The sequence below is a fragment of the Pteronotus mesoamericanus genome, unplaced genomic scaffold, assembly GCF_021234165.1.
Source record: "Pteronotus mesoamericanus isolate MK-2021 breed Mesoamerican mustached bat unplaced genomic scaffold, CSHL_Meso_final contig_78, whole genome shotgun sequence".
Lineage (NCBI taxonomy): Eukaryota > Metazoa > Chordata > Mammalia > Chiroptera > Mormoopidae > Pteronotus > Pteronotus mesoamericanus.
This window is the reverse complement of record NW_026555258.1, coordinates 16,222,456-16,294,544: the sequence shown is the minus strand read 5'-3', so window position 1 is coordinate 16,294,544 and position 72,089 is coordinate 16,222,456. Positions and strand designations below refer to the sequence as shown.

At 41.7% G+C, this 72,089-nt stretch overlaps 1 protein-coding gene across 1 annotated transcript; it reads right to left on the bottom strand.

Annotated features, from left to right (window-relative positions):
- Positions 1 to 28,761: 28,761 nt before the first annotated feature.
- On the bottom strand, positions 28,762 to 56,157 carry TNFSF8 (TNF superfamily member 8). Its single transcript, XM_054584483.1, has 4 exons — positions 55,701 to 56,157; positions 44,833 to 44,875; positions 31,698 to 31,769; positions 28,762 to 29,971 (listed from the first exon to the last, which is right to left on the bottom strand). The coding sequence occupies exons 1-4, from the start codon at positions 55,893 to 55,895 to the stop codon at positions 29,577 to 29,579; spliced, it is 705 nt and encodes a 234-aa protein (XP_054440458.1). The 5' UTR covers positions 55,896 to 56,157; the 3' UTR covers positions 28,762 to 29,576.
- Between the last annotated feature and the right edge of the window lie 15,932 nt (positions 56,158 to 72,089).

The window sequence follows — 72,089 nt, the reverse complement described above, 5'->3', positions numbered from 1 at the left end:
TACCCAGCAAGGCTCTCAATTAAAATGGAAGGCAAAATAAGGAGTTTCTCAGACAGAAGAAGGCTAAAAGAATACACCTCCCCCAAACCAGCATTGCAAGATATGCTAAAGGGACTGTTTTAAGAAGATAAAGAAAAAAAGTAAGAAAGAGAGGAATGGAGGTACAAAGGGAAAAGAAATGAGTAAGTATCTATCAGTAATAACTTTAAATGTAAATGGGTTAAATGCTCCAATCAAAAGACATAGGCTGGCTGAATGGATAAGAAAACATGACCCATACATATGCTGCCTACAAGAGACCCACCTCAGAACAAAAGACCTACACAGACAGAAAGTAAAAGGATGGAAAAAAATATTCCAAGCAAATGGAGAGGAAAAAAAAGCCAGGGTAGCAATACTTATATCAGACAAAATAGATTTCAAAACAAAGACCATAAAAAGAGACTCAGAAGGACACTTCATAATACTCAAAGGAATCCATCAAGAAGACATAAACATTGTAAACCTATATGCAGCCAACATAGAAGCACCCAAATATAAAAGGAAAATCTTGGAAGACTTCAAGAAAGATATAGACAGCAACACACTGATAGTAGGGTATTTTAACATCCCACTGTCAACAATGAATAGATCTCCCAAACAAAATATCAATAAATATATTGTGGAACTGAACGATGCATTAGATCAAATGGACTTAACAGATATATATAGAACCTTTCATCCCAAAGATGCAAAATACACATTCTTTTCAAGTGCACATGGAACATTTTCAAGCATAGGTCACATGATAGGACACAAAACAAGCCTCAAATTCAAGAAAATTGAAATCATAACAAACATTTTCTCAGACCACAAGGGCTTAAAACTAGAAACCAAACTCAAAGAAAAAACTCAAAAAACAATCACACTCATGGAGACAGAATAGCATGCTATTAAACAATGAATGGGTCAATAATGAGAACAAAGAAGAAATCAAAAAGTTTCTGGAAACAAATGAAAGTGAACACACAACAGTCCAAACCCTAAGGGACACAGCGAAGGCAGTCCTGAGAGGGAAGTTCATAGCAATTCAGGCCTACCTAAAAAAGATAGAAACATTTCAAATAAATGACCTAACCCTACAGCTTTAAGAACTGGAGAAACAACAACAAACAAAGCCCAGAGCAAGTAGAAGGAAGGACATATTCAATATCAGAGCAGAATTGAATGACATAGAGACTAAAAGAACAATTCAAAGGATCAACAAATCCAGGAGCTGGTTCTTTGAAAAGATAAACAAAATTGACAAGTCTTTCAGCAGACTCATCAAGAAAAAAAAGGAGAGGACCCAAAGAAATAACATTAAAAATGAAAGAGGAGAAATAACAACTGATACACAGAAATACAAAGGATTGTAAGAAATTACTATGAACAGTTATATGCCAAGAAATTTGAAAACCTTAATGAAATGGACAAATTTCTAGAACATATTTATAACCTTCTAACCCTGAATGAAGAAGCAGCAGAAAGCCTGAGCAGACCAGTAACAGCTGGTGAAATTGAAGCAGTAATCAAAAAACTCCTGACACACAAAAGCCCTGGACTGGACGGTTTCACAGGACAATTTTACAAAACACGTAAGGAAGAGCTAACCCCTGTCCTTCTCAGACTATTCAAAAAAAATCCAAGAAGAGGGAAGACTCCTAAACTCTTCTTATGAGGCCAGCATCATCCTAATCCCAAAACCAGATAAAGACACAACAAAGAAAGAAAATTACAGGCCAATATTGCTGATGAACATAGATGCTAAAATCCTCAACAAAATACTGGCAAACTGCATCCAGCAATACATTAAAGAGATCATCCAGCATGATCAAGTGGGATTTATCCCAGGGATGCAAGGGTGGTTCAATATTTGCAAATCAATAAATGTAATACATCATGAAACAAAAGGAAGGACAAAAATCACATGATCATATCAATAGATGCAGAAAAAGCATTTGCTAAAATACAGCATCCATTTATGATAAAAACACTCAGCAAAGTGGGAGTCAAGGGGGCATACCTCCACATAATAAAGGCCATATATGAAAAACCTGCAGCCAACATCATACTCAATGGGCAAAAACTAAAAGCTTTCCCACTAAGATTGGGAACAAGACAAGGTTTTCTGCTTTCACCACTTCTATTCAACATAGAGTATTGGAAGTCCTAGCCACAGCAATCAGACAAGAAAAAGAAATAAAAGGCATCCAAATTGGAAAAGGGGAAGTAAAACTGTCATTGTTTGCAGATGACATGATAGTGTACATAGAAAACCCCATAGACTCCACCAAAAAACTCCTTGACCTAATAAGTGAATTTGGTAAAACAGCAGCATACAAAGTCAATAATCAGAAATCGAAGGCATTTTTGTACTAAAACAATTACATATCAGAATCAGGAATCAGGAATCAGGAGAAAAATCCCATTTGCTATAGCAACAAGAAAAATAAAGTACCTAGGAATAAACTTAACCAAGGATGTGAAAGACCTGTACTCAGGAAACTACAGAACATTGAAGAAAGAAATTAAGGCAGATAAATAAATGGAAGCATATACCATGTTCATGGATTGGAAGAATTAACTATCATAATGTCCATACTACCCAAAGCAATTTATAGATTCAACACAGTCTCTATTAAAATACCAATGCAATATATCACAGGTACAGAACAAACAATTCAAAAATTAAAAATAAATATAGGCAAGTTTGGGTAACATAACTTAACCCATTACCAGTGATTCCAACCTGGAAGCCTCATTGGGAGACTTAAAAATTTACCATTGCTCAGGCCCTGCTTGCAGAGACCTAACCTAATAACAACAAAATGATAAAACTAAAGATAAACTAACAATAATTAGAATTACATTAGGAGAGATTTTGGTCCATAATTATCCTTCAGTTGTACCATATTCTCCATAGCCCCAGAATGGGCTGGGAAAGTCACATCTGACTCCATTAACAGTGTTTTTCTAGTTTCAAGGTGCTGAGAATACAGTCTTTCAAGATAGGGAGATGTGATTATTGGTGGTGCTGGAGACAGGGAAGTGACATAACTTGCCTTTGAGGAAGAAAAAAGAATATTTGGGCTGTCGATATCTGTTTAGGTCACAGCAAATTTTAAGAACAGCCCACTGAGGCCAAGTGGGAAATAATTCTCCTGGCCCTGCTTCACTAAAAACCTTGGGAGGAGGCTGAGAAACACAATCCCACCAGAGCTCTCCTTGTTCCCGAGAACTTTCTGAGCAAATACAAAGCATGTGCTGTTAGCCTCACAGGAAAATCAGTTATATGTTTACTGGGGAGAGTGTATTTTTCCATTTATGAAATCATGGATGCCAAGTTTGCGGAGGTCACAGAAATAAGGAAACATTTGAGAGGCCACATGGCTTTACCGCTTTTTTTTTTCTCTCTCTCTGCTCTTCCTCATGTAACCTCGACTGGGTACCAGAGACTCAAACCTTGAGCTGCTTCTGCCACTGGCTTGCTGTGTGCCCTCCGGTAAGCCCCTTGCTCAGTCTGGGCTTCAGTTTCCTGTCCCTTCAAAGAAGGGTGTACTTTAATCTGTTTAGCCCTTCCAGCTTGAGCTTTTACAAGAATATGAAGCTTTATTATGACATTGTTCTGGCATTTTCTTAAACAAAGGACACCTAGTATATATAAGTGAAAGGTTCAGTTGCAGCTAGAAAGAACTATACTTGTTATGCAGTCAAGTTGAGCAGGATCTGTGCAGGAACTTGGAGAACAGTCTTAGCATTCAGGAAAGCATATCTGAACTCTGAAGAAAAGAAGGGTCTGAAGTTGACCTTACTAGCTCAGCTCATGCTGGGTTGTATGATCTTGAGCTTATAAATTATTCTCTATGGGATTATTTTTTATTTATAAAATAGGAATAATACTAATACTAATAATACCTGTCTTGTGAAGTTATTCTGAGAAGTAGATTAAATAATATATTTATGGTCTCAATAAAAATTAGCTATATGATTTTTCCCTTATAACTTGGTCCCAATGGATATTTTCTCCTTTCTTTGGTGCATCCCATTGTATTGCTCTAACTTAGTTTTGTTAATGCATTTTTATTCTTTTTCCATTTTATAGTTATTCTGGTCTGGTTCACCTAAACAAAAGAAGAAGCAATTTTTTTTTCTTTTATGGAACCAAGTGTTAATGAATGAAAGAACAAATAATGTATCTGGATGGTAAGATTCAAAGCTGAAAAATTACCAGTAGTTTATGTTGCCCAATGAAGGCAGAAGCAGAGTCCAAAATTTGGGAAGGAGAGCAGTCCTTTGGGTGAGAAACTGCCCCCCACCCCACCCCCAGAGCCGTGTTTTATGACCTCCATTTATTGAGCAAGAACTTTCTGGGCAAACCATTGGCATGAATCAAAGCACATTTGGGGTCTGTCTCAGGCAGCTTCCCAGAGCAGAACAGCAGTTAAGGTTTTCCTTTCCTCTCCTCCATCTCTGTCTTCCCAGCCCCAGTCACTTGGAATGCAGCTGTGATAACAAGGAGTTTACAGCTGCAAGACAGCTGCTGTGGCTTCTTCAGCCTCTATTCTCCATGGGCCCTTGGGTGGGTCTCTTGTCCCATCTGCCTCACTAACAATCTACCTGTGAGTGGGCAGGCTGGAACAAATGTGCAGTTCCATATATCAGGAATACCTAAGGGAGTTTTACTAAAAACACGCATGTTCAGACCTCCCTCTCAGAGATCCTGATACAGAAAAGTCAAAGATGAGTCACTGCTCCTGACCCAAGGCATCTGCACATAAGGTCCTAGAGGCTACAATTTGTGATATGTGGCATGACTCATCCACTTACTGAAATGTGAGAGAACTCCAGCAAGTTTCCTCTTGCTCAGTGTTGTCATCCAGGCTGAGGTTCTGGAAGTGTGGTCTACAGGTCTCCCGTGAGGCAGGAGGATCTGTCTGTGAGTCTTTTCTTTACATTTAGGAGGTTAATAAAATAAATTTCCACAGGTGGATATTTTTTCTATAATTAAAGGATAATTGCTAATAGTCTAATATCTGAGTTTGGGTTCCTTTGAAAGCAAAGCCCAAGGCAAGGATTTAGGTGAGAAGCTTGTTTAGGTGGTGATGCCAGGAAATAGAAGGAAGAAAAAGGAGAAAAGCCAATAAATATTGACCATTGAACTGGTCACTCTTGTGGGAAGTTGAAGCTCAATCCATTTGGTGACCCTCTGTCAGTCCATGTAGTTCAGTGGTTTTCAACCAAGATTGATATTTTTTTTCTCTCTGTGGCATTTGGTATTGCTTGGAGACATTTTTGGTTGTCACAACTGGGAGGTGCTACTGGCATCCAGGATGCTGCTAAACATTCTGCGATACACAGGACAATCCCCAGCAGCAAAGAATTATCTGGCCCCAAATATAAGTGGCCGTAATGATGAGAAACGTGCCTCACAATTGTCTCTCATATCGGTACTGATCATTGAGCATCTATTCATCAACTCCAATCCTCATCTGGGTTGCCTCTGCGAGCACCAATGACCTTAAAGCACCTGGCTGCACATAAAGTAGGGATAAGCAGGCTTCCATGGTTTTGGAGAAAACCCTGAGATAGAAAAGCAGAGATTCCATGCCATGCATACATAGAACCCTGGCCATGCACATTAAATAGACTGATGTGTGCCGAAATCAGTCCAAGGCGAAGGGGATGTGGTGAATGTGATTTTCCTGGCTAAGCAATGATTCTGGGACTGTGGAGAATGTAGTACAACTGAAAAATAAAATTATGGACCCCCAACTGTCATTATTTAATTCTTACTATGAAAATGGCCAAAGTCTAGAAATCCAAGATTATACAGACCTGCTATATGGTTGAAATGGTTAAAAACATGATCCCTGGGCTAGGACTAGCTGCCTTCTAATCCTGCCTCCAACACTTGTTAGTTTTGTGACCTTGGGTAAAGTAACTTCTCTGTTGCCATTTTCTCACCTAGAAAATAGAATTAATAATGGTTTGAACCTCATAAAGTTGTGAGGATTAAATTTTGTGTGTATGTGTGTGTATAAAATTTAAAACAGATACACACATATAATATTTAATGTAACATATTAATGTGGCCTGTTTGGCATTGGTGAACACTGATTGATTGGTTGGGCATTATCATTATCCCAGGTCTTGGATTCTGGGCTTGGGGAGTTACAGCATTAACCTTGTTTGGCCTTTTCCCATTGGTAGTGGGCACAGGAGCTTTGGTTCAATTTAATTCAGTTGAAAACATTTATTAAGCTCCTATTATAATCTAGACACTGTGTTAGGCTCTTGGCCAAACTCCTTCTGATAAGAATAGGAATCTCCCTCTCTCCTCATGCTCTTTATTTATCTACTGTCACTCCTCCTTTTGATTTCATCCAGTGTGGGTGGAGTAAAGAGGACAGGACTTAGAGAAATGAATTTCAGTCCAGGCTCAACTTTGTTATTCACTGGTTGTGAATTTGTAACAACACTTTACTTCTCTATTTTCACATTTATAAAGTGAAACTCCTGGCTTATTGTTTCCCTGTGAGACTTAAGTAAGATGGTATGAACAAAAACATTGCAAGAATTGCTAAGTGTGCCAATAGTTTATAATTTTCCTTGAATGCCCAGTGTTCTCAACTCAATCTTGGACTATGGACCTTTAAAACATACAGATTTCTGGGTTCTAGCCCTTTGATTTTTTAATGTGCATGGAGAGCGTGTCTGCAATGTAAAATTTTTTCTAGTTAATTTTGAGGATCAGCCAAATTTGAGAATTTCTAAACCATGTTGTAAGTGTCACAGAGCAGAGATTGTCTTACTCAACTTCGTATTCCAAATGTGTAATGTAGTGTCTGGTATACCTGTACAGAGTAGTCAATAAATGCTTTCTAAATGAATAATAGGTACACCTTTATACTTAACATGAAAGACAAAAGGTACAACTCCTCAAGAATTACTCTATTCCCTGATCTGTATGTTTGCCTGAGCCCCTTTCCTTCCATTGGGTTAGTTTGTTTGTCCTAGAAGTATGTGAGTTAATTTATACTCAGGACTATAATACTTCAGCAGCGTGCACTACCTTGGATTCAGAATCACTATGAGTGACAATATCTGCTTTTTATACTTCAAAGGTGGTTGTGAAGGTTAAGGGGAAAATAGATAAGAAAGTAATTTTTCAGGCTGCAGTGTGCTATAAGTATGTAGGGAATTAATGTTATTAAGAAGACTATGCTAAGGAACTTTATGGTTCCTTAAGGCTCAATAGACACTGTGGCTCTAAAAGAGTGAAGAATCTTTAATCAGAATCTCTAGGCCCACATATTCACTACTGAGCTCACCAAAGTGATTCAGAGAACAGATTTAAAGTAAAGAGACATGGAGAATTGAAATTGTAAGACTGGCAAACGTACACAGACCAAAGCAACCCAAAAGAATCCTGAGGGATCTTAGTATTAATATTAGGAAAGCAGAATTCAAGGCAAAATATCTTAAACAGGTCAGAAAAGAAACTTTTATAGTGATGGTAAGTGTAATCCATAATAGAATATACTGTCATGAGTAGTTATGTACCAGTGAACATAACACTAAAATACAGAAAGCAAACTATTCATAAAAAAACACCCTGACATCAAACTTATTTTTTGGAACTTTGGCAGACCCAGTGGATACAAAGTTAAAGAGGGTATGAGCATAATTTATAATATATTTCTAGTAGAAGTATATTGAAACCATATATATATATATTTTTTTTTTTGAAGCAACTATGGAATAAAATTTACCGTATTTTAAACCTAAAATACCCCAATGATTTATTCAAAGAAAAATAACGTTGACCTGGGCTATCCAATATGGTAGCTATGATTCACATCTAGCTATTGAGCTCTTACAATGTAGAAAATAAAGAAAAGAGGAAGATAAAAACTACATTGTACTGGAGATCTTATAGTCAAGTTAGAGAAAGAAATCTACCAGTGTACAATGATATCTAATTGCTGTGAGTACTGAATGTCTACTGTGAGCCAAGTAGCAGGGGATTGCCTATATCTCTAATCCTTTCAAACACAGTGCAAGGTTGGCATAATTGTACCCATTTAGCAGATGATTAAACAAACTCACCAAGATTAAATGACTTGTTCAAATCCAAACAGTAGATAAATGATCAGAATTCTGGCTCTAATGCCTGTGTTGCTTCCAGTTCATCACACTGGTTCCATACAATGTTTGGCTACATGGTTGAGAGTCCATGGGGTATAGGATAGAAATTTGGAGGATAGAGAACTGAAAAGTCTAACTCATTACATTTGCCTTGTTTTGGTTGGCATCCCTTGGTTTAGTTTTAGGAACTCCAGCCTCCTCCTTTATAAAACAATAGCAATAGGTGATTAAGGCCCCATTTAGAAGGTAGCAATGAAAGATTCTGTGGGCAGGTCAACTTTCCTGGTATGTGATGGGTGATACTAGTTCCTTCTAGAAAAAGCCTCCCATTATGGTACAGCATGCAGTCACATGTATGGAGCACCCTGACATATGTACCATTAAGTTATCTGGAGTTTAGGTCAAGGAATGCTCTAAAACTGACTTTACATTTGAATAACATTGCTAAAGCTCTATTAGCTGTAAAATAGACTTCACCAGAATTTATTTCCTCTTTTATTTTCAGAAAAAGGAGGAAATTATTTTTTTAAAAAATAATTAATTAATTCCTTGGAGGATTCTGGTCAGTTGAATCCATCTCAATATATATTTTCAGTCTCCTTCTCTGTACCGGCACCAGGGACAGAGCTGCAAACAAGACAGAACACTAACCTTGGGAGGGACCATACAGACTCTGTTACTATGTTACTTTTCCAGTTACAAGAACAGGCACTCTCCCAGGTCAACTCAGGAGATAATAGTAGAGTAGTACTTGAATGGACAACCAAACTCCAGGGAACTCAAAAGATCTCTTAGCCGGTGGTGGGGATACACATAGGAATAAGGAAGAATAGAATTACAGATACACAGCTAGACCCCTAAAAGACAGGCTTATCATTTGGGCACCAGAAGTTTCAGAACCTTCCTAGAACATGAATTAACTACTGCCACTGTTTCAACCACCACCACCAATTTCTGTTTAATAATAAGCATGCCTATTAAGGGTCAGGCACTATACCAAATACTTTCTAATTCAGATGACTTTCTCATTTTCTTATTGTCTACTACTTCATTGTTGTTATTTTACCTTCCTTTACCTGTGTGCTTTGATTTCTGGCTCTATTATAACCTTCTCAGCTCACTGTGCCTGTATTTAAGAAGATTAGAATTTCCTGATTGTTCCATTTCATGGATTCATGTAACCAGTATTTATGGTTCTCTGGCTATGTATCAATGTTGAGTTCACTTCTGGGGTTTCCAAATTTAATAACAGAGTAAGGGGGTGGGGGGAAGAGAGAGAGAGAAAAAAAAAAGAAGAGGAGGAGGAGGAGGAGGGAGGGGGAAGAGAAAGCAGATGAGAGAGACCAATAAACTAATACAATTTCATTTTTAAGAATATTCTTTTTCATGGATGGAGAATAATGCATCAGGAATCAGGGGTGGGAAGAGCTAACAAGGAAGAGGTGAAGACGGGCTGGAATCTGTTTAAGAATCCATGTGAGAATGATGGTTTAGGTTGCAGCGCTGATAGCAGAAACAGAGAAAAGAGGAAAAATATGAGACCTTTTTAGCTGTTCACCAGATGTTGGTTAGTACTGAAAGAGTGGTTTCTGGTTCAAGCAGTCGAATTGATGCGCTAACACTTACTGAGGAAGTCTCAGGGGAGGCAGGCAGGGAATAGAAGATGTGATAATAAGAAATTCTGGACGTTTTACCTTTGAAATATCAGGGAGAAAGATGTCTCACTGAGTTGGGAGAAGGCACTGGGTGATTGTGGTGTTATGGAAGCTGAAGAAAGCATATGCCAGGGAGGGAGTAGTAAACTCTGACAAATGCTGAGAGTTTGAGTAAGATGAGGACAAAGAGATGTCCATTGGATTGAAAAACATGGAGGTTATTGATTGTTGATCTTAACATGAGCAGTTTTTGTTGGGTGGTGGGGGTGGAAGCCAGAACAGGGACTATTGAGAGTTAAAGGTTGAAGGTAAAGTCCTCTTTGTCCCACATTTCCAGTTTTATTCTAATAGCCCCATTATAGGAACAGCCTCTGTCATGGATTTCATGTGTGCTTTTAATTCATTTAAAAATACATATTCAGATAAATATCCAACTCTTCCTCTGTATTTTCAAATTTTCTAGAACAATACATTAAGTGAAAAAGAGCAATAATGGAAAGGACTTGGAAATACTATGTGTAGATAACTCTTGTCAATTTTGGCTATGAATAGGGATAGAGGAATGCTGTCGGCATGGCAGGGGTCAAGACGTCTTTTCGGTAAGAGCAGACACTAGAGATTGTTTGCTTATTGATGGGAATTATTTAGTTGAGACAGGGGGAGACTAATCATATTCCAGGAAATGGCATAACTAAGGAAGTGAGGTCCTTCAGAAGGCAAGGATGACTCCGTGGGTTAGGATTCAGAGCCAAGAGGAGGGCTGGCTTTTATGAGGCCTGAGGACATTTTCTACATCATGGTAGGTTAAGAAAAGAAAGAAAGAAAATGACTATAGATACTGTGGGCTTGAGCATGGGTGGTGAGAAGTTGAGGGAGTTTGCTTCTGGTCACATGTATTTTTGTCCACTGAGTATGAGGCAAGGTCATCAACTGACACGGTGGATGGAGGAGGTGTGAGAGGCGTGGAGAGAGAAGAGTTACCTTGGTGAGTGGTGAAGTGAGCCTGAGAGAGAAAGACGGTCAGCTCTCTGGGCAGATGTGAGAGCCCACTGATAATTGCAACTTTGTGTTAACGTGAACACTGTCAGCTCAGTTGTGTGATCATTTTCTCCAGCAGCATACAGCAGCTTGAGGCAGCCACAGAGCTGGTGTATTTCAGGCAAGAATGATAAAGTGGGCTGTGGGAAAGGGGATTTTCCAGACAGTACTTAAAATGAGTGCTCATGAAATCTAGGATGGTCAAGAAGGGAAGTGAAGTCAGGGATGGTGGAAAAAATGATAGAGATTGAAGAATAAGGTCAAAGAATTATGGTGGTGGGAGTGGTGAAGGGCTGTTCTGGAGCACATGATGGGAATGATGGGAGGTGATGGGCAGAGAACAGTTTGCATGACATTGATGGGCATAGTGTGTGATGTTTAAGTTGGTATTTCATAGGTGACATAGTTTCTGTTGGTGGGGAGATCCAGGATGTGACTGCAGGAGTGGGTAGCTGAGGGAGAGTGGAGCCAAAGATGAAGGAGCTGAGACACCAGGGTGCTGGATGGCCCCTTGTGTGGATGTTGGGACTAGTGAGAATAATACAGATGTTGGGATAAAGGGGAAAACTGAGCCAGGAGCTCAGGTCTCTAGGGATAAGGGAGTGGTCAGGCGATCAGTAGATAACAGCAACAAGGAAAAGCTGTGAGTGCATGAGAGCCTGAATGTTTTATAAGAGTAGGGGGGAGTAAGGGTGTGGAAGAAGCAATGGGGAGCAAGGAGGGCACCCACTTTATCTCAAGACTGTGCTGTGGGATAGAGAGAACAAAGCACCTCCGCCTTGAGAGGGCCATGGGAAAAATGGTGCCTCGGAGAACAGCTAGATCCCAACTATGGCAAAAAGGTGAAAAGAACTTACCAAGAAAAGTGATGATTTATGGATGTTCCAGACTAGGATTTCCAGATTTCCAGGTTGCAGTGGAAGGGTTTGCTGGGAGGAATTGGGTTAGATTAGGAGATATACAAAGCAGCATGGAGATGTGCATCCACTTACTCTCTGATGTCCCTGCAGACGCCAAACTAGTTCACAGACATCTGAGCATTCTGTACACTCCATCAGGGGTGTCCTATCCTTGGTCAAATCTCCTAAGGCCAGAGGGTGATGATTTGGGTACAGAATGCGGCTTCTTATGCTTAAGAAGCCAGAACTGTTTCTGTGAGCAAAGGCTGAGAGCAGGGCAGACTCTCTTAGGGCAGTGAATTCTTGTACACCAGTCACCTCTTATCTGTGGTTTACTTTCCACAGTTTTAGTTACCTGTGGTTGATCATGGTACAGAAATATTAAATGGAAGATTCCAGAAAGAAGCAATTCAAAAGTTTTACTTTGTGGGAAGTCTATGATACTATCAAATTTCGAGCAATCTGCTCCATCTTGCTGGGGATGTGAACTACCCCTTTGTTCATTTTCTCCACGTTCTCCACGCCTTCTGCTCATTAGTCACTTAGTAGCTGTTCTGGTTATTAGAGCAACTGTCTCAGTGTTGCAGTTCTTGTGTTCAAGTCACCCTTATTTTACTTCACAGTGGCTCCAAAGGGCAGGAGCAGGGATGCTGACAATTCAGACATGTCAAAGAGAAGCTGTAATGTGCTTCTTTCAAGTGAAAAGGTGAAGGTTCTTTACTTAAGGAAAGAAAAAAAAAATCGTATGCTGAGATCTACAGTAAGAATGAAATTGTGAAGAAGAAAAAAGAAATTTGTGCTAACGTTGCTGTCACATCCTCAAACTGCAAAAGTTATGGCCACAGCAAGTGGTTAAGTGCTTAGTTAAGCTAGAAAAGGCCTTAAATTTGAGGGCGGAAGGCATGAGCAGAAAACATGCTCTGACTGACAGCAACGTGTTGCACCAGAGGGCACTGGACCTGTTCGGAGGCTTCAGCAAGGGATCCCCTGAGGGGAGTGACACCCATGCTGTTTACTGCAAGTGAGGGATGGCTCCACAGGCCCAGGAATAGGTTTGGATTGAAAGATATAAAAATTACTAGAGAGGCTCTGTCTACTGATGAAGAAGCTGTTGCCACATTTCCTGACAAGTTGTAGCTGACCAGGCTTTGATACTAACCTCAGTTTCAGGCATCCGCTGGGGGTTTTGGAATGTATCCCCTATGGATAAGGAGGGGAACTACACACAAAACCTGAACCAATCCCAACTCTTTTTTCAAAACACAAGTCTTCTCTAAACTATTTATAAAGCATTGGCAGTTTCAGAAGAGATACGTTATTATTTTAAAAATGTCAAATAAAATGTTATCTAATCCCCTTTATATTAGCAAAAATAATAAAGATTGGTAGTACCCATGGCTAGTGAAAGCATAGCAAAATGTCTTTAAAATTTATTCCTATTATTGTGTGTGGGTTGTCCCTTGTTGTTGCTGCTTAGTATTTCATTGCATGAGTATGCCACTATGTATTTATCCATTCTTCTGTTGATGGACATTTGAGTTGTTTGCACTTTAGGACTATTATTAATAAAGCTGCTGCATTCTTCTGCCTGTATTTTTGTGGATATATGAGGCCTGTCTGGAAAAAGTCCAGCTATTGACATAACGAGAACAGTTTACATAACATTGATGAAACCCAGCAGCCAAGGACTGTGGACTGGAATGGGCATGTGTGAACAATGATGACTTTACTTTACTAGTCAGTGGGGGCAGTAGATGCCATTGAGTGAGCATGTGTGCTGTGTGGGCGTTGCATTAAAAATGACTGAGCAAATAAAGCAATGAATTTGCATCAAATTTTGCGTTAAGCTTGAATATTCCTCCATGGAAACTATTTGGATGATTCAGAAGGCCGCAGCTATGGGCAACTGATGATTGGCAGCTTCATCATGACGATGTACCTGCTTATGCATCATAGCTCATGCAGAGTTGTTTTTTGAGAAACATCAAATCACCCAGGTGACTCAGCCCCACTACAGCCCAGATTTGGTGCCCTGCGACTTTTGACCTTTCCCCAAACTAAACTCACCTTTGAAAGGGAAGAGATTTTGATTGTTGAGGAGATTCAGGAAAGTACAACAGGGCAGCTGATGATGATTGGGAGAGCAGTGTGAGGTCCCAAGGTGCCCACTTTGAAGGGGACTGAGGCATCATTGTCCTGTGTACAATGTTTCTTGAGTCTTGTATCTTCTTCAATAAATGTCTCTTTTTCATATTACATGGCTATATACCGTCTGGACAGATCTCGTATGACCTCAGTTCTCTCAGAAATAATGCCTAGGAGTAGAATGGTTGGACCATAAGGCAAGCATATGTTTAGCTTTAATGAATATTGCCAAATAGTTTTCCAAAGTGATTGTACCATTTTCACTTCCCCCAGCAATTTATCAGATTTCTAGTTGCTTCACATCCTCACTGACACTTGATATTGTCAGTCATTTTAATTTTAGCAGTTCTGGTGCATGTGGTATCTCATTGTGGTTTTAATTTCCATTTTCCTGACTACTTTTGATACTGAACACCTTTTCATATCCTTATTGGCCACATGGGTATTCTCTTTTTTGAAGTTCTGTTCAATTCTTTTGCCCATTTGATTGATATATAGGTGTTTTTATTCATATTGAGGATGTGACTCATTTGTCATATATATGTAGTAAACATCTTTCTAAAATCTATGCCTTTCCTATTCACTTTCATAATGGTATGTTTTGATGAATAGAAAGTCTTAATTTAAATGAATATTAATTTATCATTCATTATAGTTGTGTATTTCATATCCTGCATTTTTGTAGAATACATTTTTGTCTACCTCAAGATTATGAAAATATCCTCCTATATTTTATTGCAGTAGTTATATTGTTTCATTATTTATATTTAGGTCAATGGTCCACCTCAAATAAATTTTTATGTGTGTGCAAGGTAGGGGTAAAAGTACATTTTTCACACATTTGTTCCAGCATCATTTATTAGGTAGAACATTGTCTCTCCACTGAAGTATTTGTCACTATTCAAATAATCATGTGTGTGTTACTAGACCATACTGCTTTGATTGTCTTAACTTTATAGTAAATTTAAATCTGATAGTGTAAGTTTTGCTACTTGCTCATTTTCTTTGAAGCTATTTTTTCTATTTTAGGTTCTTTGCATTTTCAAATAAATTTTATAATCATTTTGTCAATTTTCACACACGAAATACCTACAGGGATTTTAATTAGAATAACTTTCATTCCATAGATTAATTTGGGGAGAATTTGTATCATAATAGATTGAGTCTTCCAATTTTATACCTGAAGTATCTGTTTGTTTAGGCATTTAATTTCTTTTTTTTAAAGGATGTAAGGAAAATTTTATTCTTGACATTTTTTTAATTGTTGTTCAATTATACTTGTCCCGATTTCCCCCCATCACTCTGCCCTCCACCCACCCACACCTCCCACATTCAATCCTCTCCCCACCCCCGGCTGTCTTCGTCCATGGGTCCTTTGTACCTGTTCCTTGATGACCCTTCCCCTCCTTTTCCCCATTTCCTCTCCCCTCTGGTTACTGTCAGTTTGTTCTTTATTTCTATGTCTCTGGTTATATTTTGGTTGGTTGGTTGTTTTGTTGATTAGGTTCTATTTATAGGTGAGATCATATGGTATTTGTCTTTCACTGCCTGGCTTATTTCATTTACATCATGCTCTCCAGTTCCATCCATGCTTTTGTGAAGAATAGGAGTTCTTTCTTTCTGCTGCACAGTAAGTACTCCATTGTGTAAATGTACCAATTTTTGACCCACTTATTTACTGATGGGCATTTAGGCTGTTTCCAGCACTTGGCTATTATAAATAGCGGTGCTGTGAACACTGGGGTGCATAGGTTCTTCGGAACTGGTGTTTCAGGACTCTTAGGGTATAATCCCAGCAGTGGAATTGTTGGGTCAAAAGGCAGTTCCATTTTTAGTTTTTTGAGGAAATTCCATGCTGTTTTCCACAGTGGCTGCTCCAGTCTGCATTCCCACCAACAATGTACTAGGGTCCCCTTTTCTCTACAACCTTAACAGCACTTGTTGTTTGTTGATTTCTTTATAACAGCCACTTCACACAATTATTGATATCTCTAATTATTGATATCTCTGGTGTGAAGTGGTATCTCATTGTGGTTTTAATTTGCATCTCTCTGATGGCTAGTAATGCTGAGCCATCATATGTCTCTGTGCCCTCTGTATGTCTTTAATTTCTTTTAGCAGTATTTTATAATTTTTAGCAGTCCATCACCTTAACCACTCAGCCACCTCAAACACAGTATTTTATAATTTTTAGTCTAGAGTTCTTTTACATCTTCCTTTAGAGTTTCTCCTAGGTATTCACTATTCTGAGGTGCTGCTGTTCATGTTGTATTTTTTGAGTTTTGTCTTCTAATTGTTTGTTGGTAGTATACAGATATATAATTGATTTGTATATATTGACTTTGTATGTGACAACCTTATAAATTTGTTTGTAGACCCTATGTAATTTTTAAAATATAATATTTGTATCATCTATTAATAAAGACAGTTTTACTTCTTTTCTTCTCTTTGTACAATTTATTTCTCTTTCTTTCCTTGTAGCTCCGGCTAGGGCTTGCAGTGCAGTGTTGCACAGAAGTGGTTACAATGGACATCCTTATCTTGTTACCAACCAAGAAGGCAAACACTCAATATTTTCCCACTGAATATGATTTTAACTGTAGGCTTTGGGTAAATATATTACTTTTGTTTCTTAGTGTGAAATATTTAAAAGAATAATGGGGGTTAGTGAGGAACATCTTTTTTGAATGTTTCTTTCACATGAAGGAAGCTCAGTTAGCATAACTCCATGTCTCTCCATGTTCTTGTGTTGATTCTGCCACAGGAATGGTGGAGTGACTTAGTTGGGAAGAATACAACGGACATGTTCCTCTCCAAGGCTCTCTTTATCTTCCTCTTGGGGGACCCCTGTTCTTGTCCAGGATTCAGTGATTCTGTGACAGGCAAATTTGTCTAAATCTGAGACACGAACAAATGGGCCCCCAAACTAAGCTACATCCTCCAACTTACAGGAGCTTGTTTTCCCATATGTATCAATGCCCAATCAAACACCAGCAAGAGTTTTCAGCAAAGAGAATAAAGGTTTATTTAAAGAAGTGGTGCCAAACACAGAGTCACAAGTGAGCTACTGCTTCAAGACCTGGTTCTCTAATGGTTTCTAGGGGATGGGGTATAGAGGAGACTAAGGGAGTTAGGGTCATGGTTATGGTCATAATCTCTAATGATTGGTTAGTGCTAGGGTAAGCAGGTAGTTGATCATTGCATCTGATCCTGATGTCAACCATGGTGTTGCTCTGTCTGGTTTTACAAGGGTGTGTTGTCGGTGGAGTTGTTCCGCTTTTCTGGGTCTAAAGCTGAAACATAGCTGAGGCCTAGATTTTATCTCTAGTTTGACTGAAATTCTGTCTTTGGGTCAGCAGACCTGAAAGTATGTTCCTAGGATTATTTAATGCTGACCAGAACCACCTAGTCCTGAGGATTTAATGATTTAGTGAGTAGATGTGCAAGAAAGAAGAAGGTGGGGAGTCAGGGTGCGGGTTGAGGCCGGTTTGAGTCGAAAGGAAAGAAGGGAGAAAAGTTCATATTAAAGAAATGAAGTTTCTCTGCAGTTAACAATTTCAGCTTCTGTTCAAATATTTCATAAGTACCTACCATATGATTCAAAGAGGGAAAATAATGATACCCTGTCTTTACTGGACACTTACAATATTCTACCATCCACCATGTTGGGTTTGTCCCCATGTTTGAACACAACCCCATGCTTGATAGTATATTTCTGGAAAGCTGGATAATTTATTCTGGAAAATAGCCATATATGAGACTCCATAGTTCACATAGAATTCATTAAGTCCCCCTTACTAGTAAAAATGAAAGATACATTTTCATATCCCTTGAGCTACCAAGCAGGCACTGTTTCTAAACTCCCCTGAGTAGCTAATTGGAAAAAAAAAAAAAAACCAAACCATACATATCTAAGAGCAAACAATAATTTTCCTGGAGCAATACATCCCAAATTTGTATTTTAGAAAAAAATCATTTCCACTTAAAACCTTTTCATTATTATAGAGAAGTGCAAATCCTCACATCTAAAAATCTCCTTTATTTAGAACCCATTCTTTTATGTGTTTTTATATAATAGAAAGGTCTATTAATATGTCTTTTTTAATTACAAAAAACTCTTTTTTTCAAAGAGCTTAGAAAGAACTTCTGAGCTTAGAAAGGTCCTGGCAGCTTTTTTCTAATTCAAGTGATCAGGATTAAATAATAATAATGATGATGCAAGAAAAGTGTTTCAGTGTCAGTCAGCCATGATATTAAGATTGAACTGAATTGTGTCATTATAAGGGCGTGTAGGACTTTCATCCCCAAACTACATTGTGATTTTAAAATAATCTGTTTTCTGTGGTTCTTCTGTCCCTTCTTACTGCAAGCTGTTCCTGCTCACTGCGTTTGGTGGATTTGCCTCTGAGGTCAGTTCTTCTTTGTTAGGATAGATACTACCATGGTCAAAGCCCATACATTCTTTCATAGAACTCAGTACTCACAGACATGCTCTTTTTAAAATTTATTTTTAAATTACGGTTGACATGCAGAATTATATTCGTTTCAGCTGTACAACATAGTGATTAGACATTTCTGTATACCTTAGGGAGTGATCATCCTGTTAAGTCTAGTACCCATCTGACCCCATACAATTACAACATTATTGACTGTATTTCTTATGCTGTACTTTATGTCCCTGTGACTGTTTTAATAACTGGCAATTTGTACATCTTAATTCCTTCCCTTTTTCACCCATCCTTCCAACCCCCTCCCATCTACAGGTATGTTCTATACTCAGTTCTATCACAATTGACACTCCCTTCTCACAGCTGACAATATTGAGAAGTTTAGGCAGAGGCAGTAGCCAGATCATTCTCTCTGTAGGTGAATTGAAGATGCGTATGTGGTATGTAAGCATATATTGTATTTTGCCATGTATAGTGCACACTTTTTTGCCAGAATATTTGATGGAAAAATGAGGATGTGCATTATACATGGGTATCATGATTACATACCACAGATATTATAATACTGTGTATAATGCACACAAAACATAGGTATGTGTTATACATGACAAAATATGGTATACTTTAACATATATTGAGTCACCATTAACATATAGCAGGATTTGGCAAACCTGTTCTATAAAGGGACAAATAGTAAATATTTTAGGCTTTGCAGGCCATAGAGACTCTTACTTCCTGGCACAACTACTCAACTGGTAGTCATTGAAGTGAAAAGCAGCCATAGACTATGTGTCAATGAGTGGATGGAGCTGTGTTCTAATAAAACATTATTTCCCAAAATATGTAGAGGCCCCAGAGGCTGTAGTTTGCTGATCCCGGAATATAGTGTAGTCTGGACAAGAAATAGAATACCAGGTGCACCCAGCTGTTCTCCTTACCAGCTAACTGAACCCCTTCATTCCCTCATCTGTCACTTGAAAGAATAGTTTTGTAAACTCTTAAGTACTATGCTCACAGAGAACAGACTGATATTGCCACAGGGGAGGGAGGTAGGGAACTGGTGAAAAAGGTGAAGGGATTAAGAAGTACAAATTGGTAGTTGCAAAATAGTCATGGGGATGTAAAGTATACCTGAGGGAATAACATATGTATGGTAGGTGCCATACTCATATTATGGTACTGGAAATATCAGGAGAACACTTTGTAAAGTAGATGATTGTCTAACTGCTATGCTGTACACTTAGAACTAATACAAAGTAATATTGAATGTAAACTGTAATTGAAAAATAAAATTAAAAAATACTATGTAGATCTCCAAGATGGTATTCATTCAATCTTTCATTTATTCAACAAATGCACATCACATGCCCAATGTGTGTTAAGAATTGTCCTAGAGCAGCAAGGTGGTAGTTGATAAGAATGAGTCACATAAACTTCGGGTAGGATACCAATAATGGACAGTTGGATGACTGTCAAGTTGGGATCATAGGGTAAGATGACAGCCCTGTAGGTGGAGGTGGGGTTTTCCCCTGAAGGGACTTAATATTCACACAGTCATTCTTTTTGGGAAGTGGTTAATTCTGGGCAGGAAATGAGTTCGCACTTTGGGTTTGGGATGGTCACACTTCTTTTGTCTCTGGGGCCAGGAAGAGTTGGACCAAGATTCTAAGCCATGGAAAGGTCTTGGTCATTTTGGCTGTGGAGATGAGGTGCTTCCTGGCTAAATTTGGAATTCCGCCTAGAATGATTGGTATCATTAAGTCTATGATTTTCCACTAAGTTGTGACAGTAACCAAGAGGAGAAGCAGCCAGCATTTCTGGGGCAGCAAGCATAAAGGCTCGGGCTAGTAGAGTTATGGCCTCAAGGTAGCAGTGTCCTCTCCAGAGTCTAGAGTAGGGTGTGAATGATGGGAGGCCATGCCAATATCATTCAGAAGCAAGAATCACTTTATGTTGTAGACACTGGAGGGAGAAGTGCACTACGTATAAATATTGTTCTTATCATGAAGTACACAGTCTAGCAAGGGAGTTAAACACGCAATCATACAATTCTAGTACAGGCTGATGACTGTTTAGAGATAAGGACATCAAGGCCTGGGCTGGATGCCTAACTTAGCCTGGGAATGCTTCTTGAGAAATAACAAAATCTTATGAATGAGGTCAGTTAACCAAGCTGAGATGGGAGGGCAAGAGTCTTGTAGACCAAGGAAGCAACATGTGCAATCAGGTGGCTTCACAGCAGAGCAGTGCAGGGTCCTCAGGGATGTGGCTGTGAAGTCAGACTTCAAGCATTTATATTCTGGCTCCAAGCTGCTTAAAGTTGTACATGCTTTTGCATTTCTTTTTTAAAAAATAATTTTTTACTTTTCAATTACAGTTGACATACAATATTATATTAATTTCAGGTGTATAACCTGGTGATTAGACATTATATAACTTACTAAGTGATCACCCCAATAAATCTAGTACCAATTTGACATCATACATAGTTATTACAATATTATTGACTATATTCCCTATGCTGTGCTTCACATTGCCATGACTATTCTGTAACTACCAATTTTTTGCTTATGCATTTCCTTAAGGCTGTGTTTCCTCATCTGTAACATGGGAATAAACAGTCTTTCTCATAATGGATAGTGAGAATAGACCAGCATTTGAAGGCTTCAATATGATGTCTGGAACCTGGTAAGCAAGCATTCAGTAAGTGTTAGCAATTATATAGATTTATATAATATAAAGCTCTTTAAATAAACACGCCACAGTTAATGAAGGAGGAACAGGTGAAAGTCAGATACAATTGAGGGCTGTCTGTTTGAGTGTATGGATGTTGCTTTGGCAGTGGAAACTCAGCCTCCTTATGCGCACGCTCTTGTTCTCTTGTCTTGGTGTGTCAATCCCATGACGGTTTGTGGCCTTTCTTTCTTTGACTTCTTCTGCACCTGATGCTGAGTGCATCAGGCCAGCTGGTAAAAATGAAACTAGTGTGAGAGCAGAAGGCAAAGTCAGAGGTCTCGGCAGTGATGTCATCTGTACCAGCAGCACAGGCAATGCAACGGCGAAATACCTCAGGTAGTTTTCACTTGCAGCCTTCTGGGGGTGAAAGGTGGAGGGGACTGCAGTTCAGCATGTTCTCAACTAGCTGCACTGACACCCCAAGCTGGTAATTCCCTGTCTTGCTGTGAGTGATATCTACAGGCTTCCTGAGTGTTAACTTAGTGCCACACATGGACCTGAGCGTTGGGGTTCAAAGGCAGATTCTCGCCTAAGCGGCCCATTCTAAGTGGAAAAAAGACACGAAAACACCAACACTCCAATGTGACCAGTGTTGCTGTGGAGGAGACAGGAAAGGGATCCCCAGTACTTCATCTCCCAATATTCAGTTGGCTTTACCAGGCCAGTTTTTCCGAAAGTATGACAGCATGCCATGGGCATTGGATTATGTATGCCTTTGGCTGGTTTTTCAGGATGCAGGAGTGAGTGGGATTCATTGAGTTTGTGGAAACTTCATTCCTCTTAAATTTGCTCTTGATTTGTTTTCCTGCTCCTTTTCCCACAGTTAGACTCTTTTGAGGACACTGAATATCATTTGTATACATTTCAAGCTTATTGGGTTTGTTTTCCTCACAGCTTTGGGACAGATTATGCTTCTCATTTTATAGCTGTGGAAATGGAAGCTTAGAGGATGTCTTTGGCTCATCAAGATCCTAATGCTAGCAATTACCTGAGCTAGGATTCAAACTCAAGTTTCCAAATGGTCTTTCCCATCTACTGCCCCCAGACTTGTTTTTTCTCTCTTTCCTTGGCCATAGGGACAGCATATAACCCACTCTGTACTGTATTCCAAGCTTTCAACATATTGGCCAGTACCTTGTTACAGATCTTGCCTAAGGTTTGCAAGGGAGAGAACTGGACCAAAAGCTATTTAAAAAACTCAGTGATGATAATCACAAACGAATACTGTCATGGTAACTTGAAGTTGCTCTTGGTAGTGTCTGACTCCTCATACTTGCATAAGCAGCAGAAGAGAGGGAGAATCTGTCTCCCAAGTCAGCTTGGGAAGCATAATGGATGCAGTGCAGCCTTCTCCACTTCACAGGGAAAGTCAAAAACAGTGTTCCTCAAAAATTAAATGGCTTATAGAATTGTCAAGAGGACTGAGGAAACCGAATCCAGGCTGAGCTTTCATAGGGTGTAGGTATCTGTGAGTCTCTTGCGGATTTTACTGAAATGGAGGTTCTGTTTAATAGGTCTGCACAGGTGTGAGATTCTGGGCTGCTGGTCTAGGACACGATTTGGATAGCAAGGGTTTAAAACCACTGACTCTCAAACTTAGCTTCAAGTTTGGGAGGTTAAAGTCATCCTGACACCAGAGTTCTAATCCTAGAGATTCAAACTTAATTGGCCTGAGGTGTGCCCTGAATATTTAGAGAAGCGTTTAAGTTGATTGTAAGATGCACTAAAATTTGATTTAAACTCTCTGGTGAGCATTCCCACCTACAAAAGGAATAGATTAGCATCTGGCTATCTCATAGGAGTAGGAATAGAGATGAATTATACAGAGGATATACTACACCTGTCTCATAAGGGGTTCAATAAACTAAGTGAAAGTTTGTCTTTTTTCAAATTCTCAGATGGCACTAGTGGATGTTGTTTTCTGAAAATTTCCGCTTTCTTTAATCTGCATCCTTATTCTCCTGAGTGCTAAAAAACCTTTTGAAGAAAAAAGATTGTTTTCAATTTACATTTTCATATTTTTGTAAGGAGTTTCTATTCCTTTGTGGGGAGATGGCTTATTTGCTATCTTTTCCGTAGAATTAGGCCTGTGTTTAAAGAGATTTTCTTTGATTATTTATTTAAGAAGTTAGTCAGTGAATGAATGTTTTGTCCCAGGATCTGTGCTGGGCTGTGAGGGCCCAGTGCTGAATAAGATAGGGTCGCTGCCCTTGAGGAGTTTGGATGTTGAAGAGAAACTACAGCGAGAACCAGGAGTGAGCAGGACAGTGTTATGCACGTAAGGGTGGAACAAGTATGGAAGAAGGCCGGAGGGAGTTAGGTGAAGTCAGCAGAGTCAGGAAGATTTCTCTGAGGAGATCAGACCATGATAGGTGGTAACCAGGCAAAAATGGGTGAAACGAGTATTCCAGGCAGAAGGAAGAACATCTGCAAACACCTGGTGGCATGGCTGAACACAGAAGGTTTGAGGGATTGGAAGAAGTTCAATGTGATCTGTGGGTGGAAGGTGGCATGAAGCCAGAGAGAACGGCAGGCTCTAGATGGAGAGGGAGCTGGATTAGACCTTACATTTTAGGAAGGCTGGATTTGCAGTGATCGGAGCAGGGAATGTTGGAATGTGGATGTTCATACCTCAGGGCCTGAATCCTAGCTCTACCACCCACTGGCTGTGTGATGCTGGCCATGCTACCCGTGCCTCCAAGTCTTGATGTCATTGTCTGCTGAGTGGGGATAATGAAGTCTACTTCATAGGGTTGTTCTGAAGATTAAATGAGTGAGGACATGTAAAGTGCATAACATGTGAGAGCCAGGTAAATGATTATTGCTACCAAGCCCAAGAACGGTGGAGAGTTGTTACTGCTATTTGGAGATGGGATTTGTGAGGGGAAAGACGAGAGCCAAGGATGCGAATTGGAAGGAGATAGGAGTGAATGGATGCAAGTGGGAGGACGGTGGCTGGGACTAGAGAATTAGATGAATTGGACAGATGTGGAGTGGATAGGAAATAGGAAAGAACGGGCCTGCAAGACTCACGTAGGCTTTGGGATTTAGAACACAGGAATGGTGACAAGTTGGGGTATCGTGAGGTTTGGTACATGCTGAGACTATCCATCAGGGATCAGTTGCAGAGAACAAACTTCACCCTAGCTTGCTTAGCAGGAAGGCATTTATCACAGGGTATTAAATGGCTTACAGAATTGTCAAGAGAGCTGAGGAAACAGAATTCAGCTTGAGCTTTCAGGAGCAACCCCAACCCTTTCTCTTAGGAACTGGGCTGCTATCTCTTCAATAATCTTGCACCAGGAAGCTTCCCCCTCAGGAGCCACCACACTGCTGTTTCAAACCGGAAACCACTACAATCAGGAAGCTGCTACTACTGCCAGTTCTAGGACCAATGGAAATCTGCAACAGACCATTTCAGCAGCAGGGATGCTCCTCTCCGTACACCCAGACTTGCCACGCCTACTAGGCTAGTGTCTAAACATGGGAACCTCTGCAAAAGCAGCTGCAGAAACACCAAATGCCTCCACAGCTAGGCCAGTGGTGGAAGGGACAAGCCTCCCCAAATCTTTTCTATCTTAGATGAAACTACCATAGAGCCCAAGCCACAAGAGAATAAGGGAAGTGTATCTTTAGTTTTCCAACTCCTGGAGGAGGGAAGTTCACACAGGAACAGTATTTTGCAGATTGTGAGTTCTGACTCACAAAAGCATCTTAAAATCAATTCAAGTGGTCACAACAAGATTTTTTTTTTCTTATTTGCAAATAGTAAGGGCAACTCAATGTAATAAAACTTTTCTCTTGGGTTGTGTGTGCATGCATGCATGCGTGTTTGTGTGTGTGTATGCATCCTTGTTTGCAAAGTAAAACATTTTTCCCTCTGTGTCATGGTTAAAAACCCCCCACCAAACCTCAAAAGTTACTGCGCTAGACATCAAGTGCTAGTCTTCCGTTGCAAGGGCTCAGAGAGAACTAATGGATAGAACCAAGAGTCTACTGAATATATAGGGCTGGGTTTTAGGAGAAAATCAAGGCTGGATGTCTGGATTATATAATCATTGACAAGAAGATGTCATTTGAAGCCATGGGAGTTAAGTCATCAAGGGAGAAAGTATGGAGTGTCAAGAGAAAGAGGTCTGGAACAGACCTGAGAGAACACAGGCATTTCATCTGAGGCAGAGATATCCTACAGGGGTTGTGCTTGTCCTTCCTTCACTCTGGCATTTTTCACATACTCTCCAGAAAGAGAGCTGGATCTGGGGAAGCCCCAGAGTGCTCTGGAAAGGCATGTTCCAAATACATGCTAACTAGCCTTGATTTTGCAGCAGCCTGGTAGAGCCATGGCACATACCACACTGGCTCATAAACTGGCACCTGGCACGGGGCCAGGTACTACCTGGGCACTCATGACATGTGCGGAGTGGGTGCACAGGCAGAGAAGTGCTTAAGAAGGGTGGAAAGAGCTGGTTCAGATTCCAAAGCTCTGGCTCATGAGCTGTGACCACACAGAGGGCTCTAATCTCACTAGCCACGGTTGACTCAGTAGCTTCAGGCTACTACAGGATTCTCCCTTATACATGGTTCCACTTTGTGTGCTTTCACTTACCCACAGTCAACCGTGGCCTGAAAATATTACATGGAAAGTTCCAGAAATAAACAATTCATAAGTGTCGAATTGCAGGCTGTTCTGAGGACTGTGATGAAATCTCATGCTACGCAGCTCCCACTGGAGACATGACTTATCTCTTTGTCCATCGTATCCAGACCCTACACGCTCCCTGCCCATGAATCACATAGTAGCCATCTCAGTTATCAGATCGACTGTCACGGTATCATAGTGCTTGTATTCAAGTCACCGTTCTTTTATGTCATAATAGCCCCAAAATGCAAGAGTAGTGATGTTGGCAATTTCGATATGTCATAGAGAAGCCCGTAAGTTCTTTTATTTTTTAAGTTAAGAGGTATGGGAATATGTATAGGAAAACACAGTATATATAGGGTTTGATACAATCTGTCGTTTCAAGCATCCACTGGAAGTCTTGGAATGTATTCCTTGTGGATAAAGGGGGAACTACTCTATTTATAGTTTTTAAAGAGTATTTTTGTTGTGTAGAAAAATGGCAACAAGTGGTGGGAATCTGTGCAGGAAGATGTGCTCATTGCAGCAAAATCAGGAGGCAAAGTAAATGTTCATCCATAGAAGAATGGGCAAATTGTGGGGTATTTAAATAATGAAATATTAGCATATAGCAGTTAAACGAATGAGTTAGAACTACTATGTATCAATCTGCATAAATCTCAAAAACTTACCATTACATGAAAACGCTCAATTCACAAAATGTTATATAAAGTATGGTATTGTTTATTGAAATTTTGAAATCTACTGTAAACTCTGCTATATAATTTTATGGGAGAACAAGTGTAAGTTTATGCAAATAAAGGGGGTACACAAACTTCCAGGCAATAATTATTCTCTGGGGAAGGTGTAGGGACGTGGATAGAGGAATGAGACTTTTGTTCTATATGTATTATTTTATTTTTAAAAAGCAGAGACAGATATAGCAAAATATTAATGGTTATTAAATAAGCTGGTGAGGCATGGAAGAAATATTATTTTCTGTTCTTTTTATAATTAAAAATAAATACAAGTAAATACAAATTTTGTAATGACTGGAGCAAGAATCAGGCTTCCTCCCCTGACCCCAGATTAAGCCGATGACCCTTAAAACAATTACTAAAGAAAGTACACACACACACGTATATAATACATGTATGTGTATAATGCATACATGTGCACATACTTATATACATATACAGATGTGTACACACATATATGCATTAACACATATACACATAATTTCAAATTAAAACAAGTTTTTAATTTTTTTATTGGAAAAAATAACAGCCTTACATATTTCTTCAGTTTCTGAGAGAGAGAGAGACAACTTTTATATCATGGGACTCTGATCTTTCCCTGAGATCTGAACTGTGTATTGAATCTACAGACCATCTGTGTCTCACGTTAGAAAGATGATCCTGGAGTGACTGAAGTGGGGGCAAGGCAGAGCACTTGAGGAAAACCCTGAGCTCCAGGGACTGCTTCAGTGCGGGGCTTGAACATGTGACCTGAGGAGTTAGAGATAAGCTGCAGAAGGAGACCCATAACGCCCGGTGGGAAATTGTGGAGACAAGAGCCAGGAGGGTGGGCTCACATCCTAGCTCTGCTGCTAGTCATGGGTGAAGACTCCTCAAGTCCCTGCCTTGCAATGGGCTTCCATTCAAACATCGGCTTAGCTGATCTCTCAGGATCTTTCCAGAGATGACATAGACCGATTATCCTCTTAACGAAAGGCTTTGTCCTTGTGTGGGAATAAATCAATGGTATTAATTTTTCCAAGGGCAGCAATACATTTATTTAGTCTACATTGGCTTGTTACTTTTCATCAATTCACCCTCTTCTGTAAGTTGTACAAGTATACTGTGTGCGTGTGTATTAGGGGGTGGAAGGAAGAGCACTTGAGTTTTTACCAAAGAGGCATGTGTTGCAGGTGGCCTGACTCCCCAGTTAAAAAATCATTTATTTTACTTGCAAAGATGGTGTTATTTGCTCACAGCATGTCCAGGGGCTGATTATCCCTCAGAGAGTAACTTTAGTTTTGAACTTCCTAGGTGGTCCACTCCCTATTTAACTATTAGGTGAGTGACTAAAGATTATTCTCTTGCTCTTAGGTCTTGCTACAAGATTCCTGTCAATGCAGAACCCCCTGTGCCTTCAGCTATTCTCTTGATAGAGCCTGACTGGGAACCACTCACTATGTCCAAGTCAGGCACCTCTGCTTGGAGGATGGCTGGTGAAAAGTGAAAATGGAATCTTTCTCAAGTTGGAATGAGAAAGGTTAAAAAATTTGCTTAGTTTACATATGCTTGGTTTGCAGATACATTTTCAAGAATGCATGAGTTTGTTTAAGGTAAGATTCATTTGTCCTGCAGAGTTAGGGTATAACTCAAATGCGAGAAGCCTCCTTATTCTCTAGCTTTGCGTCCTACAAACCTGCCTATGTTTTTACCACATACTACTTGGCTTGTGGAGTTCAACACCTCTTCCAATGCGTCTTGTTCCCAAAGAATCTACTCACAGGAAGCATTGAAGAGAAATGTAGACTTTACTGAATAATTCATTGACCTAGGAGCAGTCAATAGATCATGTTGCTCAGCTACTCACTTAAAATTTCAGTCATTTCTGTTCTCCCAAGTTCCTCTCATCCATACCACCACTGCTGATTTTTTCCCCTTCTTTTAAATCTTTTCTAATCTTTCTCTGACAAACTTTCCTGAATTCCTAATCCTTTCTTTTCTCTCCCCCTTCCTGAGAAAAATGCAAATTTCCTTTCACTCTTTTGCATAGAGTTAAAGGTCCCTTTTGTTTCTGAAGCATAACCCCAGGAGTGTTGGCTTCTAGTCCAATGGCCTTTTCAAACAATAGGATGTTCCTTCAAAGATGATGGGCAGCTGTCAAGGCTGATGTAGCGAGTGAAATCTGGCTTTGCTCAGGAGTCCTTTTCACCATTTTTAGGATCATCATTGTCTATCAACAACTTTTTGGGGCCTTACGAACCCTGCCCAGAAATGGATTTCTGAGAGGTGTTTGAACAGGGAACAGAATGAGATCATGAGGGAGATGGCAGAAGCTATGCCCTGACCAAATAACCACACCGTTTGGACCACTGCACACTGATCTGAGAGTTGGCTGAATGCACAGTACTTTCCTGACAAACACCAAAAACCGTCTGTTGTTGAGTTATTGTTCCCCTTAACTAGAATGGAGTCGAACCTGGTCAGACAGTTTTCCAAATACCCAGAAGGCCTCTTAGATTCGGGATGGTCAGTTTGGCAGTTTCTGTTTTTTGTTTTTTGTTTTTATACACATTAATAGGTCCTATAATTCATACCATTTGGATAGGTGCCCTGAACGTTGTCTCCAAATTCTGACTCTGTGGAGGTGACAGGCAGCCAAAAGCTAATAGTACTATTGGTTTTATACTGGTGTGAGGGCCTTCCCTTTGCCTGGGGGCTTCCAGAGCACTGTCTGGAATCTTAGTTCACAGGTCTGTGACGAGAGAGGCTGGTCTTCGGAGATGGAAGAGACTTTGGAGAGATTCTGATCCAGCCCTTTCATTCTTCAGATGTGGATCCTGAGTTCCCAGGATGGGAAAGGAATAGCTCCAGGTCATACTGTGAGTTAGTGGTTGGGGCGTAAAGCCATCCCTTCTGATTCTCATGTGGGGCTCTGTCCACCACGCCATACTGCTTCCCTGCCATCTGTCTGAAATTTTCTTTTTAACCCTGGAGCTGTATCTTCCCAAGAGACAGAAGGAGAAGCATACTATTTAACACCCTTTGTGATTTCAGTCTTGTTCTAGAGTTTCCTTTTTGCCCAAGTGTTTGGATGGATGAAGTGCTATATGACAGAGGCCAGGAGAAAAGGTTCAGTCTGAACTACTGTATAAGAAGACGGACAACACATTCTCAAGAGGGAAGGTGTTTGTATCCACATACTGGAATTTATCCACCTGGACTGATATGGTGCTGTTGACTTGTAGGTGCTGCAGCAGGAACTGAAAGAGATTCTGGTATATCTTTTTGGTTTGCACTCCAGACTCACACACTGTCACCAGTGTCTGCTTTTTGACATCTTTGTTGATGAGAAGTTCCAACTTTAGGTCGACAGAATGTTCCGGGCATTTGACATGAAACTGTAGTTGGCAAATAATGAAGTACCAACCTGGGAACTGAATGACCAGGTTCCCGTCCTGATGTTTGACTCCATGGACGATGCCATCTTTGTTCCATGTCAACTTGGTTTTGTTTATGTGCTTTGATACTGGAAAGAGAAGAAAAAACAAAACAATTAAGGGGCAGATGTCAGGTGCAGACTAAGAAATGTGAAATCTTTTTCAAGGTTCCCCATTCCAGACCTATGTCTTGTATAATATTGTCTGCTGTCCCAACCATCTGAAATATTGTCTGTGTTACTCTTTCTAGGTGCTGCTTAATTCTTCTTTTTCTCTAATGCTCAAAGCTGGGGGTTAGAACACACAGGGTGTTGGACCTCTCTCTACCTCCTGCAGAATTACTTGACATTTAATTATTATATTATTCTATTATTACGATATCTTTGCCTTTTCAGACTACAAACTCCTGGATGTAGTCCCCTCAAGTTCTGGATTATCATGTTCACTTGTTTAATCAATCAATGAGTACTTGATCCATGGGGGGACTACTATTTGGTAGGCATTGCACAAAATACCAGAAGTAGGACATTTATTTTTGTTCAATTAGTAATCAATTTAGGCATCAAGATGTCCAGGAGAATCTCAGTCTGTTCCCTTTCACAATACTATGCATCCTTTAACCATTCATCATCCAAATTTTTAAATGTCTTCCTCTTTTTGAAAAGGCAGCTAAACATAAATGTAGATACCCCTTACATGCACACTAAGGAGCTCTTCTAAGCTGAGATATACAGAAAAGCAAAGTGTTAGCAGATCCTCCCAGGGGTGTCCAACCTGTGGTCCACAGGCCACATGCAGCCCAGGATGGCTATGTATGTGGCCCAACACAAAATCGTAAATTTACTTAAAACATTATGAGATTTTTTTGTGATTATATGCTGCAATGTATTTAATGTGTGGCCCAAGACAACTCTTCTTCCAGTGTGGTCCAGAGACGCCACGCAAAAGGTTGGAAACCCCAGATTATTTAAGCCAACATATTCATGTCAGAAGCCAAGTCTCTCTGGGCCCTAATACAGGTGAGCCAGCACTGAATGTCAGGGTGCCTTTCAGAACTGGGGAGCTGGCATGTTAGTTTTAATGGCCTCTATGCCTTCCCTTTAAACCTCCTTGCAATTCAATTGAGGAGGGCAAACTAATCTAACTGCAAAATTGAATTTCTAAAATGAGCAGAATGGCTATTCAGAGAATCTTGGCCTTCTCCTCCATATCTCATCTTTCTCAGTATAAGTGGCTCTAAGTATTTCATTTATAAGGGGGCTCTTTCCTTGCAGTAATATGCAAATAGGCCCTGTGCTGACTTGTTCATTAAGCTGTCAGTTTGGGGACAGGGCAATTTTGTGGTCCCCTTGTGAATAACTTGACAGAGGCAGAGATGAAGAGCCTGCTTCCCTTATATGAGGGAAGGTACTATGCACTTCGTCTGCAACTTGGAGGGGGCTGAACAGAGAGAGGTACAGGGGGTGGTGGGACATACATGCCTTCAGGGGGCAGGTAGTCAATAGAAGGAGTGAATGCAGTGAACTGGCTGAGGCTAGAGTAACTCTCTTCTCTTTCCCCTAAGGCATTTTAATTCACATTATAAAAGATGGCTTGCAGGCTAAACAGAACACATCTGCAGGTCACATTTGACCAGAGGCCTCTACTTGTGACCTCTGGGTTCAGAAGTCTCAGAGCGGGGAGAAAAGTCAGGACAACTGTAACTGAACAATAATAAATTAAAAAAAAAAAAGTTTTCCAAGAGAAAAAAGAGTCTCAGAAAGGCTGTAGGAATTGGCCTTCAGATAGTTGGGGTTCCTAGATTTGGTTACTGACCTTGGAGGTAGGCCCATGACTTCTTGAATGGAGCCCTTTCCAGGATATGTGAGATGTCCTCTGAGTAATTTCCTAAAAATGAAATCACACATTAACTGTACATCTCTACTCTGGGAACGGGAGACCCCAGATCTTTCCACTGCCCTTTGGTGGAGACCATTCCCATGCTGTTTCCATTTAGGGGCAAAGGAAATCTGTTTATTTTTTTAAAGTGGTTTATTACCTTTTATTTTTTTTTAATTCATGTTTTATTTAATAAATTTGATATGTTACATTTTGTAAATTTAAGGTGTACTGCATGTTATTTTGATTTAGTTATATATTGTGATATGATTGCCATTGAAGCAATATTTATCACATTACATCTTCATGGTACAATATTCACTATATTATACTATGCATTAGATTTCTATAGCTTATTTTTTCTTTTCTTTTTTTAAATTGTTGGCTCTATTACAGATGTCCCTCCTTCCCCCCCACCACTTTGCCCACCTCCACCCAGCCCCTGCCCCCCTCCCTTGGTTCTCACCACAGAAATCTGTTTATTTCTCATTTTGCCATCAAGTACCCTTGTATTTTAAAAAATGGATTGTTTCTACTCAGACTTTTACCAGGCTGTGGAAGTTGGGGGACAAAGACATATATGACCCAGGTTCCTGTATGTACCAGGTACCATTCTTGTCCTGTTACATATTTCACCTCACTTAATCTTTGAAGCAGCTCCTTAAGAGAGGTATTATTAAAATACTGAACTGGGTGCTTATACATATTTCAGCTAATTTAATTTTCAGAATAACTCTGCAAGGTTAGCCCTGGTGCCTAGACACGGTCAATGGTACAAGGTCAAGCAATGGTTGGAAATGCTGAGATTCACATCTAAGTCTGATTGATTCCAGAGGCCAGGTTTCCTCCTTGAGGCTGTTTTGCCAGACAGTAGAGATAAAAACATTCTTGTGCTCAACTGTAAGAGGATATAGGATCAAAGAAGCTTAAGCAGGGAGCCTGCTATCAGGAACTCTCTTAGCAGGGGAAAAAAGACAATGTTCATGTCATTATGGCTTAAAATATAAAAATATTGTATTAAATACACTCACTGGTGATGGTGGTTTAGCTTCTTCTTCTTGTAACTACTTTGTATGCAAATAACCAAGTTACACATTTCCTACAATGCCTCATGAATTCAACTTATTCTGGGCAAATTCCTTTTCTCCTTTGGGCCTTGCTTTCCCTAGCTGTAAAACTGGTAGGTCTATGACCTGACGTTGAGGTCTTTTGGATGATGTCATCATCAATTACTGTTCATTCTGTCCATCAGACACTAGGCAGCCATAGGCTGATCCCGTTGAAAACAATACACCATGCATTTGCTTACAGTACTTGCTGGGCTCACAGTCTTCCCAATGCCCTCTCCTCCCAGGCTGGGGAAAATCCCTCTTGGTTCTTCACAGCACTGGACTTGGAATAGTTGAACGTTAAGTGAAGAGTTCCCTCTGCTGTCTGAACAAGCTTGCTGCTAGGGGCACCTTCATCAGAGGCAGGGGGTCAGTTTTCACCCTTGCCTGCCCTCACCCCTTAAAGGGACTCTGATCCCAAGGTCTCTTTGGTGATTTGGGCTGGAAGGCCAGCTTCCAGGCTTCTGAACCCATCTCTTACTCATATTACAATGAGCGTTCTTGCCCTGCCTGTTTTAGCCCACAGCCCACAGTTTTGGGGTGTGTAAATTGAGACAAGATAGTAAGAAACTAGGATAGTAAGTGAGTAGAATGGGGAAACCTAGACAAGAAAATTAGATAAGACTAAACAGTTTGAGCAACTTAGAGCCAGCTGATGAGTCACAAGACTTTATTTTCCCTAACCAAGGACACTTGAGAGCAAATGGATTATACCTCTTCTACCTAACTAGAGAATACAAAGCTTTGATGCCCGGACGCTACAGGTATCTGGAGGAAGAAAGCAATACTAATGTGAGTGGAGAGAGAACACCAGAGCAGAGGGAATGAGCTTGGGAAGATGCTGCCAGACTCCCCATGTAGGCCCCCCTAGGAATGTCCCCCTCCCAAATTCCCATGTTTCCCCTACGTAAGCTTGCTTCTGAAAGTTCAAGGGAGGGGGGATATTAGGGTTTTTATCCTCCACCTTCTTAGATGGCTGGCCTCGGATATTAACAAACGTGCAATTATAATCCAATTCCTATCTCTGCTTTTTGGCTGAATGGTGACACACTGGCAGCACAAGTCCTCGACAAGGTTGCCCTCTGGTTTCAGAGTCAGGGCCAAAACACTGAGGGCTGCTTACTCTGCATCGTGATGGCTGTTGAGATCTCTCTGGCCCTGCCTCCTGTTTGTGGGATGTGGAACATCAAGTCAGAAGGAATCACAGGGAAGCACGTTTAGCTGTACCTCTTCTCTGCCGGAATCCCCTTTCTGACGCCAGTGTGCCTGCAGGATCAGGGCCAAGCTCCTCCACATGGCCTTCATGTTCCCTTGCGTTCTCATCCCTCACCTCTGTCCTAATAATCAGTAGTAGTGCTTGTAATAATAGTAATAGCTAATACATTTTGAGTGATAGCTATTTTCTAGGTACTTTACTAAGTATGTTACATGCATTATTTTACTTAATCCCCACAAGAAATGTATTATAATGATTTCTATCTTGTGCCTAAGGAATAAGAGTTTTAAAGGGTCACATGACTTGTTCTCATCCGCACAGCTGGTCAGTGGTAGAGTGGAGATCCAAACCCAGGCTGCCTGACTTTAATGCCTGAGTGGATTGCTCATTACTCCACTGGAATTTGGGGGCTTCTGGTGCCCCCAAACACACCATGTTGACTTGCCATTGACTAGGAATTCCCCTTCACTGGGCCCCTTTAAAACACAGGCTGGCTGTCATCCCCTGCCAGAGGCCTTCTCTGACCCTTCCCTCAGTTTGCCTATTTTCCTCCCCAGACCAAAAAGGGACTATCGCTTATATATTCCCCGCTGCCCAGTGCTGAAGACGCTCCACAGATATCTGTTGCTTTGAATCATCTAGTTCACCTCTTCTTCCTCCTTCTGTGGATAGCAGGTAAGTTTTTAAAGCACGAGTGAGGCAAACGGAGATGCTTGGCTTGCCTTTGCCCCCTGGGTTGGGATACACCTGGCCTCATTCTCCCATCGGTCCTGCAGGTTAGGTTCGATTAATGAGAGGACAAGACTCGTGCCGTGCCCTGGCCTGAGGCCAACACGTCACCCCAAGGACAGGCTCTGCTCCTAGGCCAGGGGTCTGCTCACACCATGCTGCATCAGGTGAGCTTCTGTAACCGGATGGCTATAAAAGTACAAGCTTGGGCTTGCCTCTCACAGAAGCGGGTTCTTTTTTTCTCTCTCTTTGGTCTTTGCATGTTAATGGGTTGACCTCAGTTGTAATTCTGAGAAACCCAAGGATGGGGAAAAAAAAAGTATTTGAAGCTTTTGCACTTCCTGAAGTCAAATGGTGTGGCATATTTTAATTTTTCTCAAAGAATCACTTAAATGGTTTCAAGTGAAAGGAAAAACATGGGCAACTGCCTATAAAAATGACATTGCTAAGGAATGGGGCTGGGCCCCAGGGCCCTGGAAGAGCTGCAGACGGGATGAGGGGAGTGGTTGAACCTGGAGGGAAGCCCGGAGGTGGCCCTGGCCATCTGTCAGGGCCGTTGGCAGGGAGGCGGGTGGCTGCTCTGCGGGCCCTGAACGCGAGGGCTGCGAGTGCACGTCTGAGGAGCTGATAGGCTCCACTAATGGCTGCTCCTGCTCTCATCCCCATGTCTCAGATGAGGCAACCGAAGGACCTTTACTAGGAACACACAGGTTACACTGGAAGTCACAGTACTGGGACTTCAAATATTCGACCAGTCAAGTGCTGTTCAAAGAGGCGTCGGCCTGCTTTGGGGGTCATGTGGCTCTTGTCAAAAGCTAGATGGACGTTTTATGTGTCTCGTGTCTCCTCAGCACCCTGTGAGTTCAGGATACGACTTTCTTTTTTGGTTCTGAAAACAGGAAGGAGTGACTTACCAATATAATGCTATGTACAGCTGGAATCCTGCAATGTCCCTGAATTTTGAATGCTGGGAGCACAGAAGGCAAAACATTCCCTTTTCATTCATTTCCCAGGTGAACATAAAGTCTAGGGTAGGGGTTAGTTTGAAGAGCTGAAGACTCCATGGGGAAAATAAGAAGTCATGGCCAAGTAGAAGGCCTGGGAGTTTGAAACTAGGAATTTCCCCTTTTTGGCCTCTCATGGCCCTAGCTAGATAAAGAGCAGTGTGGATTTGATGATCTAGAAAGGCCCTTCTCGCTTATTCTAGCAGGCTGTGTAGACTCAGCTATATATTGCCAGGCCTGCTATGGGATGGGGGACGAGGGGGGAGTCAGTCCTAGCTCCAGCTGTCTGCCTTTGTAGGCATGTTGCTCTTCCCCAGCCAGGAGACTAGCTTCTCATATTAGACTCCAGACACCTGCCATAATAGAACAGAACACTTCAGCTCTGGGGATAATCAGTTATGTAAAGCCTGGTTCCCTAAGAATGTCCATGCTTCATAGAAATCAAAGTTACCTGGCCCAGGCTTGGTAACTAGCTAATACGTGTGTTCCCTAATGTTACCCCCATGGCATGCTTGTCCTAGGTCACCCCATGAGTTAGTGGCAGAGGCAGGACCAGGGTCCAGGGCTCCTTACTCCCTCTGTTGGGCATTCCATCTTTCAGACAACTCAGGTACTCTTGTGGATTCTTCTGAGGACCAAGGCCTTCAGATGCGAAAGATCTGTAAACTGTTTTCCCAAGCTTTGGACTCCTCTGGAAGGATCATGAACTTTCTTAGGCTTTCCCCCCAACCCTGGGGGTGGCGGGGGAGGGGTGTGTGCAACCTGAAGAGAAACCTGTACCGTATGAAACCCTCCTGGCCAGTTGCACAGAGAGATGTTGCTTAAGGTAGTTGAAAGGATTGTGTTTTAGAAGTCAGAATAATGTCAACCTGAAGACTAGACCCCACTTTGAGATCTCATAAGGTTAGGCCTTGGAAGGGGCATTAGATGTCAAGTTAACCACAATCCTAGTTCTATGAGTGGGGAGACTGAACCCAGAGGAGCTGAAGGTATGGCCCAGATCCCACAGTAGGTTAGTAGCAGAACTGGGTTCAGAGCATTCTCAGCCTGAAGCACTGTCCCTGTTTTTTTGTCTTTTCATGGAGCAGAGATGGTAAAATGTAGGAAGAAGTGGCTTTGCAGCTACCACACTGGAATGAAAACAAGACAGTGGGAGGTGCTAGGAAAGCAAGCCTCTGGGCTCCCTCTTGTGGAAAAATGCCAGAAGGTGACTTCAGGCCCATGTGCTGAACCCTGCCTGCCAAGTCATCAGTCAGGGGCCGTCAGGCTGAATGTAAGATGCAGCAATGCCGAAGGTGGCAAAACAAACCACAGCAGCCATTGTAGCCAGATGGTATGTGGTCTGAGTGCCAGGCACCTCCCAGGTTGATATCAGGACTAGACAGACACGGTGCATCTCAAAACAAGCACCTGGGTTCTGGTTAAGGCTTTTTAGCTTCAGACCTGTCACTTCCTCTCACTGAGCCTCAGTTTCTGCACTTATAAAATGGGGATAATAGTCAACCCAAAATGCATGGATCCTGTGATGCAATGAGATGATGGATGTCAAGTGGCCAGTGCAGCATGTGCCTTAGAGGAGACAGCCAGCAAATGGTAGATAGTTCCTTCCTCCCCTCCTCCTCTTTTCCTAGTTGTTACAGTGGCCCAGCCTAATGCTTCCGCTGAGCAGAGTGATCTGGCTGATGAAATGCTCACTAAAACAAAGCTCCTGGCATTATCTGATGGGTGAGAGTCTCTCAGTGTACATAAGTGTGTGAGGCCATCTGACACTTCCAGAAAAGTGTGCAGAAACCTCCCTCCATCTGATGAAACACTTTAATCCTCCCAGGAAGGAGAGGAATTTGTCTAATAACTCTGCATCTACTTGGCCCTATCTTCTTATTCTGTCCGGCTGGCGGAATATCCGGGAGAGTCCCAGCAGTGACATCTAGGGGAGCATCTTCTCCATTGTCAGTAGAGTTTGGAATCAAAGTGAACCCCTAACCTAAGTTAAGGGTCATTTCAGCTGGATTTAACTTAACCTATTTCTTGATGCCACCAGGCCATCTAGTGATGGAAAAACTCCAGGATAAATGGCCTTGGATTTAAAAACAGCAGGTTTAGGGGATACCTTCCCTGCCCTGCTCAGTGTTAAGCACATAGAAAGTGATCAGTAGTACAAATTGAGATCAAGTTGGAGCTCATCTGAACCCTTGAAAGTTCCTGAGGATTGAGGAGTTTTTTCAATCCTGACTTGCTGAGGTTTGTAAGATAAACCTATTTGACCTTATGGGTATTTCCTTGGAATTCACTTACACTAAATGCAGGTCGAATTGATAGTATTGGGGGCATCTAAGAAGCACTTTTAAAAGTCTGTAATCTAAAAGACAAAGTAAATCTGGAGTCTTATGATAAAATCTGCTAACATTTTAAATAACGGTTTTGAAAACACTTCCCAGCTTATTCTAGATGCAGAAGTATGGCAGCACACTTAGAATGTTAGTCTAGGGATCAAAACGGTATGGTGCGCATTCTTCTCCTGCCACTTACTAGTCACTCAGCCTCTTTGGATTCTCCTGAAAGTGAGGATAAGAATAACCTCCCTTGAAGAGCTGCTGGAAAGATTAAATGAGATAATGTGTAATAACCCTGAGCTTTTACCCACTACCCAAAGTATACTAAAGAGTGGTTGGCTCCCATTCTGTGGTTCAGGGCTTGCACTGCTGGGCTTGTAGAAATTTCAGCCAACACACCTGGTGTCCAGAGGGCTTGGATGAAATAAATTATGAAGCCAATTTGAAGAATAGGCCTGTTTTCCCTCCCCTACTTCTCTTTCTTTCCTTTTTCCTTCCTCAAAGTATTTGAAAGATGAGGATTGTCTCTGGATTTAGAGACTTGTGATTTGTATGTCCTAAATTCAAGTGTACATTTTAATGTTTCTCAGTGATCAGAACACTTTTTCCCCTTTCTTCCCCTCTCCTGTTGTCTTCTATCTCCTCCTCTCTCTCCGCTCCTCCCTAGTGCCCCTCTCAAAGGCAGTGGGTGAGGATTAGGTATAGATTCTTTAGCATTCTGGGTGCTCTCCCCAGGACTCTATTTCAGTTTATTCTGGGTGGCCCATTTTCTATTTTCTTTATTGTGGAGTTAGCTCTGCCTTAAGAAAAAGACAGTTTAAGAGAGGGTTTGGAGTGAGTGTGTTTAAAGTAAATGGAGAAGCAGATAGGCTCTCTGAGGCCTGTGACTGACTACCTGAAAAGCAACTTGCCTCCTAAGTAGAGGTAGGTACCCCCTCTTGCTATGCAAAAGAAAAGAAAGCAACAATATCTGCTTGGTTGGGCTGTCTAGATACAGATCAATCCAGCTGATAGAAGAGAAATTTGCTGTTTTCAGTCTTTGTAGGGAAGGGGACTGCTGCTCCCCTACCTGCCTCTTCTGCTGCCAGGGCAGGATCCTGGTGGGGCTGTAACCATGTGGATCACAGCCATGTGACATCAGGGATAGCTGGGGATTGGTGAGTGTCTAGCCTGAGTGGTTTAGTTTCATTGTCTTCAATGGGCAGCTTTTCCTGTTTCTTTGGGAGTGGGTTCACGGGATTCAATTGGAGAGCCAACATCACTTGATCTCACTAATGCCTGCATTTTCTTTTTGCAAGAGTGGGGAGGAGAGTAGCCTGCCAAGCCATGCAGAATCTGTAAATCGTTAGAATGATAAAAAGATCAAAGAATATTGAGATATTTGCTTAATTCCTGGGACGTTATACCCCAAAAAGCAAAGTCCAGGCCAGGGTCAGGCCATCTGGCTTGCCCCCATCACTCCTGATATTTTAGAAAACAGAAAGTTCCAGTCACTGTAAGGGGAGGTGAGTTGCTCCAAGTCCCAGAGCTGGAGGGTAGGTATTCCAAAGTTCAACGCAGTTCTCTGCCTTTTGTACCTTGTCCTTAGCTGGAGGCTGAATTCAGGTGAGGGTGGGGAATGCAAGGAGGGAGTTGTCAGGACCCATGTGATCTATCCACTACCCTAAGGGCTTCTAGGAACCTCTGGATATGACGGGCACAGGGCACTCACAGAAGAGACAAACCTCTTCTAACTGGCAGGAGGGAAGGAATCATCCCAGATTTCATGACTCTTCAGCTGCAAAGCTAGCGCTTAAATTAGGCCTCTACATTCCCTGTCCTGGGCCATTTATGCTCCCCACCACTCCACCTCTTGCAGACCCATGTGGGTGGCCAACCTAATGGCCCTGTCTGCCTCAGAGTTCAGTGACAACGAGCATGCTTCAGCGACAGGAAAACAGACAGCTGCCCGAGCAGGTACTGAGGAAGCGAGGAAGGTGTTGGGAGGATCCCAGCCATGAGAAATGACAGGGGCCCCGGAAGGAAGGCCGGCCAGGTTTCACTAAGCACCTGGATGAGCAAAAGGGCTCCAAGGCAGGTCAGCCTGGATTTTGAGGTCTTGCTCCACTGCTTGTTAACGGTGCAATTGTAGGCAAGTCATTAAACCTCTCTGTGAACCAGTTTCTGTTCCTATAAGACAGAGGTAATAATATCCCCTGGGCCTGTGAGGAGTGCATGAGGGAATCGCAAAGCCCTCAGCCCCATGCCTGGCATACCAGTCTTTATTATTTTCAATCTGCCAGATCCTCAGGTCCTCATTCATATGAGGTGAGGGAATAACAGAAAAACTGCTTTAAAACTTGTCTACAGAGTTCCCTGAGGGCAGGGAACAACTGCCATTTGGTTGTAGGGATGTTGGGAAGTCCTGGGAGTGAGACTAAGGTGACAAAAATCTTTCTGCAAAATAGAGTCAGTAGAATTTTAATTTCTGCAGTTTAAGAGGGGAAGTTGTGTGTATGGGCATAAGGGGTGGAAATGGGGAGAAGGAGGATATAAAATAGGCAGGGAGGAGAGTGGGTCAGCATGCACGGCAGAGGGCGGGACCCTGGGCGGAAAGCTGTCCCTCAGGCAGTGCCCAGTGGCTGGAGTGGAAGAAGCCTTAGGAGAAGAGGGGGTGCAATTCTCAGGCTGCGTTGTCCTCTGCATAGGAGTGCACTGCCCACCAGCTTCTCTCATACCCTAAATCCTGCTGCAAACGTTGATATACACAAATGTTACTGTAGGAACTGTGGGAAAATTAAGCCAGAGGTGTCTGTATTCTGTGGTTTGGACAAATGAGCCATATAAAATGAGCACATGCAAGATTCAGAATATGGTGGGAACAGAAAATTGGAACAAGCAGTGAGGAGAAGCATCACAAGCCTCACTCTCCCTGCAGCCCTCCTAGATTCCTCATTGTATGGGGGGAGGGGTGGATGAAGCCCTTTCATTTGGGGGCAGAGGATGGTTGGGTTTGCTATTGCATTTCAGCCTCATAGTTGGCTCTGTGCAATTCTTATTAACTCCATTTTCTAGATGAGAAGAGGTGGGTGTGGTGGAAGGTTCTCCTGGCCAACAGTCCCGATGAGCCCTGGAGTCCTAAGCACAGTGGAGCAAGTGTGTATGGCTGCTGATGACCAGCATCCTGGCCAGGAGGAGGAAGCTTGTCTTGGGACTGAGAAACGCTTTCTCTACAAAAAGGGCTTTGGTTCCTGTGGTTTCCTTGCAGCTAATGGTCAGGCTGTGCTGGGTTGCTTTCGTGGTCAGACATGGCCCTGCTTCCCAGGTTCCGAGCTGCTACTGGCTTCCTGCTGATGGGGGCCAATGTCCATCAGCCAGTGGCACAGGGCTCCCTGAAAGTGCCTGACTTCTGTCCTTGTCTGCTCCAGTGACAAACCACATTCTGCCTCTGGAGCGTCCTCCTAGAAGTTTTTGGAAGATGGTTCCTCTCTGCCTGGAATATCTTGCAGTGGCTTTTCTAAAGGGAAAATTTGCTGCTTGTGCCTGTTTAAGACAGGCTTGCTGGGGGCAGAAACTGTGGCTGCAGATTTCCTCAAGATTATTGTAAGACTTTTTTTTTTTTATATTTACATATTAAACAACAGAATTATTGTAAAGTGTCACAGCTGGAACGACTTTCCAGTTCATTGAGTACATTGCTACATTACAGATGAGACCCAGAGGTACCATGTGCTGGAGTGAAGGTCAGTTCTGGAGTCCAGATCTTACATGCTTTCCACCTCACTCTCCTACCATGTATGCAGAGGGCCAAGTGAAGGGAAGAGCAGGCTTGCATTAATAGAAAGAGAAGGCCAGGGACCACACACAACAGGTCAGGGATATTTATGGCTGACGCACATCTTGCTGGGAAATAGAGCCTTGGATTCTGGTTCCTGCTCTGCAGGCAACTCCTTGGATGATTTTAGGCAAGCCTCATTGGTTGTATGGGCCTCAGCTACTCATCTGCAAAATGGAATCACTAATTCCCACTTTGTTCACTCACAGGAGGGAGGCTAAGATCTACGCAAGGGAGATTCTGGAAACTCTTTACCAAAAGTTCATTATTGTTTAGTCTGGTTGCAGAAACATTACATTGTGATCTGAGTTTGGTTTTGGATTAGTTTGTGTTCTGATCATTCACAGTGGTGGCCAAGATAAGAAGAGATCTAACAAGTGGTCTAGTCCATGGTGCCCACAATTTTGGATGTCATGGATTGATGAAATTTACTGCAAAATGAAAATTCAGTGACCCATACAGAGTCGGAAGCTTTTGATTTTTTCCTGTTGCTATCATTAAAACAAAACAAAATAACTTGGACAAAAAGCAAACCAACTTAATTTCCATCCATATCAGCTTCATGTTGTAAAAGAAAGGACATTTACTACACAGCAGAAAGAAAAAAAGAACTACTAAACTTCGCGACAGCATGGATGGAACTGGAGAGCATCATGCTAAGCGAAATAAGCCAGGGGGCGAAAGACAAATACCATATGATCTCACCTATAAGCGGAACCTAACCAACAATGCAAAGATGCAAGGAAAATATGACCAGCAGCACTGAAAGGAAAAGAAATCAACAGAGACAAGAGGGAAGGGTGGGGGGGCAGGGAAAGGGAAGGGAAGGGGAAAGTCAAGGAACATATAGCAAGGACTCATGGACAAAACCAAAGGGGAAGAGCTGAGGGAGGGAAAGAGGGAGGGGGCAAGGGAAAGTGCTGGGGGGGGAGGCAGAGACAAATGTATTTAAAAAGTAAATAAATTAAAAAAAAAAGACATTTTAACACTTTATAAAAAGACATACTCTCAGAGCAAAGGAGCCACCCCCACATTAAAAATTGTTGGCTATGGAAAAAGGGGCAACCTTGTCTGTCTTTTTCTGATTCCACTCTGGACTGTTGAAAACTATAACAGGGACAAAACCCCTAGGTAGGGCCCCCGTGCTTGGCAACTATGATGGAAGTTTTCTCCAGGTGCTGAACTGATTTTCTAAGGGGCTGAGGTCGCACTGCCTAATTAAAACTGTCCTTGTCACTGAGATCACATTCCTGCTAAGGAAAAGCCCTCAAAAAATGAAAAGTTCTGGTCCTACTTGAAAAATCTGGGTAAATATGGTGGTGAGATGGTAAGAGTTGGCAAGGGAAAATGACTTTTGCTCTGTGCCCTTGGTTTTCTGCAAGACTCCATGAGAATATGTGTTACATGTTGTGATGCCAAAGCCTATATTTTTTACATAATAGTGGTTAGCAAACTCTGGTCTGTGGGTCAAAGCCAGCCTACAACCTTATTCTGTAAATAAAGTTTTATGGACTCGCAACCCTGACTGCTCATTTGCAAAGTCTATGGCTGCTTGTGCACTACAACAGCAGAGCTGTCTAGTTGCAAGAAAGGCATTCTGACTTGCAAAGCTTAAAAATATTTACTATCCGGCCCTTTATGGAAAAAAATTTTTGCTTACCTTTTCATTATACCATGATTCTTTTTACTTTAATGTGACTGCCTACAGAGGAATTATAAGAATTGAGGTCACATGCTAAGTAATTAGAGACAAGGTTAAGATATTGTTGACAAAGCTATAATTATTCATCTTTCCTGAAAGATCCAGAATGCTTGTCTGTTTTGGGGCCTTTTGTCCCTACTTTCTAAGTCTCTGGGTGGCAGAGAGCAGGAGAGACATGGTTAAGGGAACTCCAAGTGTGATGATGTTGGCATGGCAGGCTATGTCTTAGATACTTATGTCCTCCTCTGGTCCCAAGAATGTTCTAGTGTCTTTACCCGGGTGCCTATGATGACCCACCCTTTCTCTTTTACTTTTTGTCTCTGAGCTGTCTTGTAATCTCAGTTCTAAAGATTGCAGAACTGAGATGGGTTAATGCTCTTGAGTGAAAAGAACACTCGATTAGAGATGAGGGCATCTGGGTTCTAGGCTTAGCTCCACAAAACCTTGGACACAACACTTCACTGTGTCTTATTTTTCCTCCTCTGTGCAATGAAAACATTAATCAGATCCCAAAGTTTTTCACCTTCAGTGTTAACTCTGCGTATCAGCCGTCTGGGGCTGATGGAGACAATAATGCATCAGTTAGTGACCTCAATGATAAAATATGTGGGGGGTGTGGAGACGAAGGTCTGTTTTCACAAGTCTTCAACTGCAATATGCATTTTGGCTACTAGCAGTTATTCAGTGATTACTATATATTGGTGGCCATGCTAAACAATTTATGGATGAGATCGGATTCTTCATGATTCATTCAGGCTTCTTGAATGCCTTCATAAGGTAGTAGTATTATTCCCATTTCATAGATAAAGAACTGAGGCTCCCAGGTAAGATACAGAGCCAAGGTTCATAACCACACTTGCCTGACTGCGGACTGCGAGCTTTTAACACAACGCTGCTTTGTGTTCCTGCCCATGTCCACGAAGCAGCCTATGCCAGAGGTAGAATTTTCATTAGTGGGAGAGTTGAGGGATGGTGGAAGACTTGTGGGGGTGAGAGTGCAGATCAGAGCCTGTTGTGATGAATCAGCTTTATCACCTCTGCCCCAGCAGCTTCCATCTCTGCCTCTACCCTCTTTTCTGTTGGGCCACGATGTTCTGGTTGTTGATCAACTATGATGTGATGAGGATGACTCACTACACATTTACTCTTAATCCCAAGGTCTTACCTCCTTTAAGAAGGAATAATCCTGGTGAGTTGGGAATGGAGTCCTAGAAGAAAAAGAAAGAGTGTGAGGATGATAATTCAATTGAAACAATTCACCATCCCCCGCCACCCCATTTTGATTGTCCTCAATGTACTGTGCTATTTAGCATTCATATTTCACTTGACTCTTGCATTTAAAAAAAATAAATCCATTGACTTAGTTATAATGTACTTGCTCATGCATTTGCTTGACAACATGCCTATCAGAAAAGCAGTTCAATTACTATCCACATTTCACAGGCAAGGAAATGGGGGACAGGGTTGAGAGGGGTAAAATGAAAAGTTTATGGCAGCTCAGGGACCACGAATTGCAACCAACTCCCAGTCTAGTGCTTTTATTTTTTTTTTCCACCTCCACATGTCTGATTTTTCCCCCCTTTGGTCAACCTAAGAACAATCCAATACAGTATATAAATATATGTGGGTTTATTTTTTCCATCTTCGATTCACCAAACAGTAAAACCAGGTTATAAGCAAACCTGGGAAGGTACATTTATCTCTCTCCTGTGGTTGGAAATTCTGAATTAATTGATGTTTATATGCCAAGGATCATGAGGATAACATAAATAATTAAACTGAGTTCCTGCCCTCTGGATTTATTGCAAGTTAAAAATTGACTATAATATCCAAATATTTATAAACATATAAATACATGCAAATATATATATTCATTGTATATTTTATATTATTTAGTCTATAATAAACAAATACATATCTCAATATTTACACAGATAAGTATGAAGTGGATAGAAACAGTTCTGTGGGAGGATCCCCTGGGTTGGGGCATTGCCGGGGATGAAAGGGAGGTCTTGTTGAAGTGCACTGAGCAAGCAGGCAACAGAAGCAGATGGGCACAGTTCTGCACCCCTAATACATTTTTCAGAGACTAACGTCTCCACAACTAGTCCCCCTTCCCCTTCTTTCACCTCAGCCATGGAGACACCCTCAGGTGTCCTACTAAGAAGGAATAAAGTGTCTTACTCATCTCTTAACCTGGCCAGGTTGAGATGTCCTGTGGGTCATTGGATTGCAATATTAATAAAGACCTAGAGAGGTGTGAGCACGTACATCGATGAGAACACTTTCCCCACCTCTATCAAAGCAAGAAGTTAGCAGCTGCCCATGTTTTATTTTCTTAGTGTTCAGTACAGACACCTAGTACCACATCTGCGGTTCCCCCTTTATTCTACCATCTTCCTAGGGGCTCTGTCTTTTGGTTTCTACTGATGACTCTTTTCCTGGTGAATAGATCTCTTCTCCAAACCCAAACGTGTCGTATGAGTCTGGGAAGTGTTCTGAAGGCAAAGCCCTAGCACAGCACTGATCTGGAGATGGCAGAAGTCAGTGTATATTTTGGGCTTCAGCTTTTCAGGAAAAAGAAAGTGAGCTTGGCTTGGCAGGTCCTTCCCTCTTTGCTCTCATATTCTATGATGTTATTGCTTCAGTCAAAAACTCTTAACCTAACTAACAAGGCCGCGCACTTGTGGTCTCTCAGTTATGCTTACAGGTCATAGGAAAACCTGACATCACAAAATTTCCCTCTGAGTTGCCTCTGTGATACAATAAACAGCATTTCAAAATTTAATTGGCACCTAATTTACTGCTGAGCAGGACCATCGCTTAGTGTGATGTTCAAATGGACAAAGAAAATCATCAATGTTCAGGTGTGGTACTAAAATCATTGAATTTTTTGGCTTCCCAGGAGAGTATGCAGGTTCAGTGAGAGAAGGCCAGAACAGCAAACCAGTGGGGCCATGCCAGGGGCCGCTAGCAGCTGGGGAATACCAGAGAATCATACATTCAGCCCACATGGAAGGAGCACCTGGTGTGTGCCAGGCACCAAGATGTCACTGGAAAACATCCTGTGGATTTTATGGCTCAGTCATTCAAGCAGTTTTTAAAAATGTATGAATAAATATATAATGAGAATTTCAAGTCACGGCAAGGGCTATGAAGGCAGAGTCTGAATATTTCAAGATTGTACAGTGGTTCCCTCTTATCTAAGGGGGATACATTCCAGGATCCCCATTGGATGCCTGAATCATGGATAAAACTAAACCCTCTATATACTGTGTTTTTCCTATACATATTGACCTTTTCACTTAAATAATACCCAAACTGCTAGCATCACTATTGATGGCTTTGGAGCCGTTAAGTAAAATAAGAGTGACTTGAACACGAGTGCTGTGCTAAGATACCGTGACAGTGGGCCTGATCACCGGATGGCCACTACATGACTAACAGGTGGGGAGCGTATGCAGCATGGAAACACTGGACAAAGGCGTGATTCATATTCTGGGCAGGTCAGAGGGGGATAGAAGGGGTAATGGTGAGATTTTATCGCACTCAGTTGTTTATTTCTGGAACTTTCCACTTAATATTTTTGGATCACAGTTGAGCACGGATAACAGAAACCACAGATGAGAGGTGGGGGGAGACTGCTGTACTCCTTAGGCACTTGGAATTAAAATGCACATTCTGACTCTGCAGGTTTGGGTGGAGCCTGGGAGCCTGTATTTCTGACAAGCTCGCAGGTAATGATGATGCCCCTGGCCCACAGAACACACGTTGGATAGCAAGCTTGTACGAGATAATATCTGGGAGGAGGACTCATTTATATGGGGGTCAGGGAAGGCCTCTGTCTAACATTAGAGGGCTTTTTGGTTTCCTAACTTCAGATAGGAGATGTCAAAAACAAGGCATCTTTGTGCAGGAAAGCATCCTGTGGCTTAAACTTTTACCCAGGGCCCAGGGCAGCCAAGACAGGAGTGTGACGACTACTCTTTTAAAGAGCTCTTGGGACAAGTCCTCCTAGTTCTCCTGGCAGCCCATGGTAGACAAGGTCAGAGTCAGAGCCAGAGGAGAACCTAGACATCTTTCAGTCCATCAAACTAATTTTACAGAAGAGGAAACCAAAACACTCATGAGTTAGTGGCAGATGTGAACTGAAGTTCTCTGGTGCTCCTTCCACTTCCCAGGAGTAGTGGCCATCTTTAGAAGCCAGTGATGGGAAAGCTCAGTTTTTCCTCCTCTCCCCTCCTGTTTGAAGATAGGAAAGCAGGGTATAAAGGAATGATGACTTCTAAAATTGGCTGAGGACTGTATGTGCCCTAGGTACTTTGCTAAGTGCTGTCTATCAATTCCTCCGTGGCAGTCTTAGAATTCTCTCCCACATCTTGCATAGGGATCTGGGTCCTGGCTGGGGAAATGAGCCATCTTGCTCAGCGACTTGGCTTTGAGGTGAAAAGTACACAGGCTCGACACAGACACATCCAATGGACCCTCCCTGGTTGTCATTCTCAGCCCCACTGGGTAGCTCAGGAAACTTCATCTCCATGGTTACCAACCAACTACACTGCCTTCAGCGCTTTTGGTTCACATTCTGGATGTCTGATGGAAGTCCCCAACAATGTTTCTGTGCATGGAGGGAGGAACTGTCACATTAAACCTGCTCATCCAGATGAAATGACCCAATCTAAATCATCTTCTCTGCCCAGGACTCTGTTTTCTCATTTCTTTTAATCATTGTGATTAGAGGACTAATAATCCTACAGTCCACTGTGTTCTTGCAGACAAAATAAGATGTTGGATATAAACTATTAGTGTGTGCTTGAAAATGATACCTATTTTGCCTACTTTCTTGATCTTAATGATGTGCTTATGTTGCCTCACCACCTTGAAAGGCCATTTCCTTTCACAGAGCAATGCTGTGCAGAGGAAAACAACTCCCAGATTTGCTTTTGACAAAATAAGCCCTCTCAGATTGAAAATGGCCAAAGGCAACTAATGTTTGGAATATGCCAGGGGGAATCCATATCTCCTTCCTTACTGGACTCATGCTGTCTTATAAGGTGGGCCATGAAGGTCTTTGCCAGGAAAGCCTCTCTTCTCCCTCTTTTTAAAAAGACTATGTTTTTCTAGCGAGAGGGGAGAGGAGGGAGAGAAACAGCAATGTGCGAGATAAACATAGATTGGTTGCCTCTCTCATGTCCCCAACTGGGGGCCTGGCCAGTAACCCAGGCATGTGCCCTGACCTGGAATCGAACCAGTCACATTTCAGTTTGCGGGACGACGCCTGACCCACTGAGCCACACCAGTCAGAGTGCCTCTCTTATTTTCAAGCTAACATGATTAACCACTTAATCTTCTGGGGTTAAATTCTTTACGTTCATTACTTTATTTGGTATTTACCCCAAGAGTTAGTGACTAACCAAGACTTAGAGAAGTGACAATGATTACAGAGGGTCCCACAGATAATAAGTAGTGGGAAAGGATTCAAACTCAGGTGTGTTGACTTGGATGACATGCCATGTTGCTTTTCCAAGGAAGTGCAGGATTAACCTGAGGCAGAAAATCCTCTGAAGCTACAAGAAAGCAGATGGAGGTCATAGAAAATCCCCAGGAGAAAGACAAAATCCACTGAAGGAGGTGTAGCATTTGTCTTTGTATGGTTAGTGAAAGTGGGAATTGAAATAGAGTGGCTTAAAGCAGTGATTCTTCCAGGGGGGGTCTTGTTCAAATGCTGGTTCTGATTTAGTGAGTCTGAGATGGGTTCTTAGGTTTTGCGTTTCTAAAGAGCCTCTGGATGATGCCCTTCTTGCTGAATAGTGAAGGCTTAAAGACATTACTCAACAAGCAATCAGGGCACCTAAGGAATGGGGAATGGCTATGGGAGGCTGAGTGTGGAGCTGGGCTCAAATAGGGGTTTAGAGAAGCTTCTTCCTGGACTGCTGACGGGAGTGGCATCCTATTCTCTTACTTTCCTCTATCAGTGCTTCTTGCCACTTAGGCCTACCTCTTGCTGCTACCCTGCGGTCTGGACTGACCACTGTTCTGGCTCCGCCCGTACTCTCTTCGTGCCTAGGCTGGCCTTCCTCTGGAATATACCTCTGCCTCACCTGGAATGCCAAGTCCCAATTCTGCCTGTCACCATCCTTCTAACAGAGAGCTCTTCCTCACTGAAGAATGCCAGCTCATAAATGTGGAAGGAGTGATAGAATTAGGCAATCATCATTCTTCTACCCTCAGTGTCTTAGCTGATTCAGACAAGGGTCACTGAGGGTGCCAAAACCACTGAGTGAAGGATATTTACTTGTCCTCAGAGTATTACCCTATAGATTGCTTATTAATAAGAAAAAAAAGTATTTTACAAAAGAGATAGCCAGTGGTTACCACCTTAATCAAGTGACTAAACATTATCGCCAGTAATGGGACAGCCTGACAGATGTCTCCAGCAATGCTACAATAAAAAGTATATAACATTACCTATGCACTATAATTGCCAAAAATGTTTCACCTGCATATAATCATGAGAAAACATTAAGACAAATCTAAAAAGTGAGTTATTCTACAACAGAACTAGCCTGGACGCTTCAAAAAAGTCAATGTCATAAAAACAAACAACAAAGGGCACAGAAGGTTTTTAGATCATTGCTTCTGACACTTGAATGTGCATATACATCATCCAGGGGCCTCGTTAAAATGCAGATATTGATTCAGTAAGTCTAGAATGGGGCCTGAGATTGTGTATTTCTGATAAGCTTCCAGGGCTACCCTTTAAATAGCAATGTTTAGATGAACAGATATAGCCAAATGTGGTGTTTGACCTGAGAGTCTATTCTGGGTCCCCAAACACAGCAAGGCACAACCTCTGTAGAAAATATCTTTGGACCAGTGGGAAGATCAAAATACGGACTGCATATTATTATTAGATCTTACTGAGTTAATATTAACTGTCTTGGCTGCGATAATATCTTTGCAGTAAGTAAGAAATGGGGGCTGAATACATGTAAGTAAAAGGTCACACTGTCTGCAACTTACTTTTATAGAGAGAGAGAGCACACAAATACGGCAAAATATTAACACAATGAATTTAGGTTATATGGGCATTTACCATTCTAGTTTACTATAGGTTTGAACATTTTCAAAATAAAACTTTGGGCATAAGATGTGATCCTTCTAACCCTTGAAGGAAGCTCAGCTTGCATTCCAGCTCTTCTGTAAACCCGTGTCTCACTCTAAGCAGAAATTCTCTTTCTCTCCTGTGGTCTGTGGCATTCTGTGCCATTCATCCCTGAACTCAAGCTCTCGGATATTTGGGCCCCACTCCTCAATCTAGAGAATTCCAAGAAAACAGAAGTCCTGCCCTGTTCACTTGGTCCTCCCATCATAGCCCATCACAGGGCTTGACCCTGAGATTTTCAGAGGATTTTTTTTTTTTCACTGATAAATTGAATGCATGAAAGAGAGTAACTTGGGTAGAGGGAAGTATTACAGGGCATTTCAACTCATCTCTTAATTTTATTTGAACTATAAAGTAAACAAACAAAACCCCATACTACCACTCCAATCACTACCCTTAAACAGGTATTTAGTTCCACTCTTGGTAAGGATACATTGTCTAAAAAAGGAATTTTCTTTGATTATAAAGAGAAAGAAGGCAGCTACTTTCTTTTCTTTCCAGAAGGGGTCTCCTCAGAAACCTAATGATCCAGTGGAACTGCAGACTGGTATAGCCACTGTGGAAAACAGTATGGAATCTCCTCAAAAAACTAAAAATGGAACTGCCTTTTGACCTGGCAGTTCCACTGCTGGGATTATCCTGCAAGAATTCTGAAACACCAATTCAAAATAACCTATGCACCCCGATGTTCATAACAGCGCTATTTACAGTAGCCAAGTGCTGGAAGCAGCCTAAGTGCCCATCAGTAAATGAGTGGATCAAAACGCTTGGTACATTTACACAATGGAATACTACACAGCAGGAAGAAAGAACTCCTGGAACTGGAGAGTGTTATGCTAAGTGAAATAAACCTTGCCGTGAAAGACAAATACCATATGATCTCACCTATAAATGGAACCTAATCAACAAAACAAAAAAGCGAGCAAAACAGAACCAGAGACAGGGAAACAAAGAACAAACTGACAATAACCAGAGGTGAGGGGGAGGAGGGTAATGGGGGATGAAGGGGAAGAGTCAAGTCAAAGAGCGAGTATGAAGGACCCATGGACAAGGACAGCAGGGGTGGGGGAGCATTGAATGTGGGAGGTGGGGGGCAGGGGAGAGAAATGGGGGGGAAATGGGGACAGATGTAATTGAAGAACAATGAAAAAAAAAAAAGAAAACGTAATGATCCTGAGCCTTTTGCTTTGCTTTAACTTTTTGAATGTGAATAGGTCTCTTCAGGGGCTGGCAAACCCCAATCTCTGGGTTTATAAGAGAGATGTCCCTAAGACTGAAGACCTCAGAGTTCCTTGAAATGTAAATATTTCTGGGATCCACCTCATAGCCCACCTCCTTATCTAATTAACCCTTTGTCTCTGTAGGAGATGAGACTTTTTGTTTGTTTGTTTTTGCTTTTGCTTTGCTGTATAAATTGTGTGAAATTTCATCCTGACATATATGTGGGACTATGCTATGCTAACATAATAATAAATCACTTTTCTTTCTTTCTGTATTGAGGTGAAGAGGTGTCTTTTTGTTGGTAGTACTTTTACATCCTCAAAAGTATATTGGTACAACTTCTTTGGAAGCTGACTGACAAAATTCCACTAAGAATTTATCCCAAGATATACTGTTAGACATGCACAGCAAGAAAAATTCTAGAAAAAACATTAAGTGTCCTTCATTAGGCACAGATAGAATAAATTATGAAGCAGTCATACAGTAGAATACTATGCGACTCCTCAAAACAATAGCAACTGTATTGGCATGGAAGGATCTCTAAGCTATACTGTCAAGTCAGTAAAGTAAGGTGCAAAATTAAGGGTTTGCTATAATCATATGTATATACTATATATTTGTAGATACACAGGTTTTGGGAAGAGTAAGGATTAATCTGTCAATGGTCGTTTTCTCAAGAAAGAGGGATTGGTAGTTGGGTGGGGAGGGTATAAGAGATTTTTACTTTTTTTCTTTCCTCTTGTTTCCTGTTTACTGTTAAGTAATATCAATATAATATTTTATAGTAAATATACTGGTTTTAAATGTAAAATAAAGCAAAGTGCAACCACCACACAGACCTAACAGATATTACTAGACTACTGTCGCCCAAGCAACATGAAAGCAGGGTGTCTGTTGGCTTTAAGTCTATATATAACCCCATTGCTTCGAACAGTATCGTGCACACAGTATATGCTCAATAAAAATTTGTAATTGAAACCTAAATGCCTTTTTTGTCTTGACCAAAAAGCTTGACCTTGGAGTTACTTGATCTTAAGGACAAATCTTAAGGCAATTTTTGTTGATTTTCCAACATGTCTTACATCTTTTCTTGTCTATTCCTTTGTTCATTGTTGCTCTATCAAGCAGAAGTGCCCTCTCCTTTGATCTCCCTTCTCTGCCTGTTGGAAATTATACACCTCTTTCAAGCTAAACTGAAACTTCAATCTCCAGTGAAGTTTTTTTTTAAACCTGCCTGGAAAAATGATTTGTCTCCTTCACTCAAGATCTCATGATAGCCCTAGGTGCCTACCTCCCATCACTTACTGTGTATTATGACTTGTTTTAATTGTGTCTGTACATGTGTCCTTTTACCTGCAACTGTGACATTTTAGGCTAGTAAAACCATTCTCATGATTCCCCACCCCTGCCCCCATCCATCCTCACAGGTATAGTGCTATGTGGCCATCAGCCCATTTAATTTTAATAATTGGGGTGTGAGTTTCAGTTCCTTGGTTATCTCCCATTGATTTTTTTTCCAGAAGTCCTGTCGAAGTCTCTTCATTTGTATAAGCTATACGTATCCTAAAATTCAGCCTGCATTCCCTCTTCCTGCAGGAAGCCTTCCCTGATACCTTGAGCTCCAGAGAATAACCCTTCTTATCTCTTATAACCATTATAAACCATTAATATATTAACAATTTATTGGAACTGACATGTGTAAAACACTTAATATCAACAGTGCTTTCAAGTAAGTAACATTTTTGAGGCTAAGAAATCACAGCATACCAAACCGTACAATCAGATTGTGAAATGAATCTTTTCACACCCAAACATGAAGTCTAAGTCAAAGAAATGAATTCACAAACAGATAAAGCTCCTCAGAGAAGACTGAGAACAAAGTTTTGCAGTGCTCCTGTTGCTGTACATATTGGAAAAGAGAATGCTTTCTTGTTATACAATCAGGCAGTGGACTCTACCACTTTCTCAGGATGACTTAGTTTAAGTCCTGTCCCCTTCCTCTTCCTCATTTTCCACATTTACAAAAACAAGGCAGAACGACCCATGCCAGCTCCTTTATGAAAAGAATCAAGTCAACTAAAAGTGGGATTTGGCTAAGAACCATTCTGGAGCTTTCTCTGGCTTCAAATGTCATCCCCACCACACCCACCCCGTCCTCTCTCTTGCTCGCTCTCTCTCTCTCTCAGCAGTTCTAGATGCAGCCTTTAACTGGACTTTAAAGGCCACTTCAGTTTCTTTTCTTTTTTTAAAGGCCAGTTCAGTTTCTTTTGCCATTGGTTCACATCAAATTAGAATTACAGAAAGTATAGAGCCTTTATCAAAACAGAAGTGCCCTGGAATGTTTTCAAAAGTATTATTTTTAGTAGATGTAGATAAGGCCATTAAATGATGAGTTTCACACATTCTACTACCTAAATCAAATATTAGCAATTATTTCCTTTCACTTTTATGGAGATGCAAGACCCAAAGCTTCATTTAAATTTCAAAGCTTGAGGATACTTGAGAAAAGATACCTGAGCCTTCTAAAGCCTGTTTGGGTTTTGTTGTTTTTGTTTGTTTGTTTGTTTGTTTTTAGTAATCCATAAATTATAGAGCATTCAACTTAATAGAACTGAAGGAAAACCAGAGCAAATTCTGCAGGATTGTAATACCGTAAAAAATGAGAACTATGTAGGAACAAACAGAAATGTTCTCACTTTGGCAGGTGGGGAGAGGGTATAGTGCTTGAATCATTAAAATTAACAAAAACTTTACCTAAAAACGCATCAGCAATCTATACTTCCAGTACACTGTCTTTTAATCATACATACTGGTGGAGTCTGTAAACACCAATTTTCTAAAATATAAAGAAGTTTCCTCCGTCATCTCTTCTGTTTTTGCAACAAAGCTTATCATTTATTTCAAACAAAGTTAATCTGAAACAGTTTGACTCTCCTGTGTGCACTGTTGTGCTTGTAGTTTTAGTATTCTGAGCAGTCTCAGGGGCAACAGGTGTTAAAAACATTTCTATACCCTGCCTCTATGCTCTGTTTCTTGTGACACCCTAAACCCTTCACAGCAGTGACTTGGGAGGAAGCTCGCAATTTGCTTTGTGGGTTTTAATGCTGCAATGCCTAAAGCTCTAAGCAGCCCCGGTCTTCTCTTTCGTCTCCTTCCCTTACAGACACTTGGCCTCTGAAACTTAGATCTGTGTTTTAAAAAACAAGAAGCCCCTAGCAACGGACAAGGCCTCAGAAATCTCAGGAACATTTGGACAGAAAACAGAACCTGGAAATCTTGTCTGAAGACCTTGAAGACATGATAATAAGTTGTGCGAATAGGTTACCTGGTTTCCTTATTGCTTCCTTTCCTGATACAAATCTCTGGCTCTGCAAGGTTTAAGTCTTAATTTCTCAAAGCCTGTAGCTCCCCTGACCTCTTTTGGCTCATGGGAGTCTGGAAAGTTTGAGATGATGTCTCAAAATATTCTTCTTTCGAAAGCCCAGAATATTTCAGAGTTAAGTTCCTGTTTCTTTTCTCCCTTTCTCTACATGAAATATGTATGTTTTTTTAACCTTTCAACTAATTTATTAGTTTATTCCTAAGGACCTCTGGAGAAAACTGAATATGAATCAGAAAGGAAAGGCGAGAAAGATAAGTCCACTTACCGTCTTCTGAACTACCAACACCATAATGGTTGCCACAGCAAAGATGAGACACACAGCCAGTGTGGCTGTGGTGAAATAGAAATAACGGCCAGTGGTTCCCAAGTGGCTGGTGACGGCGGAGCCTGTTGGTTCATGCATGGCTGTGTCTTGAGAAGGGGCCACTCGGCTGAGTGCTTGCTGCAGTCCTGGGCCCATTCTTATATAGTCTTCCCCACATCACACCTTATCTCTCCTCATCTGATTCGGTTCTGGGCCCATCTCGGTTCCAAGAAGGATTCTCCCCTGCATCCTGGATCATGTGACTTGGAAAAAAACCTTCACCAGCTGCCTCGCGAAGCAACTCTTCTCTGGGGGCGTGAGGTGAAAGTCTGCAGCAAGGGTGGGGGAGAGGCTCATTTTTCATCGCCAGGGATTAATTTGAGTGCAGAGAAACTGTAGCTACACAGAAGATGGCTGATGTCAGAGGGCGAGTAGGAAAATGACAGTTTCCCTATTATGGGGGGTTGGGGGATGGGGAGGTGCCTGCGCGTGCACACACAAGCAGAGTCACTTCTGCTTCGTTCAGACACAGCCGCAAAACGTCTTCCGGCTCGAGATGCTGCACGCTCTCTTCAGGGAGGCTTGCAGATCAGGAGATCTTGTCAGGAAAAGTCTCTTTGCTGGGCCTCAGGGAGGTTGGATTCCTCGGGTTCCCTTTGACAATATTGCTCCTGCTGAAAACTGGAACTGCTACCAGATATCTGGGAAGGAAGAGCCAACGAATGTGGAGATTTATCCAAAGAAGGACAAGCTCGTGGCAGGATAAAATTTGGGGATAGGTGCAAAGAGACTGTGAGCAGGAAATCTGCACACACTGATCTTGTGAATAAAACTTTCTTCAAAGTGTATTGGGACTGTTAAAGCTGAAGATACCCTGGGCTTGCCGTAAAACTCACAGAAGGGGGAAGAAATGTGTCGTGCGGGTGGGGGTGGGGGTGGGGAAGCGGCTGGATGCCGCAAGCGAGGGGTGTGTGCGCACGTGCTGCGTGGGGGTGGTTGCATGTGCGGTATGCATTTGTGATGTGCATGTTGTGTGCATATGTATGTATTGTGTGTGGTGTGTATGTATGGGACTATTATAGTTGAACCTCCACTGTTTCAGGCACTGTGTAAGGAGCTTTGCACATGGCCTCACTCCACCCTCATCTCCGCCCTCTGGGGCAGGTAATACTTCTTTTTTCCAGATGGGAAAATTGAAAATCAGAGAGAATGGCAATTGTCTCAGGCCAAGTCTCAAATGTTGACCAATGAGATAACTCAGGTGCATAGCTATACCTGGCTCGGCCTGCAAGCCCAGGCGAAATCATTCAGCTGTCACTGCACTGTGAAGGCTGAAAACCTGAGGTTGGGTCTCAGCCCTGCCCCTTCCTGGCCTTGTGTCCGTGTACAAATCGTTATGGCCTTCCCTTTTCCCCGTAGGCTTTGACAGCTACCGTGAGGATGAATGGGCTAGTGATGTAAGAGTACTTCACAAACGGGAATAGACTTGGCCGTGGTGTTGAACCATTCCGGTTAAGCATGCGAAGTGGTCCCCTGGGCCCAGCCTGGAATTTAAATAGATTCAAGAAATAGATTCTTTGGGGGACGGAGCTGGTCACTTCTGTGCTTATTAATGTTCTCCATGTCAAAACACCATTTAAAATGTGAATCACTGCAGAGCTGGTGCCTCCAGATAAAGCTCTTTGAAAACTTCATGTGGAAGTACCTGATTCTTTGAAGCACCCCTCCCCTTTCTGCTCACTTTTTAGCTGTAGTATATCTCTGAGAACCAGCAGAAAGCCCAGATCTTCCTAAGGAAATGTCTCATGTCCCCAGCCAAGTTTGGACCCCTGTGCAGGGATCCCAAACTGCTGAGCATCACCCGACTTAGGTCAGGCTCTAGGAACTGGTCTGGATATTCCTTGCCAGTGAATCTATAAAATCGCAGATTCTGGATATGGAAGAGCCATCCAGAAGTACATTGTTTTCTTGGGCTAAATAGAGTACGAGGCTGTATACCCACTTTACACTCAAAGTAGCTGAGGCCCCTTGATCCCAAGTTGGGATTTTATCCTCCCAGTTTTATTGGGAAATAATTGATATACATCACTCTGTGTTTAAGATGTACAGCACAATGTTTATATTATCTATAAATATTATATATTATATTGGTATATAAATATTGCATATAATATATATAATAATTCCCACAATGGGTTCAGCTAACATCTGGGCTTGGTTTAGGATGAAGTCAGCACTCACACTCCTTTAGCCTGGTAATTGAGATGGGAATGAAGCAAGCAAGCCAGTGGGCTTTTTTTTTTTTTTTCCACATGTGTACCTGGCTGTCTTTGGGAGAAGGCCATGTCCTGTGGTGCGCATGGGCAGTGAGTGGGTAGCAGGGGACTCAGTAATCTGCCCAGAGCTGCTGAGAACAGGCTGCTCCCTCGGCCCCTCTCTTCACTCTCTTTGATGAAAGTGGAAAACTTCTGATTGTTGAATGGAAGCTGTGGGTGTTGAAAAATAAAAAAGGTTTGCTTGAAGTGCAGGTCTTCCTGAAGGCCCATGGGGCTGAGAAGGGCAATGGAAAAAAATGTTTGTCTTACAGTCACCCGTTTTGCATATAGTACAATGTCCTGGGAGGGAAGGCTGACAAGGGGGAAAAATCAACCTTTGTGTTTACTCAGAACCTTCTGAGCAGTTGAGATTTTCAGATCAGTCTGCTTCTCCAGCAGCTTGTGGTGCTTCTCCCTTCGCAAACCCCCGGTGGGTTCCCTGATTCCTGCCCCCACTGGCTGAAACTCCGGGCTGTCTGGCTGTTCTAGGAGCGAGCCCGACCCACCTAACGGCCCCGTCCGTTGTGCTAACTGGCTTTTTTTCTCCCTTCTGTTCAGCCACCTAATGTACCAATGGAAAAAGCCTTTACAAAAGTTCTTGTTGAGCGATTCTCAAATTCTTTCTGGAAGTGAAACTGGGCAGGGAGTGAGCGCTGTATGAAAGCAGAGCGTCTCTGGCCAGAGCAGATGGGACAGGGCAAGGGCTGAACCCAGCCTGCTCATTTTACCTTTTAATGGCCTGGGGTCTCTCCAAGATGGAACAACATTTGGAAACTTGCGATTTAGCTCAAAACCTTCATTGCTCAAATCGGGGAACTGAGACAAACAAATGGAAATGACTTGTGGGAGTTCACATGGGAAGGATAGAGACAAGCTTAGACGTCCCCTGTGCTCATTCTCATCCCTTCTCCACTAATATTCCAGGAATGCCCAGGTTTCTTTTCATGTCCTCCTCCCTCTTCCGCTGCTTCAGGTCCTTCCTCTCCCTCCAGGGCCACTGCCAGTCTGCCTCACCTCCTCCCGAAGAGCTTGTTTAGACCTCTCAAGTCCACCAACATCCTCTCTCAGGACCCTCTGTCTCCATGCCCCCTAAAATTGTTTCTCATTATCTACTAACTGCATGTGATTGACATATGATTGTCAAGTGCATGAACCTGTGTGAATTTTGCCTTCCCCATAAGATTGAGAGTCTTTGAGGTCAGCCTGCACTTTCCCAGTCTCCTGATTCCTCTCACCCCACCCTGCGATAGTTGGTGCTGGGCCTAGGAATGATCGGCCCTCAGTCAGTGCTTGTGCTGACTTTGTGTATGGAGAGAGAAAGTTCTAGAAGTTTGGCTTATAAAAGGGATTGTGTGATATCCCCCATTTCCTTGTCCTTCTCCATGTGGAGTGACCACCAGCCTCCTTTTAGCCTCAAATTAGTAGTGAGGTGTGGCTGCAGCATCTGAGACTCAGTGGGCAAAAAGAATGAATTTCTTATCCCTTCAAGAAAGAGCCCCATTCTCAAAATGAGGAAGCAGCTCTAGAATGCCCTCCCCCCTACCACCAGTGCTTCCCCAGGGAAGGGACTGTGAGATCTTTAGCATGTGGACTCATAGTTCTGAAAGTGTGACCCCCAGACCAGCGGTAGTAGGCCTTGGTGTCACCACAGATTCTCAGTCTCCACCCTAGACTTACCGAACCAAAACTCAGGTGGGGTCCAGCAATCTGTGTTTTAATAAGCACCCCCAGGGAGTTGTGATTTGTGAAAACATTTGGAAATCGCTAGTGTAAGGAAATGACCTTTCTATTCCAGGATGAACCTCCAAGGGACTATCTTGTCTAGACTATGGCCTTCGGGCAGATGAACCCCCATTGTATAGATGAGAAAACTGATGCATAGAGAAGGTACTGTCCAGGGTCATGCAGCTGTGGAATGTTGACCTGAAGACTTGTTTTTCTATCCCTCGATTGAGAGCTGTTTCCAAACTCAAATATGGCTGTAGGCTATAAAAATACTATTGCTTATCCAGGTGGAGATATATTTGTAAAATATATCTAAAGTTCTCTTGTGGTGATCATTTTCTGTGGTAGAAAGATGTATTTAAAAACTATTTGTATATACAAGAGAGGGACAAACTCCCTCAGGGTGTTTTTGAGCAATAAAATATGTAATGACAATGCTTGCTGAGGAGGAACGGTCCTGTCCCATTAGCTGGGCAGCCTTCTGTTTTGGGGGGCTACCTTGACTAGATGGGACATTCGAGTTGGCCAGAGTGACAGTCACTAAGAGGATGCAGCAAAGACAGACACAGTGGGAGGAAGGTTTAGAGTAGGGTCAGCAAACTCCAGTCACAGGCCATATCTGGCCTGTCACTATTTGATAAATAAAAATGTAACATAGTCATGTCCCTTCACTTACGCACCATCTATAGCTGAGTTTGCACTACAACTGCAGCATTGAGTACTTGGTATAGAGACCTCACAGCCCACAGGGTCTGGAATATTACTATTTAGCCCTCTACAGAAAAAGTTTGCTGACCTCTGGGTTAGAGTATTAAAATAAACACAAGGCAGGGTGACCAAAGAAGGGATTTGGAGAATAGAACAGAAATGTGTTTCCTCAGGGTCCCCTATGAAATCTTTACTTATATTTACGTTGCTAACCCATACCTTCCTGTGAGAAAATTCTTTTTTAGGATTCACCAGTTGCAGAGGAGCTAGATGTCCTGATTGGTACATGCCAAAAATAGACTACTAGAGAGGACACAGGAGCTGAGAGAGAGAGATGTGGCAGAAGACACGGGGGAAATATATAGATAGATATGTTTTCAATATTGGGTATATATGTGTTCATAAATATGCAATACACATATACATATATATGAGTATATGTACATATATACATGAATTATATGCATATGTACATACACACACACACACATATACATATATATGTTATTACTGCTGAGTTAAAAAATGTTTTGAGGCAACTTTAAATCACAGATTTATAAGGATTGAAGCCATAAGACAAAAAGCAAAAAGTAGGAGCCAGGATATAAAGGTAGAGAGAAAGTAAATGGATTAAGAAACCCTGGCTGATGACAGTTTCAGCATTTGAGCACAACGTGTATACTCTTGAGCTCCCTGGTAACCAAGAAGAAAACACGTTGGGTTGCATAATTCTCTTTGATTGTAAGAAAGCAGATGAGTTCAAAAGGAGAAATGGACCCTTTGCTTGTTGTATAGGTGCTTTGAAATACACACATTCTGAAATGGTAGGTGACTGTAATCTATGAATTCGAAGTATACCACCAAAATGAATTAGAATAAGAGCCAATCTTAAGGACTGAAAATACTGAAGTGTTTCCAAAGAAATATTTCATGATTTTCAGCAATCCAGGGCTAGTGATAAGCACTAGGAAAGTGAGAGATTGAAGAACAAAAATAGACCATCACTTTCCTGACCTCTATGGGCTTCCAGTAGAATTGAAGCACTAAAAACTCATGAATTAGATGGTCTCTAAGAGCTCCATTGTCATTCAAAGAAGAGAGATGAGCCTGTACTTTTTGCATAACTGAGGTGAGGCCCTTCCCTATCAATAAAAAAATACATAAGAGAAGAGTCTGGTGTTTTATGGTACATTGCACATTGTGTATTTGAGAGCTCACTACATCCTGGGCACTGTCTCTATAACAATGAACACAACAGGTATCATTTCTGCCTTTATGAAACTTATAATTGGGTAAGTGAGATGAGCAATGACATAAGTAATTATAACCTAACATGACTGATAGCAGTAACAGAAGACTCAGGGTGTTACATGTGCACAGTGGGAAAAGTCAGGCTGATCTGTCGTTGCCTAGGGGGCTTCCTTGTGGTGAACTCTAGTTTCACTCCTTTCCTCTTCCACTGTTAAATCTTTCAGGATCTCCCTTTGCCTATGGAACCCGGTCATGTTTCTTGCAAGTCCTCCCTGGTCTGCTAACCTGCTTTTTCAGCCTCTGATCCCACTAAAACCCCACCTCTAGTCCAGTTGTGCTGTTTACTTGCATCCCCTTCCCTGCGAATCCCCCCTGACTGTGTATTTTCTTTGCAGGCAGCACCCTCACCACATCAAATGCCCTTTCTTCCCTCTCTTGCTCTGATAATTCAACACCTTAAAAAAAAAGTTGCTGTTCAAATATTGTCTCTTCTCTGAGTTTCCACCCTGCACTTCCAGTAAGAAATATATCTCTCTTTTCTCTGTGGGGTTTCGAAGCATACTCCTATCTCTAGTCAATAATGATGAGAATAATCATAATTATTCTATGATTGCACCATCACCTACATTTTTGAGCTCATTTTGTGTGCCAAGCACGTTACAGTCATAAGTTCACTTATTTTCTACAATTAGTCCATGAGTGCTATTATTCCCATTTGGCAGATAAGGAAACTGAGGCTTGGAGCTGCCAAATGGCTATTTCCAAAGTCTTATATTATGCATTGAGGGAGCTGGCATTCTGACACAGGTCTGCCTGACTGCAGAGCAAGTTGCTGTAACTACTACGCAATTGTATTAACTGTATTCTAGGTGGTTACCTAGGGCTCTGTCCCCCAACTACACTATAAGCATCTTGAGGATGCAGCATGTCACTTGAGCAAATGACTTGTAGGTATTCACCTCTAGTAGGCTCCCAATAAATGTTTAAACTGCACATCTACCTAATAGTTCTATTTAAGTACATTTATTGGGGGAAATGCCATTTGTTTAAAAACATTTAAAATTTATTTTTGCCTAAATGTGGTCTAAACATGAGTCTGTCCCCAAAGAGGTCCCAGGCCTGGTCCTCTTCCCAACCCCATCGCTCTCGCTCCCTTCCAGCCTCCAGATTTCTGCCTCTCTCCCTATTCTGGTCCTTGCGTCTAAGTACATGGGCACACATGTCTTGGAATAGAAGCAGACAGAAACTGTGACACATAGATGTCTTAAGAAAATTGTTGTCTTCTTAAAATGATGCCTGAAACATACTTGGTGGGCAAAGAATTAGATAAGCAAATGTTATATGGCGGGGGGAGAGAGAGAGAGAGAGAGAGAGAGAGAAGGAGAGAGAGAAACGTGAATGGCTCATTTCTCTGGTTATGCTAGATTTGTGGACTGTACTGAGGGTGGAGGTTGACACTAAAAGATGTCCTGAAGTGTTGTTTCCTGATGTTAGCAAAATCAGGAAGTGACCTTTTCTTTTCTCTTTAAAGCGCACTAACTTTTTTTTCAACTTCTGTGAAATTTGGAGTTCGAAGGGTCTTGGTTTTAAAGTAAAACTTGATTTATCCCTGGAATAAACTATTTCAAATCAAATAGGTGCTTTTGCTGTGCAATGCCACATATTTTCAGTTGTGAAGGGACAAGCAAAGGAGGAAATGTGTGAACCACAAGAGTGCACCCCTTCATTTTGTGTAGTTGTTATTTTTACTGGGAAGGAGAACAGAAAAGTCCCAACCTAACTTTGCTTTCTTAACATCAAACTTTCAGCTGCACAAAGAAAGGGGTGATTATCAGACTGAAAATGCTGAAATGTGAGCACCTGTCTACAGAGGAGATAATCAAGGAGGGGAAAACACAGAAGGTGTTAAAAATGGGAAAAAAAAAAACATATAGTGGAGGATTTCTCTGGGAAATTCATCCTCACTGGGGCTACAGTAGTCCTCCCTTATTCATAGGGATACATTCCAAGATCCTCACTGAATGTCTGCAACTGTGGATCATGCCAAACCCTACAAATTCTGGTTTTTTCCTATATGTTTATACCCATGATAAAGTTTATTTTGTCAGGTAGGCACAGTAAGAGATTAACAACCATAACTAATAATAAAGTAGAACAATTATAATAATGTACTCTAATAAAGTTATATGAATGTGGTCTTTCTCTCAAAATATCTCTTGTATCGTGCTCACCCTTCTTGTGAAGATGAGATAAAATTCCTACGTGATGAGGTGCAGTGAGGTGAATGACATACGCATTGTGACGTAGCATCAGGCTATAACCAACCTTCTGACCATATGTTAGATCAGAAGGAGGATCATCTGTTTTGGGTGATCCTGGGTCATCAAGGCATAATGATGTTGATGGGTGGGTGTCAGGAATAGACGATGTTGATGATTGTAGAAATTTGATTTAATTTTTGAACCATGGTTGACCACAGGTAATTGAAAGTGTGGAAAGCAAAACTGTGGATCAGAGAAACTATTGTATTGAATAGTATGGATGTTTGGAGAAGCATTCAGAAATGTGACCAGGTACAAATCTGATTTCAAATTCTCTCCCCCTTCCTTCTACTCAGAACAAGCATTTATTGAGCGCTCACAGCAAGATAGGTATTTCTAGCATTTGGGAGAGGGTTTACTTTGTCACCCTATGTGTCAGTTGTTTTCATTGGCAATATGACAAACATCATTTTTACTTTTAGGGTGGTTAAAAGATTGCTGTTGTGTTTAAAACACCTTAGACTAGCTCCTGGTGCATAGTGGGCACTTGGTTTACATTTGTTGAAAGGATTTGAGTCTTGTTGACTTGAAGCATTAATCTGGCTGAAGGAGCCATTGGGGTACATGCCCAGGCCGTGAAATCCCTCCCGCATATCTGGTCAAATCACTGAAGATGTCCATTCCTCCTTTCCTTTCAAGCCTTCTCCCCCTTAAAGGTCTTTCCCTCTCAAGATCTTTCCCTCTTTCTTTTCTCATTTGTCCTTGTTCCCTTCTTGGTTCTTCTATTCCCTTCTGCTCACCCAGCTGCAATTTTAACTAATTATATTTCTCCTATTTTTGTTACATGTTTTTTGTCCCAAATTGTTTATAATGAACATGTATTGATTTTAGTAAAGATGATACTAGAAACAACACATAATCCTTATGACCGCTAGTATTTTGTGATTATATTGAGTATATGTTATACGAGGTCTGTCTCGAAAAAGTCCAGCTATTGTTAATATAATAAGAATGGTGTGCATGACATTGACATAACCCAGCAGCCAAGGAGAGTGGACTGGAGTGCACATGCGTGAACAATGATGTACTGTCAGTGGGAATGGTAGACGCTGTTGAGTGAGTATGTGTACTGTGTGCCCATAGCATTCAAAATGACTGAGTGAGTAGAGCAATGAATCTGCATCAGATATTGTGTTAAGCTTGAACATTCCTTCACGGAAACTATTCAGATGATTCAGAAGGTTTTGGGGATGATGCAGTGAGTGTAGCACAAGTAGAAGTGTGGCACAAACACTTCCAAGATACTGAGAATCTGTTGAAAGTGATCCACATTCTGGAAGGCCTGCAACAGGCAGAACACCTGAGAATGTTGGACTTGTATGGGCTACAACCAACCAAGATTGGAGACTGACAGTGCGAGAACTAGAAGCTGATCTGGGGATTCCAAAAACTGCTCTGTCTGAGATTTTGATGCAGGATCTTGGCATGAAATATGTCATAGCAAAATTCATTCGGTGGCTTCTGCTCCTAGAGGAGAAGGAACGTTGTGTTGCAATTGCTAATGACTTGATCCAAATGGCTGCCAATAAACCAGATTTAGTGCCCTGCGACCTTTTTTCCCCCCAAAACTAAAATTGTCTTTGAAAGGGAAGTGATTTGAGACCATTGATGAGATTCAGAAAAATACTATCGGGCAGCTGATGGTGATTCCAGCGAAGGATTTTGCAGTGTTTTGAATAGTGGAAGAGTTGCTGGGAGAACTGTGTAAGGTCTCAAGGTGCCTACTTTTTGAAGGGGACTGAGGCGTCATTGTCCTATGTACAATGTTTCTTATATCTTGTATCTTCTTCAGTAAATGTCTCTATTTTTCACAGTGCATGGCTAACTAGTCTCTGGACAGAACTCATGCGCTTCTTTTTTCTTTTTTTAAAATAAATGTATGGTAGTTTCCTGCAGGCCACAGGAAAATCGATTACTTCCTTGTCTGAAAGCTCTCTACTACATTTCACTACCTCTTTCCAGGGAATGTGAAATGTATGAGAAATTAAATTTCTCCCTCTGAAACCAGCCCACAGAGTGGTTGGCCCAGCCCTTTGTGTTCTTTTCTTTTTGCTGTATAATAGTGCTGCCTGGGGTAGCCCCTTCTATTCCTCACGTCAGAAAATGTTCCTGTAGCTGACAAATAGCTGGACAGGCTGGAAACCCTTTATGGGAACAGAGAGAGAATAAGGTATCAGTCCAAGGGGCTCATCTGCCACTCTGGCAGGACTTTAGAGGACGATGACCTTGTCCTTAGAGGACTGGGACCCGGGCACATCTTGGTGAGGTGTCCTGGCAATGAGCTGCCCCCGTGAGGTCCTGTCTTTGGTTTCCCGCTGCATGCCCTTTGTGGGATCCAGCCTAGACAAAGCTGACCCAGCTCTCCTGGGATTCATGGGACAGGGACCTCAGCTTTGAGGCCACATGGCTTTCTTTCCTCTTTCTTTGATGTGATGGTGCTTGATAAGCATTTTTGGGGGGAGAAAAAGTAAAGCCTAAAATTTAATGTATTTAAAACATTATGGAAGTTGTCTTCACTGCATGGGATTGAGGGCTAATTGATTAATTATAAGTTTTAATAGCAAGATCTAATCTCTCTTACAGAGTCCTCTGGAAAACATCAGTAATGCTGTGATTAAAGAATTACAAGTAGAAACTAGAAACAATGAGAAAAACATACGTGTGATTATGGATTTGACCTGGGAATGAGTAAGATCATCCTAAAAGCAGCAGAAATTGGCTTCTGTCCACTCTTTTGCCCAATCTATGTGACCACCAGTTCTGCTTTTGGGTTCACCTTATTCCACTGTCTCAGAAACTTTAATTATGCATTGCAGTTGCCTGGGGATCTTGTTCAAATGTTGATTTTAATTCAGTAGGCCTGGGGTGGGCCTGACCACATTTCTAGAAAGTACCATTAATGCTATCCCTCCAAGGGCAACTTGAATAGCAAGAATTGATAATCAAACAGCATGACCACAGTGGTCCACTTCGCTTAGAAGCATAATGCAGAGGAAGCACCATAGGCCAAGAGGACAGCAGCATCAGGCATGTCTCTTCAAAAAGGGTCTTCATGGCAGTCCAAGGACTATCGTCATCCCCCCAAAAACTCAGGTGTTGACCTTGTAATGAGACTACACTCTTGGGTATAGGGGCTGCTCTGGTTTAAAAGCCCTACGCTCTGCTGGAACCAATATGTGTTTCTCAGCTTCCAAGTCTCATACTGTGAGAAGCCTAAATCTATGCCTTTCTTCCTGGTAGTCATAGTTCATTCCCACCCAGGAGTCATAGTTCATGCTCCGACTCGAAGCAGTTTATCAGTCAGGGGTCATTTTCCCCATGAATGGTGTCTGTCCACTTTTATCAGATTGACCCATAGTCATTTTCCCATAGGAAGGTGAGGGCATGCTGTTAAATTTCTACTGATACTCACCAGTTTGTTTTTTGTTTCCGAGAACACAAGATCACCATGAAGTCTACAGTAATCTATTTCCCTTGCAGTTAGGTCAGAGCCCTGTGTCTAGTTTGAAGTAGTGAAATATGATGAGGAGCTATGACTTGGCATATTTCTCTGCTCTTCTTCTCAGCAAGTGAGTAGGTGCAGAGGATCCAGTGAAGAACTCTAGGGAGGACCTGTTGGGCATGGTAGAGAGCAATAGTGTGGATGGAGGGGTGTCTGGTAAGAGTTGCTATAGTTAGTGTGTGTGCAGCTTATCCTATAATTTATCGTTTAAACCAGGATACCTGTCAGGCAAAGGGGGCTCTAATAATAATTACAGTGAATTACACTAGGGAAAATAGGCCTGAATGGGCATGTCCTAGCCAAACTGCACACCAATGGTCACTCAAGATATAATCCATTTTGTTACTGCCCAAAAAATTCTTCATAAAACAATGTTATTTACCATTGCCTTTAGAGCTGTACGTATGTGTCAGGGAGAAAAACATAATGAAGCCCCGAGTCCAGTTTGCAGGTAGATATGGTGCAAAATCAGGGGCGATTCATGGTAATGCGTAACATGGATGAGAATATTCAGAGCCAGAGAGATGGCTTTACAGTGTCACATCATAAGGTGATGACAAAGTTGGGCTTCAAACTTTTGGTCTCTTCATTTCTTTTTCCAGTGTTCCATGCTGCCTCTTTGCATTAGTCAGGATAATACTAGGGTGTGCAGTAGTAACAAGTTAGCCATGAAATATCAGGGACTTAATAAAATAAAAATCTATTATTCACTTACGTGAACTCTAGTAGGTGATAGGTAGCCCTTATATCTTCCAAGGTGGCTGTGGAGAAGGAAGACAGAGTGGGAAGTTACACATGGAATATTCTATGGGCTCATCCTGGAAGTAGCTCCTATCACTGCTGCCTCTATTCTATCGGTCATAATTCAGTCATATGACTCCAATCTAAGTAGAGGGGAGTCTGGAAAATGTAGTCTTTGTGTGTGTCCAGGAAGAAGAAATAGTGTGGCGAACACAAAGCATTTTCTCCACACACTCTGTCAGAACTAAGTTTTTACAATTGGCTTTCACAGTTGTATATGCAACTATATAAATAAGACTGAGTGCCACACCCCTGCTCTATATTGGTCAGCTCAGTGCTATCACAAAATACCAGAGGCTAGGTGGCTTAAACAACAGATATTTTCTGCCTATACCCAGGATACTATACGATTAGGAATATGAATTTGGGTTCTGGCCCACCTATGATTCTGGGAACTGGAGTCCCTAGTCAAAGAAGCAAAGCTCATGTCTTCATGGTCATGGGATTTACAATGTGAAGGTGCTTATAGACAGCTCTGGAGGCTGGTGCCTCTATGGCTGGATTCTGGTGAGGGCTCTCTTTCTGGGTTGCAGATGGCTGCCTTCTTGCTATGCCTCACATGGCAGAGAGAAAGAGCTAACTCTCTGGTCTCTTATAAGAGCACTAATCCCATCATGAGGCCTGTATTCTTGTGACCTCTTCTAAATCTAATAACCTCCAAAGGTCCCATCCCAAATATCATCACATTGGGGGTTAGGGCTACAACATATGAATTTTGGAAGCACACAAACATTTAGTCCATAACATAGAACTTCTGCCATTTTCTGCCTATACTGAGGATACTATATAATTAGAAATATGTGTACTTGGGTTCTAATCCACCTGTGACTCTGGGAACTGGAGTTTCTAGTCATGGGACTTCTTGATGCATCAGCTTCCTAAAATATCTATCTTTAGAGCTCTTGAAATAGTGAACATGAAGGAAATTTATGGAATGTAGTGGTCATTTTTTTGTCACACTTAGGTGGGGAGAGGTTGTGTGTTCATCTTTTCATTTATATGTATTTTGAGCACTAAGTGTAAAACATTTTCCTAGGTACTAGAGATACATACAATGGTGACCAATAACACATGTGCTAGGTGACAAATCGTCTAATTTTTTTTGGCCTAGTCAGGGACATATACATTACTTTTATGTTTATTAAAAACACACACCACTATGGATTGCCATTAGTGCTATGAAGGAAAGGTACTCAGTCACATGAATGGTCAAGATTAAGGCAGTCAGTCTAATTTGGGAGACAGTAAATCTTCCTGAAGCAAGTAATATATGATTAGAGGGACGAAGGATAATTTGGAAATAATCATTAATGATGATGAGGATGACAGTACTTCTTGAGATCTTACCATGTGCCTGGTGCTCTTTTGTGGGCCTTACATGTACTATCTCAGTTATCTTATTACATCCATTGTTCCTCACAGTCACTCTATGATCTAGATATTAATATTATCCCTATTTTTATAGAACTGGTTGGTGGAAAAAGGGATAAGTCTTAGTAAAAGAGAAGAGCAAATATACAATATAAGTCCTGTTGTTGGAGAGAAGATGGCATTTGGTGCATTTGAGGAACTAAAAGAATGATGAAAGATTTGTATTATTTTTTGTAAAAATGCTAAGGAAAAAGACTTCCCCATTCTTATCAAAGTTTGAATGTATTGAGAGACAGACACAAATGTAGATGTTTTGGTTGGGTATCAAATTTGGCTGTCAATAAAATACACTGACTTATGAACTTATGGAGAATTTGATTTAAAAGTTTATGTCTGGATTCCTCATAATGTAACCACAAGAACTCGGAGAAATTTAGTCTGTCAGAAGATGCATAAAATCTCAAGACCAGGAGAAGGGGGTTTAGGGTTTGCTAAAACTTTCCTTCTTTTGAAGCTATGAAGTTGAGTGTGGACGTGTTCAAGGCTTATGGAGAACAGAGTTCAAGGAGAATATTTCCACTTGACCTTATTTAAATCTGTAGCATGGATTGGGGAAGATAACAATTTTGTTTAATATAGTGATAGCTGCTCTAGTCTGGCTCAGTGTTTTCATAGCAGGTAATAGGAAGGACTTTTTTTCTTCTCTTCTTAGAAAATGATCAGCTCTTTTTGAAGTTAGAGTTTGATTTTCTATGCTAGGCAGCATTTTGATTTCATTGAATTGACTTTGATGTGAAATTTCCTGGCATTTCTTAATTCTATAAGGGAGGTTTCTCCCTTTGAAACTGAGATATGTATGTGTATAATTATGCATGTGACTATGTCTCTGACTGATGCCTGTGTTCACTCATTCACTAGCAGTATTTATTCAGCACCTACTATACACTAGGTCCTGGGAACGCTGTAGTGAGCAAGCATGTCAGGCAAGGCTCATGTGTCCCTGGCCATGAGATTTACAATCTGAAGGTGCTTATAGACATTCAGCAAAAAAAGATACAGTAGTGAAAATGTTATTGAATCCTCAGATGAAAAAGCACAGGTTGCTCCAAGGCAGAATAGCAAGAAGGTTCACCTGAGAATGGGTAATGCTCTGGGGGCTTCTATTCATCCCACCACCCTTCTCCCCACTTTCTCCACCCTTCCCAAGAGGCTGGCCAGATGGACAGATGGCCATAAAGGGCTCCTCTGCTCCCAGCTGGGCATTGGTCATTGAAACAGTGGGAGAGCAAGGCTGGTGTATTTACTCCCCTAGTTCCTTCTCTACCAGGTCTCTCTGCTTAGTTGTGACCCTCTGCTGGAGGACACCATTTCTTTATGGTAGCCTCCTTCTTACAGCTACTCTCTCCAGGTTCTTGTGCATGTTCCTTCCCTTCCTGCTTCAGGCCTGAGTGAGATAATGTCTACTTGCTGTTGTCAGCCATGGAGCACTGCATCATTTCTTGTTGGTGTTTCTAAACTCTGTCCACACTTTTGTACACAGCCCCTTTATGAACATTTACCCAACTTTGTCTGTGACATCTGTTTCCTGCCAGGGCCCTTATTGAGAGATATCCAAGAGGGTATTTTTTCTTTTGAGGATGTGGCTTTTAAGGTGAAACCTGAAATGTTAGAAATTGTGGACCAAGAAATTAATGGGAGGAAGTGGGTTTTAGAAAGAGAAGAGTGTGTGTGAAGGCCCAAAGCCAGAAAGAATATTATAGGTTCAGGAGTCATATAGGAGAAAGGAATAAATGTAGGACAAAGGTGAGGTGGTGCCAGATGACACTGGAGAAGTGAACAGGGACAATCACGCCTGGCTTTGTAGTTGCTATTAGAAAGTTTGGGTTTAATCCAAGTGTAATGGAAGCCACTGAAAGAGCTTAGGTAAGAGAGTGTCATGATCAAATTTGATTTATTTATTATTAATTGGCTTAATGTCATTAATTGACATTTCCTGTATCCCAGGACCTGTACAGAATATGGGGGTGGGAAGGCACATAGACAGATACATAAGACATAGATCTCTTATCAAGTAGCCAACTGGGAGAGTTAGGATATAGGTATATAGACTGCTAATACAAGAGACATGAGTGATACGAGAGAGAGCTCCAACTATAGATTGTTTTTAGTGGAGATGAAGAGGGGAGACTTCCTGAAAGTGGTAGTATTTGGGGAGGGGGACTTTAAAGGATAGATAGAGCTTAGAAATTGGTGATGGAAAGACATTCCAGGGAAAGAGAACTGTATTAGGTAGTGTTATTCAAAGTAGCTGGTCTGAGTACCAATGAAATAAGAAACTTGTGTTTGAATGTAATGG

Bases quoted from the DNA above. Each gene is read 5' to 3' on its own strand.
- TNFSF8 (XM_054584483.1), bottom strand. From the start codon at position 55,895: ATGGGCCCAGGACTGCAGCAAGCACTCAGCCGAGTGGCCCCTTCTCAA. The intron at 44,876-55,700 runs GTAAGTGGACTT...TTTTTCTTCTAG, and splicing joins TGTTGGTAGTTCAGAAGACG to GACTCCATTCCCAACTCACC. The intron at 31,770-44,832 runs GTAAGACCTTGG...TTTCATTTTTAG, and splicing joins ATTATTCCTTCTTAAAGGAG to GAAATTACTCAGAGGACATC.